Source organism: Lygodium microphyllum, chromosome 8 (genome assembly GCF_053477565.2).
Source record: "Lygodium microphyllum isolate KBCC chromosome 8, Lygodium_microphyllum_v1.1.10, whole genome shotgun sequence".
In the NCBI taxonomy this organism is placed as follows: Eukaryota; Viridiplantae; Streptophyta; class Polypodiopsida; order Schizaeales; family Lygodiaceae; genus Lygodium; species Lygodium microphyllum.
The window spans coordinates 87,553,602-87,625,690 of NC_141142.1; the positions used below are offsets into that span (position 1 = coordinate 87,553,602).

Consider the following 72,089-nt stretch of genomic DNA (forward strand, 5'->3'; position numbering starts at 1 on the left):
GAACTAGAAACTCTACAAGACAAAGGACTATCCCCTTTTATTGACATCACTAGACCATGTACCTTTATCCAATACCCTTTTCTAGACTACCTTGATTGAAGGAACAAGTTTTGAACATTTAATTCACAAATTCATAGGAGGAATAATTACAAACTACTAAGAGATTTTTAGTTGAGCTCATTCTAAGCCTTGACAACATTTGGATTGTTATTTGCAAAGAATTGGGAAAAGAAATATCCATTTTAGGGCACAAGGAGACCTTTCTCCAATCCTACAATCAACTTTTCTTAACAAAAGATCACTTATGTGATAACACAATGAGCTCATGGCCATCCCTACCTCACTAATCTATGTAAGGTGAAAGATTTGACACATGGAGCATTAACAAGTTCTTTTGTAAAGGCATTGGGAAACGAGGTGCTCATTTGATACCTAAAGCTGATGCTAGACTACTATACTCCAAGGTAGAGACAATAAAGTGCTAGCTAACCTTATGTGACAAGATTTATCAAAGTCTATATTTATCAATAAAATCATTGTGTAGGCTAAGGGGTAAGTACATGAACAAGGGTAGTCATAGACTGCATCACATGTCTTATGGCTGCACAAATGGATCACATTGTCATTGATGAAGAACTTGGGGAAGAACAAAGTTGATTCTATCAAATGCTAGTTTGATAGAGCCTTCATTTGGTGTTGACATCAAAGATCTTATTTGGTGGGATGTAATTAGGTCTTCTCCAGACACTTTGGAATGCTAGTTGAAAAGCTTTATCAGGGCTTGGACTCCATCCTGACAAAGCTCAGACAAAGCCCAAGAATCCCACTCACGGCTTAGGTAGTAGCCACCGACTCCTCCAACTACAATGATGCCCTCGGTGGCCCCTCCTTATTGAGCATTCCCACCACCATAACTACGTCTATAGCCCTGACTACTTGCATTGGCCCCCATAGGGAGCAAAGTTAATCCCGCCTTGTTTTAAGCATGGCTGATTGATCATAATGCAAAGATTGTAGCTTTGATGAATCTTGGCATCTATGATCAACTTCCTTAATGTAGAGTTTCTTTTCTTTCAATAATGACATGCATACTACTCTTTTTTATATGTGTTTTGATCTTGTTTTATGCCCACGTAATCTTATTTTTTGGATTGGACTACTAGTCACAAAAAACCAAGCTTTGCTACAAAATTTATTTGCAAAAATTTCAAAAAATCCTTCAAAAGTTAAGGAAAAGGTTTAAACCTTGAAGAAAATTTTATAAATCCATGTAATTTGATTCAAATTTCATTGGGTTGGTCATAAGGCCTAAATTTTATGGGGTATCCAATGCTTCATAAGATAGCTATGTTTTAAAAGTATGTTTCATTTATAAGTGTTATGCTTTATTAGGAAATCTAGGCATGTCATACATAATATGAATGAAAAAGGATAGAGGACATATGTGACAAGTCATGCTATTTGAGAAATATAGATGTTTTGTGCTTATTTTGACAAGCAAAGTAACCAAAAATAGGCATGACACTTGTCAAACTTAGGCCTTGGCTTCATGATGCACATTGTGATGTTGGTTTGGGCTTGTAATCATACTCTTTATTCAGTGCTCCCTATCTAGTAATTTGTCCATCTAGGGTTGATGTAAAGGAGCAAATAACAGCTATCATAGAGATTGAAAGCACCTTCTACCCAAGAATATTGACTCTGTTGGCTAGATGCTTACTAACTCCTAATCTATCCTTAGATATTCCCTCTTTCCTCTTTCATATACACCATAGCTTATTGGTCTAATTTGCATAATGATTTTAGAGCTAGCATATAGCTTGGCTCCAATTGAGGCTAATCAAACTATTTCTTCTTGGACATTCGGCCCATTTTCTCCAATGCCCTCTACTAATAATGGATCCATATATTTCCTTGAAAGTGGGGATGTATCCTTCTCACCTTCTTGAATTTTCTCCTTGGGTATTGTTTGAAGAAATCGATTCAAATGCTCATGAAAATCATCTATAAGAAATATATCAAAGGCCCACTTAACGGGGAATATATCATTCATGGGCAACAAACATTTATTAAGCCATATACATAAACTAATGTTGATTCATAGCTCATATACACATGGCAACCCACTAGCATTGCATTAGATAATTACTAAAAAGAGAACCATTGGTCAAGAATGGATTATAGGTTTATTTTGACTTTAAACTTCCATTGAGGGGTGGATCATTAAAATCATGCTCATTATATCTATATATAATTTGTTTCAATTTCTCAATAATAGCTTGAGTTTGCTCACTTCATATCTTTGTAAACCATCACAAGAGGTGTAAGTTGGTCATATTTCTCCTAAATCTCATCACTATCATTATTGCAAGGTAGCTTCTCTCCTTTGGTGCAATTATGACTAGAAAACCTATGCCTAAGCGTGATACGTCCCCAGAGACTTTTCGATTGCTAGTTCAAGAATTGCGATCCATGGGTCTGATTTTGGAACATAACTTGATACTCGAAGGAGGTTTGGTAAGAAAAAATAGAAAGATTTGATTGAAACGTTTTTAGCAAGAACCAATAAGTATTTCTTTATGTACTTGAGATCCATTTTCTATTACGCCCAAATTAGTTGATGCATACTCAATCTTACAATTGATGAACCAATGAATAAGTATGAATATTCTTCCAATCAAACAATAAGTACAAAGGATTTAGAAAATAATGAAACGATACATGGGAAAGTCAATACAATAAATGAGGGGCACTATTGATCCCAAAAACTATTTTTAAAATCGAAAAAGCATGCAATAATAATACGCCTCTTAATTTTGTTTATTAAGAGATAGCTTCTCTCATTTTTTATCGTCTATAAAATGGATATAGCAAAGGAGAGGTGCTGATAATGCCTAATAAATTCACTAACAAAGGCATTGATACTATTCTTTGCACAAGTAAGTTCAACTTTTCAACCATCACTTAGGTGAGGTTAAGCAACATCCTATTTAGCATCTAATTAGGGAAACTTGCAAATGCCATGACAAAGAGGAAGAGCAACATCAAACCTTTGCTAGTAAGTACCATTTAGCAAGTGCTTGGTCTCTATGGCTTCTTTCTTGTTGTAAGCTTTGTCATCAAGGGTTGTAACTCAAACTTGTATGTCATATAATCTCACTAGGAGGGGAATATTATTTAATAAAAATTTGATACATTTATAGAAAATACAATAAAAGGGGTTTTATGTTGCACTTTGAAAATAGCCAGCAGGCCCGAGTTACGATAAAAGGGGTTTTATGTGACAATAAAAGGGAGGGGTTGCAAGAGGCCAGTAGTCCCGAGTGTACTGTCCTTGTTCTGTTGGCATGGAACACATTTGGTCACAAAGTCCTTGATATCCCTCCATAAGCCTTTCCAATGAAAGCTCTTGGCATCCTGTCATATGTTTTGAAAACACCCAAGTGACCAACAGTGGGGCAAGAATGCATCTCTTCCATGATCTTTTGCATGAAGGGGGAAGTGTGTGGGATGACAATCTTGCCATGGGACCAAATAAGGCCATGCTTGAGCTGATATTGGGAGTTTTCAACCATGACCCCATGTTGTAATTTCTAGAAAATGTGGCTAAAGTGATCATCTAACAAGTAAGCCTCTTGAAGCTCTTCAACCCAATCACTGTGCAATTCTGAAATAGAGGATACTTTGCATGCCCACATTCAAGAGAGTGAATCAACCACAATATTATCCTTGCCCCGAGTATGAGAAATGTCAAAGTCATAGTTTTGTAAGGTTGCCACCCATCGCATTTGCTTAGGAGTCAAAGTGGACTGAGTCAAGAAGTACTGGAGGACTCGATGGTCACTTTTTACTTGGAAGTGACTGCCATACAAATAGTGGTGCCATTTCTTGATGGCATGGAGGATGGCCAACATCTCCTGGTCATATACATTCATTTGCATCTCCTTCTCATCAAGCTTGCGGCTCTCAAATGCAATCACACCATGATCTTGCAACAATACTATACCAATACCCCTGCCACTAGCATCACAATGAATGGTAAACAACTTAGAGAAGTCAGGGCAGACAAGGATGGGAGCAGAAGTAAGCATGTCCTTTAACTACTTAAAGCTATGATCAACAGTGGCATCCCAAAAGAACGACTCCTTTTTTAATCAATCGGTCAAAGGTGCTGCAATGGTAGTATAGTCCTTAATGAAGCATCTATAGAATGAAGAGAGAGTAAGAAAGCCACTCAACGAAGTGGTGGTGGGTGGAAGGAGTGGGCTAGTCACAAACACATTGCACCTTCTTTGGGTTAGCATTTTTGCTCACAATGTGTCCCGAGTACTTCGTAGATGTCTGCATGAAGGTGCATTGTCTCTCCTTAGCAAAGAGTCGATGCTCTCTCAATATGTCAAATTCCCTTCTGACATGTGCCAAGTGCTCCTTTGATGACTTGTTGGCTATAAATGAGGATGTCATCAAAGAAAAAAAGCACAAACTTGAACAGAAAGGGTTGAAGGATTTTGTTCATGAGGCTTTGAAATGTGGCAAGGGCATTAGTCAACCCAAAAGGTATCACTAGAAAATGATAAAGTCCATGATCAGTCCTGAAGGCCGTTTTGACCTCATCTCTAATCTTAGTGAAAAAGCATGTCCCTTTCAACTCATCCAACAAGTCGTCAATCTGTGGGATGGGGTAGCAGTTCTTCACCGTGATTTTGTTCAAGTCTCTTTAGTCGATGCACATGCAAAGCAGGCATCTTTCTTCTTGACTTATAGGACAGGGCATGCACAGGGGGAAGAACTCGATTCAATGAAACCCATCTCCAACAACTCCTTGACTTGCTTTGCAAAATCGTCACGCTCACACTTGGAGAGTCTATAAGGGGGCTTGTTTACTGGCTTGGAATGGGGCTCTAAATCAAGTGGGTAGTCCACTTGCCTCTTAAGGGGAAGGGTTGTAGGCATCTGAAATAGGTCATTGTACTCCTCATGTAATATCTCACCCCTGTGCATGGGAACCACCCCTCCCCTTTTTAAATTAATTGAAAAATTTCCCCCCTGTCATCACTGACGATAGGTGATAAGGGGGGGGAAAGGGAAGAAAGGAAAAAATGGTATCGTCAGTGATGATCATGAGGGGAGGAATAATGTGATGACAACGTGGGAGGCAGGCATCGATGATGACGAGGGAGGGAGGCAGACGGCGACAATGACAAGGAGGATGAGGATGATGTGGAGGAAGATGAAGTGGAGCGGGAGGCCACGGGCCTACCCCCCCTCTCTAACAGTCCGCAGTGCCATGCGGTGTGACAAGTGGAGGGTGGGAAAGACCACCACCACTACACCTCTCCCACACGTTTCCCGCCCCCTGCCCCCCTTAAGGGAATAAGGGAGTCCACCTTATTCTCCCCCCCTTTTGCTACCGAGGAAGAGGGGGGGAAAGGAAGGGAGAGGTGAGAAGAGAGAGAGAGGGTGAGGGTGAGAGAGAGAAGAGAGAGGGAGGGAGGGAGAGAAAGGGAGAGGTGAGAAGATAGAAAGTTAAAGAAGAAGAAGAAGAAGAAGGAGAGAGAAAGAAGAAGAGGAGGGAAAGAGAGAGGGAGAGAGACTCTTTCTCTTCCCCTCCTAAGAGGGTGGACATCTTTTTTCCCCTTTGGCTGTGAATCACTATATCTTTTTCCGCGATATTATCGTCCACCCGCAAGCCTAATTCTCCCCCCAACTGGCCCCACTAATTGAGCTCAAGGTGCGAAAGTCTTGTGTGACTTGCGTCTAAGGGAGACAAAGACCGAGAATGTCCCCCAAGTGGAAAATATCACGTGCAGATGGCAACCCCACAACAAGCAATGAAGCCTCAAGCAAGGGCATCACTGCCGATCCAACTGCGATACCGATCGTAAGTAATGTATTTCCAAATTAATAGATGCTTGTTTTGATTCCCACATGAAGTACATTAGATGCCACATGAGAATAGGTGATAGGAAGGGATAGGCTTCATCTCATACATTCAAAAGATAAAGTTGCAAAGCACGGGTATTAAGAGAAGTTAATTGTATCTAGATGCTATGCGACAAACTCACACATAGCATAATAGCATTCCAAGGTATTATCGGCTCCCCTTTTCGTGAAAATTATAGATGGGCATTTCCCCACACTGGAAGTATGTTGTAACTTGCATGCTTGACGGATTGCATGATAAGTAATCTAGCCTAGGGGAAATTCAATCTTGAATATGTTAATTCATGGGGATCTTGATGATGTGTGTAGTTAACACAAACAACGACCATAAGGACTAATATTAAGATGCCTTGAGATTGATCTGATAGCGACTATGTTATCAATCCTACTCGGGGTTGGTCTAGATGCAACCACAACTCTAGGGCAAGCGAAGAGCTCAAGGATTAGGAAACCCTAAGTCGACCCAATGCTTTTGTACCTATTGGGAAGAAGCCTGGGTTATCAAACAATGTAAGTGACCTATAAAACTTACATCACATACAATGTTAAAACCCCTAACATATGCCTTTGCCAAAAGAAGGGTGTGTTAAGTAAATTTTACATAGAACCGCTCTTGATCCCAAGGGGGAGAGCAAATGCGTGATGAAAAGGTTATCATGACTATTTCCACAATGTTTGGAAAAGGATACCTTTGTTTTTGTGGATTGATCAAATAAGTCCTAAATGTTTTTGCATTAAACTGATTGTTGGGATGTGATTTGGATGATTATTCCAAGTGCTTATGTTTGATGGTAAATGCATGGCAGGGGTCAGTGATGATGACAAGTTGCCATGGGGAAAGAAAGGAATGTTTTCTTGGAAGATGATATTAGGCTAATTACTTGGATTGTGCTTGATTCTTACTTGGATTAATTAAGGAAAGGTATTTTGCAGGGATGGATCATCTCCAATGTCATGTCTCGTTTCAACCCGAGAGGGCACTGCTCGATTCACAGGCCGAAGTTTGATTGGTGAAAAGGCCTGGTGAAAAGGCCAACCACGGAAAGTGTGTCTCACTCCTAGGTCGCTTGGGGTTAGTGGAGTCGTGGACACCCCTTGCCTAGTCTAGAATGGAGTTGTAGACTACCATGAGCCCAACTTCTAGGGCGTTGGAAGATCCTATTCTAGATAATGGATGGAATTTATGGTGCCATGTGATTTGGACCAGGTACTTCTGTTGGACAGAAGGGATACATAATTTCTCCTGTATCGACAGGAGATAAAGATTAACATGAAGATAAGTTAAGGAATTTGTTTGAACTTGTTTGTCAAAGGATGCTTGCTCTGTATTCGTGTCTGTGCATAAATTACGCAAACGAACCCCATTCCCTAAAAGGCCTAATTAACGAAGCTGATGTTGAATGTCACACATAAATGTGATAAGACCTAATTAGAAAACTAAAGCTATCAAGGGAAGCGGGTGGGCGAAATCCCCGATGGGTCTGTCCTATGGCAGGGTGGTCCCAGAGGACTGGGAGGCTTCTCACAAGGTTCTACAATCGTATGATCTTTAGGTATTATTAGGTTAGAACCCGATTCATGCCATTTAAGGGGACTGGAATGGGACTATGCCCTACAGGCAGAGAGGTTGAGCGGTGCATCCCTCTCGTTTTCCATTCTCTTTGAACCAAGTGCAGCATGGGTCGACTTCGGCTTGGGTATCTTTGTGTAAAGTAAGATGTCCAAGATCCCGACGCTAGAATGCTGTCAGGAGATCTTGACCACTAGGAACCCAAATTTCAAGTCAATCCTAGTGGGTTCTATCATGAACATTTCATTGCAAGGCGAACTCGAGAAACCCTAGGCGACAAACCCCATGACATTTCATGGGAGTGCTAGGCAGGGTCGCTTAGATTCGTCTCACGTTGGACTGCTAAAAATGTGCTTGGGTAGCCGATAGGCGGGCACATTACACCTCAAGTCAAGCCTACAAGGTTGAATCATTAGATACTGCAAAGGGCTAATCAGAATTGTCCTTATTCAATTGCAAAACAAAGATTGGTGAGCATTTCTTAAATTCCCGTTTGAGTTGCTTTGCAATAATGAGCTGAAAACCAGCATGATCTTGAGCTCTAGGTGGATGGGCTGTCCATGCATCATAAACTTCATGTAGAGCTGAGAGAAGTCCATTGCAATTTTCCCCATTTGTTTCAGCCAATCACAACCCAAGATAGCATCAATGGGGCCCATATCTAGGGCAATTAGATCAACCAGTGCCACATAATTTTTAGCCAAGCATAAGGGGACTACGGGACATACATGTGTGCTAATTTCTTTCTCTCCATTTGCTAATTTCTTTCTCTCCATTTGCTACTCGGACCTTCAAGGGGTGGTGTAATTCCATAGGGGTCCATTTCAACTAATCAATGGTTGATTTATTAACAAAACTATGAGTGCTACCACTGTCCACAAGGATGAAGATATGCATTCCATGGATACTTCCTTAAATGTTATGGTGCTAAGGCTTTGGGAACCCATCCAAGCATCCAAGGAGATAGAGCAAAGGGAAGTGGTAGGTGGGTGGGATGTCAGATCAAGTATCCATGATGGATCACCACCCGAGTCCAAAGGAAACCCATCCTCTAGGTCATAGAACTGCTCGTGATCAACATCCTCAGCAAACTTAGCATGGTCGGTGGGTAGGTCATCCTCATCATTGTGCCAATCTTCCATGACATACATGCTATGAACCTTAACCTTAGTTGTCTTGTACGAGCACTTGGAGGCATGGCTAGTATTGTACTTATCCCCACATTTAAAGCATAGGCCTTTTTCCTTTTGTTCCTTCACAACATCTGGAGAAATCAAGCATTGGCTACTGGAGCCAGGGGAAGGTGATGCAATGAACTGTTTGTTTTCACCATACTTATTCTCAACATTAGAGCCAAATGCTATCCCAAAAGTGCCCATTTTTCTTTTAGCATGGAAGGTGGGGTAAGTGGGTACTTTGGGGCTGTTATTAGGCATAGAATGCCTCAAAAACCACCTCCATATGGGGTTGATCTTGAAGGGATGTGGGACTATCTAGAACCTTGCTAAAAATGTTCATTCTTACGGTACTTCCTTGCATATCTTTCAACTAGTTCAATTGCATCAAACAGTGTGGTATGTTTTTGGGCCATGACATCTGCCAATAGGCTCGGTTCCAACCCATAGATATACTTGTGCAATTTAGCATCATCGCTAATGCTCTCCACATACATGGTCAAGTTCATGAACTAATTGTGTACTCACGTACAATGAGGTTACGTTGTTCAAGAGTGTACCACCGTCTTGCCAACTGTTGAGAATCTGCCAATCACACCCTATGTATGCCCCTTTGTATGGAACAACTAGGCTAGGAAGATGCAGTTCATTCTAGGAAGAGAGACAGATCCCATAGGCATAGTGATGTAGTGTGCTACCAAGCAATCCTATATAATGATGTACTTGACTATCACTTTCATATGATGATAATACAATAGTACTTGTCTCATTCTGTCAAGTCCCTGTGTCATTGTCAGTCCTACACAAGATTGTGTTTATGAGTTCAAGTCTCAATCTTGAAACCTAATTCACTTGTGTAACAGTTGTCTTCTTTGTCAATGTCAACATGAGTAGTATCTTCATCTTCCATCCTCCATAGCTTCCGCCTCTGCCATACTCTAGGAGGGGAGATTTGTGCTTGGAAGATTTGAAAGAGTTGAAGAAATCAAGCAGCTCAAGCAACAACCACATCAAGCTCCTCTTCCAACTCATACTTCTCACTCTTCTCACTCAACTGAAGGTTTTGCTACTCTAATCTACTCCAAAACTCAATCTTCAACAAGAAATCAAAACATCAAAATCAACAAGAAGAAGGTTCAAGAAGATCCAGCATCAACATCAGGCTCATCAAGAACAGTATCTATTGATACTTATCAAGTGTTATTTGACACTATTCTTCTTGTATCCTTTGATACACTTAAGTACAACACTCTTACTGATTTATCTCAGATTTGAAGCTGATTCTTGGTCATATCAATGACAATCAGGAAGATTTCTATGTGGATACACTTCATGAAGAGTAACATGACTTGTGTTGCTTATTTACATGACATAGAAGATGTTCTTACTCTACATGCAGAAGGAAATGGAGCTACCTACACCAAAGAGAAATCAATGAATCCATTTGAAAATTCTGAAGACATGTCTACCACTTTGCTTGAGGGGGACAACTGGAAGAGCAAACTCAAAAATGCTGCAAGCAAAGTCAATAAAGGAGCAAACCAAGAAGATCATGAAGAAGAGAAGAAAGATAAGAAGATTTTCCATGATGCTGACAAAGAAATAGCATATGCCGAAAAAGACCACAAGGGCCTATTAGTCCTTGTCTCTCATTTTCTGTTTTAAAAGCATTGTACCTACCTTAATGTTCCTTTCATAAGCCTGTAAAAACTCCTCATGTAGCCTTGTACTACAGCCTCTGTACACTTTGTGAGGCCCCTATTACAGCCTCTGGATGTCCACCATGTTTATGGTACCACACTTAGCCTTTTCTGCGACAACCTCTGGTGTTTTGCCATGTTTGTGGTATGCCCACACTTTGCAGGTGCTGCTCTCACTAAAGCCTCTACACACTTTGTACTTTCAGGTTGTGATTGAGGAGGGGTGTTGAGAATCTGCCAATCACACCCTATGTATGCCCCTTTGTATGGAACAACTAGGCTAGGAAGATGCAGTTCATTCTAGGAAGAGAGACAGATCCCATAGGCATAGTGATGTAGTGTGCTACCAAGCAATCCTATATAATGATGTACTTGACTATCACTTTCATATGATGATAATGCAATAGTACTTGTCTCTTTCTATCAAGTCCCTGTGTCATTGTCAGTCCTACACAAGATTGTGTTTATGAGTTCAAGTCTCAATCTTGAAACCTAATTCACTTGTGTAACAGTTGTCTTCTTTGTCAATGTCAACATGAGTAGTATCTTCATCTTCCATCCTCCATAGCTTTCGCCTCTGCCATGCTCTAGATCCCGCATCTTTAACACCAACTACTCTTTTTCCACAGGAGACACAAAGACTTGGACCATATGCATTTTAAAATCTTCTCAGTCAATGAACTGATGATTCTCTCGATTGATATAGCGCCACCATGTGTGGGAAAATCCTTCCAAGTGGAGAGAAGCAAAAAGTGTTTTCTAATCATCAGTGCGGGGGTAGATATTGAAGTAGGACTCCAACTTGGACATCCATTTCTCAAAGTTAGATGGTGAGGGAGATTTCCCATTGTACTTCATTAGGATGATCTTGTCACGCAGATCATGAGGACCATGCTACCCATGAAACCCTTGTTGCCCATACATCCTGTGGTGGCCATACATACCTTGCTGTCCATACATCCCATGTGGTGCATTTATCCCATGCTATCCATTATAGCCAGGCTGCCCATGATTGCCATGCTGGCCATTGGTACCATATTTGATGGGGCTGATTCATATAGGGTGCATGGGGGCTCCTAGGGAGAGTGGGGGAATTTCTATCAAGGGTGGGAGGGGACCTCAGTCGGATGTTGGCTACATGATGATTGATGGGGGAGTTCAACAGGGGCTCATCATGCACATGAGAGGATTCACCAATCTCATAGTTAGAAGGGGGGATTTCCTTAGCACCAAGTATGCCCTATGGGCCATGCAATGGCTCCTGATGTAGTGGACGTTTAGATTCATTTCTAGAGTCATTGACCTTCTCTTTGGATAAAGCGGTAGCTAATTGAGCAACAAGAGTAGTGAGCTGCTCTAAGGTCTATTGAGTCCTTGAGTTTGAGAGGGCCATGTGCTCGATCGCTTCATCAAGCTTGGACATCGTTTGGCAGTGATTGGTGACCATGTCACCATGTCGTTCCATGTAACGAAGCTCATGCTAACATAGGGTGTGATTGAGCAAGACATATGGTTCTGTGTCGGGCATTTCCTCTTGCATATCACCATGGTAATCTTGTGTCGAGCTCAATTCATCATTCATGAAGGTTTGGGAGTCTCTAATCTCCCTCTGGAGTTCCTCATGGGCCTTGCTTTTGCCTTTCTAGCCAGCCATCTAGATGCAGTCCACTAGACCTGCTGTCAGTATAAATAGGGCGTAACTTTTTATAGGAAAATCTGATTGGTGAGATTTTTTATTCAGGTTGGAGGAGCAAAGTCCTCTTTGAGATGAGCTATTAACCTTTGTCACAAAAAATGATCAGAATTTTTTGCAATGTAATTACTTTGCGTGTCCTGAAGCAGTCTACACCCTGTCCACAGTGACCCTAGTGCACAAAAATGGGCATACCTCCAAATCATAGCTCCAATTGGGGAGATTTTTTATTCACCGGAGAGGAAAAAGCCCTCTTCAAGGTGAGCTATAGGGTTCACTCCCAGATTCAATACAAAATTTTATATAATAGGATCTTCATGACTATCCTACAAGACTGTAACCAAAAACACTGCTTGTCTCCTATTGCAAAAGCCTTATATGGATGGATCATATGTTGAGAGGCCTGATTAGCAACATGAATAGCATCCTAAGCATACTGAGCATTATCCCAAGCATCATTTCATATCCGTATGTTCTATTATCAATGCATAAGTGAATTTACTACCATACATCTCTTCTGACAGCATGCACTTCAAGTATCATATATGGGTGCCATTAGCATTGAGGGGGTGTCCAAAGGGGATCATTGCATCTGGGGAGGTGGTGATCATGGGGAAGTACCTGCACCTGCATATAAGTATCGGTCTTTGGATCACCAGGAGGTGGGCAAAGTTCCCCCCGGGCCGGGTTGTGCACCCTTTCAGGGTCTTAAGTGGTAAGGGAGGGTCACCTCTCTTTTGTCTTACCGCCTCGCCTAGCATCGGCCTTTTTCCTCAACTGGAGTATACATGGCAGACATTTTTATTAAGCAATCAACATGAGATGCATTGGAAAGGATACATTGGGCCTTTTCATGAGATGCAAGGAATGAACAAGGGTTGGGGTAGGGGTTACCTTGTCAATACAATGAATTTCAAGATTAGTTATGATGCATGCATACAAGAGGGATTAAACTACTAAGCCTATGCAATTTTTAATCTCTCCAACAAAGGGATTAAGCTTAGCAAGTGGATAAACATGGGAGATTAAGATCAGATGGTTATACCTCTTCAGTGCTTGGAGAAGATGGTTGAAGGATAGCCCGTCATGATGCCCATTTTCTCCATCAAGTAAGCCCGGTTGGTTGGAGCACTCCCATGGATGAAGGCTTCAACATTCGAATACTTCCAATGATGATGATGGCTCCCGTACTTGTTCCTGAGCTTGAGCTTCAAAGAAGGAAAGCTTCAAGTTAAGCTTTCATGGCTGCCCACAAGAACTCTCTGCATGCCGAGCTCCATGTCTTCAATCTGAGTAAGAGAGGTCATTTAGGGGTTGAAGGGCTTGTGGGGGGTTGAGCTCTCAAAGATAGGGAGGGATTGGGTTGAGTTCTAATAGTCTGAGATAGCCTCAGTTGAAGAATCCATGGCTACCCAAACTATCCCAAACCGACTAGCTAGGAGGTTGATTCATGGGACCAAGAGTGTCAAGAAGAAAGAGAGAGGAGTGCTAAGTTAGTGCCCAGGAGTGGCAAGAGTGCCAAGGGGTAGCAGGCGGGGAAGGGCTGGAGGGCTGGAGCAGGCAGGGTAGCTAGCACAAAATGCACCGAAAATTGTGGGGGCTGCTCTGTAGGCCTTCTGGCAACCCCTCTACTACACTGCTTGATTTGGAGCTAGTGGGGTCAAGAACAATGTCCCAAGGTTGGTTGATGCTGGGGAGCAGCCTCAAGTAAGATCTTGGAGGTTTTTGGGGCAAGCAGCCTTGGCAGCTTGTAGGAGAAGAGAGAGAAGGAGGACTGGGGCAAAAAGTAACTATGGTTTTTCCTCTTCCAACTCCTGAAACTCTAAACTCGGTCTGGAACCCCTAAAATTTGCATGAAAAGAAGTGAGGACCTGCTATGCCTGAAGCTCTAATACCACTTGTAATGAATGAAGTTGAGAGAAGAGATGAGAGGAGCTGAAGAGAGAGAAAGAGAGCAAGAAGAAGAGGAAAGAAGACTAGAAGGGGAGAGAGAAAGATAAAAAAAGCAGAGAAGGGAGGAGGAAGCCATGGAAGCTGAAGATGAAGGTGAAGAGTATGTTCTTGATAATAATTGGTTGCCCTAATCTGAGACTCTTATACCTTATATACCCCGATCAATGTGACTGGGTGTCTAACCCCTAGTTTGTATGTATCACGCTTGTTATATAGTTCCGCCTCCTTCTCTCTTTGACTTTCAAAATATTATATTGTTTATGTGATGATAGTTGCTATGAAATAAGCTCCTCTACATTTATTTATTTTTGTGGGTTTTCTTTGTCTGATAATCTCCTCAACACAATGCAAAACACATTAGTTATCTACCATCTATCTACCATGCATAATGCAACTAGTGTCACATGTATACACATGTGCAATGAGTCACAAATAATTGAACAAATAGAAAAATAAAATCCACAAAATAAAATAAATACAAATGATGTTATTTTCATAGTAATTATCATAACATTGCATAAGTGTTGCATGATTCGTGACTTGTTGCACGCAAACACACATGTGACACTAATTGCAGTGTCCCTAGTATATAGATGGCAAGGAACTAATGTGTTTTGTGTTGTGGCTAATGGTTGATTGACTATGATGTAGAGATTGTAGCTTTGATGAATTTTGACATCTCAAGCAAGATTGCCACCTTGAAGGTATAGTGTATATGAAGTGTGGAGTGTGAAGACTATGAAGACAAGAGAAGGACTAGTCAAGAGAATGAAGGTAGCATCAATTTCAACAAGGGGAGTATGAAGATGATAGTGGCGGTAGTGATTATGGTAGTTGGATGAGGTAGTGAAGCTTGAGGAGATAAACTTGGAGTGGTTGTGTAAAGAATATGAACTATTTCATGGGGTCGGAAAGTGTGGTAGAGGTTGTACATGTGTGTAAATGTGTGGGGATGGCTCATGGGTTTGGAAGTTCTCCTTGCAAGTTGTGAGGTTTCAAAATTGAGTCCTCCCCAAGGGTTTTCTGAGAGCTTCTACTTTTCCACTTGCTTTGAAGTTGCAAAGGAGTGTGATTACCATGCTCTCAATGTGTGAGCCTTGGATGGAGAGTTTGAATTTCTTGGATGTAGTTTATGGTTCACTTCCATTTTTGAGTGTTTAGAAGTTCACCTAGAGCTTTCAAAATTGTGCTATGGTTGTTTTGCAAGTCCTTTTTCAGAAACTCTAGGATTCTCATCAGTTCTAGGTTATTTATTGGGGACATGATAGGTTGTGTGAGGAGTCATGTTTACACTTGGGGCTAGCATGCATGAGTACAAATGTGAAATGAAGTTTGAATCTCGTGGTTTCTTTGTGTTCATTGTACTTAAAGAGGTCTTTCCCAAAGAGCTATCCTCCTAGAGTTGTAGATATCAAGTTCATTCAAGAGTGAATTATATTATGGATGCACCATGATATACCATGTTCCACACTGGTCATGTTTAAAGGATATGTATACTTTGTCTGTATGAGCACTAACCTTTATTCTAGTTGTTAGATCTAATTGTGGTGTGTTGCAAGTTGTATGCCCTTGCAAGCATTACAGTGGTGGGTAATGCTTTATATCTATTTTCTTTTTAGTAGTGTCACGAGGACTACTAAGAAGATGTGGGGATTACTAGAGTAGGTAGCAATGTTGTGAATGAGAAGGGCATTAGAGGACTTGCCAATGGAATTTGTGTGGTAGAAGGCCATGTCACTAGATTTCTACATCCATCTAAAATCAAGAAAATTGATGATTGATAATATACTCAACCATCTCCTCTTAGATGGGGGCACCAAATGAAAGCATAGACATCTATCATGTATTTCTCATGATTTGTTCTCTCTTTGAAAATCAGCTTTTGGATTTTGTAAGGATGACCATGACCTCATTGACATTTACTAAATCACAAATAAGAACATATATAAAAAAATATCACATTGACAAAATAAATAACATATTACATATTATAATAATATATCATCATATATACGCAACAATCTATGTCTACCTCTAGCTTATGTTATGCATCCATTTAACCTAGCCTATGTCTACATAGGTATGGCTAAGTGTAGGCTAGGCTAGATGTAGCATAGGTTAGGTTAGTGTGATGGTTTAGAGAAGGCCACTACTAGAGTTGTAGGCTTGTTTTAGGAAGCCTCCATGAGTGGGAGATAAGCCCAAGTCTTCTAGACATAGAGTCTAATCAATAAGAGCCTAGTTATGGCCTACCTATATTCCTTATTGGGGCTATGATAAATTATGAGAAGAAATAGAAGTGGGAGATGATTCCTAGGATGATTATCATCCTCTTATCATGGCTAGAACTCAACCTCCTCCTTCTTCTTTTTTTTGGTGATGTGCGATAGCTTGATATGGTAGACTCTTGTTGATCTCTAGGAAGTGCTATCATGATAGTTTAAGGTTCACAATTACGAAGATAACTTGTCTTTGAATAGGATTTCTAATGATTTCTTAAATTTAACTTTCATATTACTTTATAAGGTGCCGATTATTCTTATTCTTCTAACACTATTCTACCCATTATTTGTGCTTACATGAGACTAGCTCTTTTTTCACCAAGATTATCTCAACAATTAACTTTGATCACAATTCAAGCAAGCATAAGATAATCATTATTAGTGAGGATGTCCAATCAAGGGAATGGTTCAAACATTTGAAAACTTGAAGAAGCAAACATCATGGCACCAAAGAGACGATATAGCTGGAGTAGGTTGTGAAGTTTCATGAGCAAGCCAAACCCCTCCAACCTCGTCTAATATCCACGTGTCATGTTTCTTTCACTAACATATGAAAAAAGGTTAAGTGATTTACTTATAAATTGTAGTCATCTTGGAATAAGAGTTTCTAGTGGGACCCCTTGTTCAAGAGGGCCATGGGACACCCAAACTAAACTTTGGGAGTTTTTTTGCACAAAGGAGCAACTTCTCATCAAGTTTGATGCACCATGATAATGTGAATAGTAGGATTCAATTATTTCGTTGAAAATTAAGAAAAGGAGGAAGGGAAATTGAGTCTAGTCAAAATAATTAATGGTTTAGTTGTACTTCAACATTATTAAGATTCCTAGAATCCACATGAAAAGTAGATTTAGATTCAAAAATGTTATAAAGAAAGGAGAAATTGCAAGTAGAGCTCTTTATACAAAAGCTCTAATTATGAAGAGATCCTTGTTAGAAGATATACACCTATTTGGAACCCCATAAAGAGTACTATTCAAGGTTAGTGCAATCTATTCCTTTTTAAAAATTCCTTAGAAATAGACAAGGGTCATAATCTTGTGCTAGTAGACTTAACTATGGCTTAGGCATGGTGAACTGAACATTGTTTTCAAAGGAGCTATTTTTCCCTCAGATTGTATGGAAAGATTGCTTTCTCTTAGTCTATGCTTACCAAATAAAACTCAAAAGGTTGCATCCTATACAAGTGGTTACGAGGGAACAGATTGACTCCCCCAAGTCACCCATCAGAAGTTCCCTCCCTAGGATATCCACTCCACTTGCTAGGCCTAGTGGTGCAAGTGATAGGTCTCCTCATAGATCTAGCTCCTATTTAGGAGTTCATGCACATAGTGAACTAGGGAAGCTATGGTGATAATCTCAAGATATCCTGGGAATAAATAGATCTGTATGAGCCTAGAAGGAGCAAAGCCCCAGAAAACTCTATACTAGTTAATGGGTGAGTATGGTGGATTGCATTTGGACAAGAGCCCAAAGCATGAGTTAGATATGGTCGATTGGGCTAATAGTATTATATGAATCTTCTATTAATAAAAAATGTTTTTAAAGAAATATTGCCTCTTGTATTTGTATCAATGCTTAAGTTATGCAAATGAACTTGTGTCATGAGAGGCTTAATTAAGGAAGCTATCTTTACATGTCACAAATAATGTGGTAGGATAGTTAGAAAAAAGGCAAACTATGTAGAGTGTTGGTGAGTGGGAAGTGAGAGGGTAGATTCATGGTGAGTTGATCCTATGGTTGGGTGGTCTCAATAAGTTGAGAGGCTTCTCTTCACATCAGATAGGATTAATTAGGGATAAAGCAATGGACTAACCTAGAGTCTAGACTTATATCCAACTTAGTGTCGTTTTACGGATTGATGCTGGGATTATGATGTTGGAGATGGTGTTGACATTAGGAATGACGGGTCACCATAGTCCACGAAAAGCTTTTTCTTTTAATTCTTAGGTTATTACACTAATGAGTATATGCTTCCTATTGTATTCATATCACTATAATATTGTTTATCTATTAAGGTAGCAAGCTTGAACCATCGTTATCTTACATATATTTCTAATTAGACATGCATTTATTCTTTAACATAAATTTTTGCATATCTAAATACATCCAGGTATTCATATGTATAAATTTTTTAATTTAAAACTTATTAATATTTACAATTTCATTCAATATGATATTAAGCTTATATATTTATATTAGCTAGGTACTTTTTTCTTCATATCTTCAAATTTTAGCTTAGCATCACTATGAAGTAAACACCCTAAATATTCTTTACTAGAAGTTATCTATGACATTATGCTTTCATAGGTTGCTAAGCTAGTACTATTGACACCATTCATGCTAGACAATCTCATTGTGCAAGGCCATTTATCTATCTTAGCTCAAGTTCAAGACATGATTGCTAAAGTCCAACGATCTTTGTCTACTCATGTCAATAAGAAAAGAAAGGATAGGAATTTAAAGATGATGATTTAGTATGACTTTGAATTGAAAAGAGAAGATGTAAGTCTCTAGAAAGGCATCCAAATATCATTAGCTTACACTTTTCCTAGTGTACACAAATTTAATGACAATGTATTCCATTTGGTCATCCCATCTTAGTGACAATGTATTGGTTCCTTGAAACCATTTAGAGATACCCCACCCATAACATCAATTGTAGATTATCCTTCATTACTTGAAAATTATACAAAAATCTTAGTTCCTAAATTATTTTTAACCATGATAAGACTACTACTTGTATAAGTATTGTGTATCATATATATTTAGAGAAATATAAAAATCATTATGTTGAATAATTTAGTGGATTCAAAAGTCATCTCTTACTCTAACTTATGATTATTTGATATTTGCATATCACTTACAATCATATTGAATTGCAAGTCAAATGCAACTTCACTACATGAGGCAGTGTTTGAAAAATCCGCATATCCTTATTTTCATAGTTTATGTGCAAATGTGCTACTTGAGGTAGCGCATATTGATTGCATTTGTTTTTATGTGATGGGATTTATATTTTTTACTTTCCCTCATTGGCCTAGTGCAAATCATTGCATGAGGCATCACTTGCATGTGGTTGGCCACTTATGCTATTTTGGTTCCTTTTTAATCAGTATAGAGAATAATTGCTTTTTAGAACCCCAAGGTGATATTATAATATTTAATGTGGTTCTTTTAAATGAAAATAAGTTGAAATTCATTAGACTTATTTTTGTGGATTTTATAGTTATTTTCTATTCACCACATGATAGTGACTTACTATGTGTATGACACTTGTCACATTATGTTAGGTGGATAGATGGGATTTACTATATGTTATATTTCTATTGAATAGATTATTAGTAGACAAAGTAGTATGAATCAAGTGATTTTTTATATTTACTAGTGTGATGTCTTTGTTATGTGAATTATTATTTTGGCACCAATGGTGCACAAATTATTATTCATCAGAATGCTTATTATTTGTACATGAAGCATATTCATTACTATAGTATGGTATTTTGGCAAGACAAATGCTCTATAAGGTTAGAAGCATGGTTTAGACCTTGCAAATTATTAGAGAAACTAAGATGTTTAAAGTAAGAAAAGCAAAAGTCCAAGAAGATAGGTGCAACTTACTATTTTGAACACAAAAGTAACAGGGTTGTGCATAAAACTATAAAATAGGGCAATGAGATACATTTGTGTCTCACTCATTTAAGATTGGATTTTAGAGCTTGAAGAGTCATTTTGAGGGTTATTGCATATTTTGGATGCAATGACAATGCCAAAATGTCAAGATTTGGCAAGAAAACTCTACAACTATTGTAGCAACCTTCAAGAGGCCTCCTCAGACACTATAACCTCACTTTACTATCAATATTTGTATGTCCTTTGTATGAATGCATGAGGTATGGATGTGTGTGTGTGTGTGTGTGTGTGTGTGTGTGTGTGTGTGTGTGTGTGCGTGCGCGCACGCACATGTGTGTGTAACTCAATATTTCCATAATAGTGGATGACAACGCATCACTTTTATGATAGTAGATGCTTAGAGGAGGTTGGGCCCTATCGTGCCTTTTTTCTCTATTCTTTCTAAATATATTAACTTATGTAATTTTTCAAATGTCATATGAGATTGTAAGTATTTAAGTTTGAGATACTAGGTTCGCTACATGATTTGCTTTGCAACACTAAGAGACACATAGTTCTTCTACTAAGCGACACAACTTTGCATGAGAGAAGGCCAAGGGAATATTTCTCTTTTAGTTTCTATTCACTTTTCAAGTATCTTGTGGAAGCTGTACCAAAATCCACCCAATTCTTCCTCTTTGTCCATAAATATTTTGCAGAGTTGATTTTGAAAAAAAAAACACACACACACACACACACACACACACACACACAATATCATGCAAAAGCTTTGTCAACATTTTTCCTACCTCTTCCTCTCTTTTCCACAATTATGTGGAAGATCTAATATAATCATCCTAGATTTTCCTCATTTTCCATAACTTTGTAGGAGCTTTGTGGGACTTACTTGAGGACGATGGTTTCCAAAATACATCATGAAGAAAAAAAGCCCATGCACTTTTAGGGAAGTTGAAGTGGTACTCTAACAATGGACCTGAATAACATCTTCGAGGATGCAAACCCCGGCATACATAGTCATGATAACTAGGTTTGAGTCATTTATGTAACAGATTTTATGCAAGTTAAAAGGATTACTTTAGTATACATTATTTGTTGCTTAGAAAGGAATGGTTTCATTCTCTTATGTATGACTGCTTGATGAGTATGAGTGTGATCAATAAGAAGATTCAAGTGATGATATGGCAATTGGATTTGTGGGACCAATGATACAACTATAGAAATGCTCAACTAGCCCCAAGGTCCTACTAGTTGAAGAGAGAGATGTTAAGTTGCTTGGTATCCAAGGCCGAGAACTAAGTGGTGACATAGGCCAAGTACATTGTTGTTTAATCACATTAGGTGGAGGATCTTAAAGGGACTCTAAGCAAGTAAATTTCTCCATGACCTATGATAGGGATGTGAGAACTTCATGATCCCCATTGCCTATATTGGGATGAAAGTTCTTGAATCCTAGATGGAGGTGCAATGACTTCATGGGAGTTGAAATCCGAAAAGGACTATACCGAATAAAAGGAATTGGTTTCTATATCATTTGATTGATTGATTGATGTGTTATGCCTAAAGGATTGTGTAATGAAATGTACGTAACATGTTAATTAATGATGTTGTTTGTATATGCCAAAATAATGTAGTAACACAAATTGCTTAGATAACTAAAGCTTGTTAGGTGTGTGAAAGGGAAATCGGGTGTATGGAGGTCTTGATGACCTTATCTTGTGGACAATTACACTCAATTAGTTGGGTAACCTTTTATGTTATCATTTAGGATTAGTGCCACCTAATCGTGAATAGTAAGGTAGAACCCACCACCACAGATTTATGGGAATAAGGGTAACTATGCTATGATAGAGAGATTGATGTATCACTCCCCTTATTTCACTCTCCTTAAACCAAGTGACGTATCAATTACTCTCACCCTTGAGAAGCTATGAAGTGGTTTCTTTAGGAGGGGTGTTAGACGACTATTTTTAGGATGATCATAGAAGTCTAGAGACCTTTAGGCTTGATCCTTGGGTTTGAGGCCTTGATGTTTTGTTATAGAGGTAGAGTTAGTGACCACCCTAATGGCTAACTCCATGCACCCTCTAGGGTTTGGGGTGTTGCTTGTGGAAGGTGCCTAGACAACTATTGAAGGTTGCATTCTCTAGCCTAGCTAGGGGTAGCTACCTTACAAGACCCTAGCTAGGCTACCTCACAAGACCCTAGATATTCTCTAAGAGGTAAATCAAGGGTCCTGTTGTATAATGTATTCATGATAGCTATCACTTCTTACCTTGCACATGCATTGCTATCATGTCATTGATAAGGTTTTCCTCATGTACTAAAATTATTAATTTGAGAAAAAAATTCTTATTGCTTGAATGTTGAAGCATTAGTTTTTCTTTGGCTTTCTTTTCTACTCCCCACTTTGCTCCCTCCCTCTCACTACGGTTATTCTTAAACATGAGAGATGCTAACACTATTGAAACTCAAGTATGCCATATTATCCCAAATTGTGCTCCTTTTCCCTTCATGTATAGTTAACAATACAATTCGAATGTAAATTTCATAACTTGTTATCTGCAAAAATCTATTGAGCATGTAGCAAAAGTCTCAATTTCAACTAAGAATATGATGACATATATTCTAGATTTGAGATAATAAAGCTAGAGTGTGTAACCCATAATTTTGACATGTTTGGAAATTCCTAGAGTCGAGTTTTCAATGAACATCATGAGGTGGTTGGCACACATTTATAATCCTTACATTCCTTCAAATGTGTGAATAAATGAAAGGAAACTCCATGTTTTAAATATTTTCTTCAAAATTTTAATATTTTTTGCAGGCCTTTTTGATTTCATTGCCTCAATTGGTTGACATAATGTTTTGATATGTGATATGCAAACATATCATTAGTAGAAAGGACAAAAACCATTAACTCAAGTTTTTGGAGAGATTTTTTGATTCTTGAATCAAATTACTTATGTTTACCTGAAAGGTTTGTAAAGCTCAAGGTTTGAATCTTCCCTCTTAAGGAAGGGCTTTTTTCGAACACTTGGAATTCATCGTACATCAAACCTGTCTGTTGAACTTCTCAGAAGACCAAGCGAGAGTTCTCGTAGCTGGTCTCACAGTGGAAGCAATGGAGCGAACAGCCCAATACGAGAGAATCTGCAGGCAAGGAAGCAGATGGCGAAAGCAATGCCTTTGGCAACCTATAAGCTTGTGTTTGTAGGGGATCACTCGGTGGGCAAAACCTGCATCATCAACAGGTTCATGTTTGAAAAGTTCAACGATGCATACCAGGTTTCTTACTCTTTTTTGTCAGGGAAACGTTTCTGTCTATTGCATTTACCATTGCTACTCCTATATTGATACAATCAATGATTTCTTCTTCCTTCCCATCACATCAGTGGATTCAATATTGCTACTTCTAGTGACACAATCATTGCTTGAATAGATGCCCTTACTTATGAGATGCTCTTACGATTACCGTTGGCATAACTAGATCAGCTGCCTATTGATAGGGTACAGTATGGAATATGGATCCTTTAGAATGTGCTCACATGGTTATAAAAGTAGAATAGAGGAATTATGTAGCTTCCTTTGAATAATGCCCTTACTTATGAGAAGCTCTTACTATCACCATCGCCATAACTAGATCAACCATTTGGAATGTGCTCACATGGCTATAAAGGTAGACTAGAGGAATCATGTAGCATTCAGCTACATGCAACACTAGAGGTGGTTTGATAGGATACAGTATTAAATACGAATCTTGTTGGAATGTGCTCAAGTGGTATTGAAAGAAGAATAGAAGAATCCAGCTAGCATTCAGCTGCATGCACTCGGCTCTGTGCAATCTCATATCTATATCTGTTTCTCTCTAAAATGAAATCAACAAAAGTAGCTGAAACTGTTCGAGCATGGCAGCATTTTGATTGTTTGTGTTGGAGCTGCTGTTTGACTGGAGGATGCATGCAGGACTTTTATAGTGGCACCAAAAGATGAACCGTAACTGAAGTGGGCAATTATGGACAGCTCCGAGCAAATGCTTGCAGCTGGAGCATCCAATCAGTCAAGCCTAATGGATGGAAGATAGAAATTGGGCAAAAATAAAAATTTCAGGGCTTTGCTTGGATGATGCAACAAGGGAAAAGAATGACAACATTAGGAAGTAATTCAATTGAGGACAAGAGGATGGCCACCTTGGATAGCAAATGTCCTCTAGTGAATAGGATGGTGGTTGGTGACATGAGGGTTCCACTTCTTTTCAATGATATGCTTCATCTCACATTTGTAAAAAGACAATAAGTTTCACCAATGCATGAATTTGGGGGATATGTCTTGCTATGAAGTCTGATAAATAGAAAAAGAAACATGACTGAGTTTGCCAAAGATCAAAGCCATCAAAGTTGAGGAGAGAATCATAAACTATTTCATGATATTCTTTAATTGCTATATTGTATGATTTTGCTTTTCTAATTACGTGCTTTCTTTGCTCTGAGACTAAGTTAGGAAAAATCAAAAGATTCTAAAGTACCTGGTTTAAGAAACAATTAAAGGCTAATAGCCTTATCATCATAGTTGTCATGTGTAGATTGGCATTTGGGCCATGTGGAACCTTTCTAGTAAATGCCAAAATATTATTAAGTACTTGATTCAACTGATGGTATAAATGAGAACAAAAAGGTTTCATTAATGGATGAGTTTAGGGGACTTGTCTACACAAATGTAGCATTTGTCAAATATCAATTCCATAAAAGAAGAGAAAGAATTATAAATCACTCTATGGTATTTGATATAGTGTATGATTTCCTCTCTAATTGCCAACTTTCTTTGCTCTAAGTTGGAGGAAATCAAAATGATGTAAAGTCCAGTGACTAAATACCCTAACACAAGAACATAAATGAAAGTGTACGACAATGCATAAACTCAACATAACACAATTAGGGTTAGGGTAACTTAGAGAAAATGAACACAACAAAAATTTGAATGAATGATTGAATATTGAATATACAATGCTCATGCAGCAAACAAACCGTGCAGGGAATGAAAATTGTATCCCGAACTCTCGTGTCTGTTAAGACAGAGAGCGTGAGGATTGAGACATGCAATGCTTTCTCATAGCAAAGAGAGAGAGAGAGAGAGTGCAGAGTAGAGAGGAGAGTGAGCACGACTTGTTGGGTATAATGACGAGTGTACCTCTTTAGGTTTTTTTAGATAGATATATATATGAAAGTATAAATGTGCAAAGGGAGTGTTCACATCCATGCACATATAAAAGGCACGATGGCCCTTTATTTCCAACAACCTCCCACCTAAAGGCAATGTGCCTTAAGAGGAGAAAAAAATCAGCGAAGTCTAGGTATGTACAAAATTGAAATACATATATCTATCCAACTCCCATCATTTGTCGGCAATGAGCAAACCGCTCTACTGGAAGACCCTTCGTGAGAAGATTTGCAGGATTATCATCTGTATGCACTTTGACAAGCTCAATGCTCTTGCTGTTAAGTACATCTCTAATGAAGTGATACTTCACTTGTATGTGCTTCGTCTTTGCATGAAAGACATGATTTCGTGCTAGCATGATAGCACTTTGACTATCACAATGGAGAATGGGTAACTCTACAATGCCAAGCTCTCCACCAGACGTGAAAGCCATAAAGCCTCCTTGTATGTCTCAGTGGTAGCCACATACTCTGCCTCTGCAACACACTTTTGTAGCTTGGAGGTCCAAGAGTCTTCTCCTCTTGTGAAGGTAAACACATACCCAGAAGTGGACTTTCTGTAATCCGCATGACCAGTATAGTTTGCAGATGCCTTCTGCTTTCCAAAGAAGATGTACAATTCCTTTGTGCCTTTGAGGTATCTCATAATACCTTTCATTGCTTCCCAATGCTTTTTACCAAGGTTTGCTATGTATTTGCTAACCACTCCCACTCTGCAAAGGCAATGCCAGGACGTATAGCAACCATAGCATACATCAAACTGCCAATGGTTGAAGCATATGGTATCTTGGCCATTTTAGCCTTCTTATCATCAGATGTAGGGCTGTCCTCTGCACTGAGTTTCACATATGGAGGCAATGGAATCCCAATTGTTTTCGCCCCCTCCATATTGAAATGCTGCAAAACCTTGGAGATATACCCCTGCTATGATAGAGTAATCCTTTTGACCTATCTTTGAGTATTCACATGCCAAGAATGTGATTTGCATCACCAAGATCCTTCATGTCAAAGCTGCTATGAAGACTTTGCTTCAGTGAGTCCAAGGCATGAGTATCCTTGCTAGCAATCAGCATGTCATCAACATATAGAACCAAGATAATCAGGTTGCCATCTATTGCCTTCTTGGTATACAAGCTGTGATCCACTTGACTTCTATGAAAACCTTGAGACTGTATAAATGTATCAAACTTATGATACCATTCGCTTGGTGCTTGTTTTAGCCCATACAAGCTCCTTTTGAGTTTACATACCATCTTCTCTTTCCCTTTTGCCACAAACCCTTCAGGTTGTTGCATATATATGTATTCATGCAGATCACCATGTATAAGAATGCAGTCTTTATATCCATCTGTATGAGCTCCATATCTTCAGTTGCAACCAAGCCTAAAATGGTTCTCAATGTAGTCATCTTGACTACAGGAGAGAAGATCTCATCAAAGTCAACTCCATGTTCTTGCTTGTACCCCTTCGCAACCAATTTTGCTTTGTACTTTGGCAAGGAACTAGAAGTGACCTTCATCTTGTAAAACCCATTTGCATGGAAGGGTTTTCTGCCCTTTAGGCAACTGCACTAAGTCCCAAGTACCATTTTTCTCAAGAGATTCCATCTCTGACAACATGGCTTTATACCATTTCTTGCTGTCTTGTCTATCCATTGCTTCTTTGAAGCAAGATGGTTCACCACAGTTTGTTAACATGACATAATCAGCCACATTGTTTGCACGAGGAATGAATCTATCAGGTTGTCTAGTAGTCCTAGACGATCTCCTAACCCAATGATCATTGTTTGCTGGCTGCTTTTGCAAATTTTCATTTTCAGCTTGCTGTCCTGGCATTTCAGCCTGCAAATCAGCATTAACTTCTTGTTGTCCTAGCTGTTCTTGCACATCTAGTGGCTCATCATTATGGGCAATAGCTAGCTAATCATTTCCAGCATTATTTTTTGCATTTGTAGGTTCATTTACAATAGGTATTTGCTGCTGTACAGTGGGCACATTTTGCTGTCCAATAGGTAGTTCTTTCCAGAATACAACCCTACGGACCTCCTCAGTCTTTTCGGGCTTATGCATGTGATCTTTCTGAAAGATAACATCATTGCTGTGTACTACTTTCCGTTTCTCGGGATCCCATAATCTATGCCCCATTTCACCTTCATCACCATATCCTAAGAAAATAAATTTATAGGACTTTGGCTCAAGTTTGTTGTGTTTTTTCTTACGTATGTGCATAAATGCTTCGCAACCAAACACTTTCAAGTGTGTATACAAAGATGGCTTGCCTGACCACGCTTCTTGGGGAACTCCCCTTCCCTCGCTTAAAGACCTGTTTGGTGACCGATTAATCAAGTGTAGGATTGTCATAACAGCCTTTGCCCAAAAACCATGAGGTAAAGCAGCATGAGACAGCATCGTACGGACCTTATCCTGTATGGTCCGATTCATATGCTCTGCAACTCCATTTTGGGGTGGATTATGAGGGTAGTGAGCTCCCTTTTTATCCCTTTGCTGTCACAAAATGCCTGAAAAGCCTTGGACACATATTCCCCACCATTGTTAGAACGAGACACTTAAGTGTCTTATTAGTTTGATTCTCAATCAATGCCAAGAATCTTTTAAACTTGTCAAGCACTTCATCCTTGCTACAGATAGGGTAAACCCATACCTTCCGTGTAGCATCATCGACAAAGGTTACAAAGCATTTCTTTCCCCCTAAAGATAACCCTGGCATCTGACATACATTGGAATGTACTAACTCTAGAGGAGAAGATTTTAGCGAAAGAGACTTCTTATGAGACGTTTGTGCATGTTTACCATAAACACAATGATCACAATGCTTAAAATCAGCATAACGAAGACAAGGCAAGTAACCCAAATGAGAAAGCACTTTCATTCTAGTTTGACTCATGTGTCTCAACCGGCCATGCCACAAAGAAACACTTGGCTGCCGGGTCACAGCAACATGATCACTCACACTAGATACATGGAGAGGATACAAGGTATCACTTTTACAACCTCTGGCAATCACTCTTGATCTCTTACAAATCTTCCATTTGCCATCACCAAAGGTGGTACGAAATCCATCGTCATCTAGTTGCCTTGTGCTAATCAAGCTCTTCTTGAGCTAAGGTACATGCCGTACATGCTGAAGTGTGAAGACAGAACCATGTTGAAATTGCAGCTGCACATTGCCAATACCTGCAATGTCACATGCATAGTTGTTCTCAAGATGGACAACACCATGTTGACCCCGTGTATAGTCGGAAAACCATTCACGATGACGTGAAAGGAAGCACCTAAATCTAGAATCCAAGTATGCATGTCATCATCCGTATTTGCAAGTAAAGCATGTGTACTAAAGTGTGAAGAGACAAAGAGTACGTCATTCCCACTGTCACTATCATGAGTGATTACATTCACCTCTTCAATTTTGACACTGCTCTTCTTAGGTTGACTCTGTTTCTTCTCTTCCTTGCTATCATTTGTCTTCTTGCCCTTTTCTTTCTCTTTCTTCCATTTGTAGCAGTCATGTTTAAAGTGACTCTTCTTGCCACAATGATGGCATTCAACATTCTTACCATGTGATTTACTGTGTCCCTTGCTATTAGATTTGCCTTTCTGCTGTGATCTGCCCCTAGTATGCAAAGCACTGGAAGACTTACTGGATGCATTGTTCTGCCGATTCATTTCTTCCATGAGTAGAGCACTCTCTACATCAGCATATAGAAGGGGTGAATTAGAATTGCTCATAGCAGTCGTGAATGTATCCCAACTCTCTGGCAGAGTGCAAAGCAAGAAAGTAGCATTAAATTCCTCATCAATCATGAACTTCAAAGCAACTAGCTGGCTGAAAATGGAGTTAAACTCACTCAAGTGAGTAGACATTGCTGTACCCTCTTTCATACGCAAATCCATAAGCTTTTTCAGCAATAAACTTTGCTTGCGGCACTCTTCTGTGCATACAGTTCTTCCAGTCGATTCCAAATAGCATAGGTAGAATCCAAACCTTCAATGTTAAACAGCAAGGCATCAGAAATCGATAGCTCGATGGTTTGAGCGTGCAAGCTCATTTAACTCATCCCAATCTTCGTGTTCCATATTTGCGGGCTTTGCCCCTTTAGTCTTAATCGGCTTTGCTTGCTTTTTTTGCAATAGGATATTATAGCACTGTTTTTGCCAGACTGCAAAGTTATGTTCTCCTTCAAGCTTCTTAATGTGCATGAGATTACTATTGTCATTGTTGCCAGCCATGATTTTCAGCCCAAATGTGACAAAAAAATTCAGCAAATGCAAGCCCAAACTATCACACAAGTGACCAAGGTACAAGCAAGTACCAACCAGCAATAAATGACCATGTAAAAGCAGAAATTTCAGATCTGCAAATTTTTTTTCAGAAGCACCAAACCTTGTGCTACAGCACTCCACAACTGATTACAGCTGTTCCAAGGACAAAAACATCACATTACATGAGAAGTCCCAAATTTTAGCTGCAATTTCTGTTGTACATGCACCCACGGGCACGAAATTTGACATGCACTGTCAAAAGCCCCAAAATTTTTGTGCTCAAAGCATCAACCATACATCTGCATTGTCTCTGATATGCATAGAACATGCCAATTTTGCCAAAATAGAGCAATTTCAGCAAAATCCCCAAAATTTTCCAAGTGCTAGATGTCCAAATTGCATGGAATTAAACCTACATCTACATAAAATGACCAAATGGCACACAAATTTCACCCAAATAGCAAAAGCCCCAAATTGCACGGGGTCCAATTTGCATCAATGTTGATAAATTGGGTAAATTTCAACCCAATTCTTGCATGTACATGAAAAGCCCCAAATGTCGGAGGCAAAATGTCACAAATTTCTACAATTTATGAGACAAATGATCTTGTTTTGCATCACAATTCCCAAATCCGAAAAAAGCCCCAATTTTTTTGGCCAAGATTGCACAAATCTGAACTCTGTGTTTATGCGTGCGAACTCTCGTCAGGAAAGAGGGGTAAAAGCTGTTTTTTTTTTTGAGAAAAAAAGGAAAAAAAAACATGACCGGGCCGCGGGGGGGGGGGGGGGGGGTCCGTTGACCCGCCGTACAGGCCACCACGCGCTCGTTGCCGTCTAGTTGCCTATAGGTCGTCGCCTCCGCCTGTCGTCACCAGTCTGCCGCGTGCCGTCTCATCCAGTCGCAGCCCATCAGTCACCGTGCATCAGCTGCCTGGCCTGCTGTGCATCTGCCCACCTACAACACCTGCAACACTTGCTCCTCGCCAGCGACATATATCTTTCACCTGCCAAATGTTGACGATTGGTGCCAACTTCGGAAAGCGTGCACGACCTGTGAGCTTTGATACCAATTTGTTAAGACATAGTGCGAGGATCGAGACACGCAATACTTTCTCACAACAGAGACAAAGAGAGAGAGTGTAGAGTAGAGAGGAGAGTAAGCACGACTTGTTGGGTACAATGACGAGTGTATGTCTTTAGGTTTTATATATATAAAACCTAAAGAGATACACTCGTCATTGTGCTAAGGGTGTGTTCACACCCGTGCACATATAAAAGGCATGATGGCCCTTTATTCCCAACAGTGTCTTGAGGACTAAGGTAAAGGTAACGAGTTGGAGAGTGTGTCATATCTTGACAGATCTTGAAATGCAGCAAGGCAGCCTCCAAGATGTCGGACAATGGCAAATGTAGTAGATGATGTGCTGGATTAGTGTCGGTCTGGATCAATGCCGGACTTGTAGAGGAGAGAGAAAACAGACAATGCAATAGTCATCTGATAACATGGCAGAATGTACGGCAGCCTACAAAAAAATGCAAATCAAGATGGTGATGTGGCAACCTGTTGCGGCAAGCAAAGGAAATTCTGCAGTTGTTTGCGAAGGGTGGCATCGAGCAGGTACAAATGCAGCAGTGGAGTGCCTCATGCTAGTTGGTGATAGCAGATGGATGGGCAGCAACAATAGTTGAGGCTGGACAGCAGTTGGTGGTGTGGATAGCGCAATGAAGGTTGGAAATAGGCCTCGGATGGGTGTAGACAAGGTCGGGCAGCCTCGGTTGAGTCCTCCGTGAACGGGCTGTGGGCAACGAAGCTAGAAGGCTTGAAACGTGCAAAAACGAGATCGGGCTGAATATAGGGTCGTCAACCAATTTATGGAAAGTTTCGGAACCTTGAACCACTCCCTATTTAAAACTCTCTGGAACTATGCCCTATTTTAGGGTTTTCATTAATTAAGCATTTGTGGGATCGTTCAAGAGACTAATTCAACATGTAATGCATATTTTAACTCAACACCCCCTCTTAGGCCCAAATACTGAGTTAGAATGGAAGGCCAATCCAAAGTTTGGTGTGTTTTGGTTTTAACCCCAAGGTGTCCCACCCCAAAGCAACGTGGGCATTAGACAAAGGGTGCATGCTAGTTGCCTAGTGCCCTACCAAGACTACAGAGGCAATGATTATCTTACCAAGGGAGTCCAAGTGGTCTCCCCAAAGAGGCCGAGGCATTGAACAAATGGTGTACGTTGGTTGCCTAGTGGCCTACCAAGTCTTACAAAGGTGGATGGAACCACAATGAATTGTTTTTGTTTTGCTTTTTAGAAAAAACTGTTAATGTATAAAATAGGGGTTGCGGTCGATTAAGTAATTGATGGGAGATTAGTGGTTAGATCCAAAGGCATTTACAAAATACGTAAGCTATTCCTACCACTATTGGGTGTCGATGACAAAGGAATATGGTGGATCCAGAGTCTACCACTCCAAAAGACCGAAAATGGATAAACATGCATAGATACATGTTTACAAAAACAGAATGCCAATGCGATGGAATTATGTAAGAGGCAATGCAGATGTGATCATGCTTATGTAAAATGCTATGCAATGGTGCCTTTTGGACAGTGCTCCTGCAAGGGTATTGTTCACTTGCTCAAGCACCCTTTTACAATAATGCCATTCTAAGGATATGGATGAAGATATAAAATACAATATATGTAGTGTTTGAAAAAGAGATTGTAAATAACATCTTGTTACCATTAAGAGAAGAAAGCCGCCCCCTCTCAAATTGGTGGGGAAAGCTAGAGGGAATCAACCTCTCTCCGTTAGTCTGAAGAAATAGGAGACGGTGTATCCAAACCGATCTTAGGAGCAAATATTAAAGCATTGGCCAATTGACTACCTTGGTCAATATGTTTGTAAAGTTGTTTGATGAAGGTGCAAAGCGTAGGTGGATGGTGCCTAGCTCAACTTGCTCTTTGCTGAAGTGAAAGTGGACTTTCACATGCCATCTCCTGCTTACGGTTGGCTCAAGAGATGGGTATTGTGTCCAAGGTAAAGAGATAGGCACTATGGGAACGTTGGGTGTCAATATCTCCTGCCCAGTCACAGTCAGTGTATCTCTGTAAACATAAACCATAGCCATAAGGTAGGCCATAATAATAGGTATATTGTAAATATCTCAAAATACGAAGACATGTAATGTAATGTGATATCCTAGATGTAGTGAAATACTAACTAAGCAAACTAACTGAGTAAGCTAAATTTGGCCTAGTGTGAATCAACCAAAAGAGTTTCCTTACCATAGATCTATGTCTGATCCGTGCAATATTGGTCCACTAACTGAAGAGCGTATTTTTGCTGTGACACAAAAATATTTCCCGCAGATCAAACTATCTCCATCTCCAAAAAGTAAGACAACAAACCAAGGTCTGTTATCTCAAAAGTAGTACAAAGTTGAGCGTTAATTTTTGCTATGGTAATAGAATCTGAGCCAGTGATAAGTAAATCATCAATGTATAGCATGAGATAACTGACCCCCTTTGAAATGATGCGGATATATAAATTCAGGTGATAAGGGGTAGAATAGTATTCCGTGAGTTCTAAGGAACTCATCCATCCTCTGGAACCAAGACCGTGGTGGTTGCTTCAACCCTCAAAGAGCTTTCCACCTTGAAGGATTATCCTTTAAAGATTAGGAGATCAGCTCGAGAAGTGAGCTTGCCTATCTTATCATGAGGGGTGGGGAGTCGTGGGAGGTGAACTTGCCCCCATTGTCACTGCTCATGCATCCTACATGACTGTTGGGTGTAAAGTCCCTTCGTCTCTGTGTAAATAGACTTACGGGTGTGAGCACACCCTTAATGTACCCTAATATATAAATACATTCTTTTTATTCTTTGTGTACCATCTTATCATTACCTATGTGAGCGTAGGGGTGAGTAAATCCCAACAAACAAGTGAAGAATTGTCAGCAAGAGAGAAGAGAGAGTTGGAATGTCACATCCACTATGTGAGAATGATGTGAAGGTACAATCCCTAAGATACTAAGTACCACACCCATTGACGGGTGTTCACATGGAAAAAAACCCTTCTTTAGCTAGAAGGTAAGAAGTGCCCCTAGATAAGGGAGCATTCACACCAGAACTTAGGAGGAATACGATAAGTGTAAGAAACTCCCCTTGAGTGAATGATGTGAATGCATATGAGCAATAGGTAGATCAATCCCCAAATGGTATCAAGCCTAGACCCTAGCCTTGCTAAAAGCTGCAAACTTTTATGTAGAGAGCTTTTGTAAACACATTTGCCAAGTTGTCCTATGTAGGGACATAAACCAAGTCAATCTCCCCTTCATGGAGCCTCTCTTTGACATAATGATAATACACCTCAATGTGCTTAGTGCAAGCATGAAAAATTGGATTCCTTGCAATCACCATGGCACTTTGACTGTCAGTATAGATAGGAGTGGGTGACTACTGTCCCACATTGAGATCAACCGAAAGGCATTTGAGCCATACACATTCCAATGTAGCTGTAAATGCTGCCATGTATTCAGCTTCACAGCTAGATGTGGCCATTGTAGATAGCTTCTTGCTTAACCAAGAAATACATGAATCACCAAGCATGAAACAATGACCACTAGTGGACACTTGCGTGCCAAAACAAACAGCCCAATCATTGTCTATGAATGCATGCAAGCAAAGAGACGTGCCTTTAGGATAAAAAAGGACCAATGTTTGGGTGCCTTTGAGATAATGAAAGACACATTTGATTGCTTGCCAATGTGTAGTACGAGGGCTGTGCATAAACCCCAAATTGAATATCCTGCAGTGTATTGCATAAATACAATAAACAGGCAATAGTCTACTGATAAAGAGAAGCATAAAATGGGTCTTTTGCATCCTCAAGTGTAAACTTGTGGCCTGTCTCAACTGGAGCAGAGATAGGGTTGTAGTCTTGCATTTGAATGTCCTCTTTAACTATAGTAAACTGTATGTCAAGATAGTAGTGTAAGTGGCCAAGATCTATCACTTCAAAAGCATATTGCAATTTGGTTTTTAAGGCTAAAATTTGTCTCTCATCGGGTCCAATCAACAACATGTCATCCACATAAAGAATGAGAATCAAGAGGTTATTCCCATCTTTGCCGACATAAAGTGTGCTTTCAGTGTGTGAATTAGTGAAGCCAAGAGCAATCAAGTATGCATGGATCTTTTCATACCATGCCTTAGATACTTGCGTTAAACAATAGAGGGCCTTATGCAATTGGCACACTTTGCTTTTTGAGCTTTTTTGAACAAAGCTAGGAGGTTGTGTGACATAAACCTCCTCATAAAGATCACCATTTAGAGAAGGAGTCTTCACATCCAAGTGATGCACATGCCAATCAAAATGAGTAGCCAAAGCAATGACATAGTGAATGGTGGTCATTTGTGAAGTGGGTGCAAATGTTTTATCATAGTTAATCCCATGATGTAGGGCATACCCTTTGGCATCAAGACGTGCCTTGTTGCAATCAATGCTACCATCAATATTGTGCTTTAATTTGTAAATTCAGTTTGTGCCTATAGTACACTTGCCAACAGGCAAGTCACATAACTTCCATGTTCTATTTTTATGGATAGAGTCCATTTGTGATTGCATAGTTGCCATCCAATGTTCATCCTGTAACACATCATGTAAAGAGACGGGTTCCTCATTGCATGCAGTAGCTATAAGTGCCTATACAACCAAGTTACCTTATGCATGGTGAGTGGTTGCTCTAGTTTCATTGGGAAGTGAAACGGACTATTTATTGTCTTGTAAGGTATTTAACAGCCATCTAGGGATTGTTTTAGCTTCTTGAATAGCAACTCTCTCATTGGCCACTACCATTAGTAATGCCTTGATCAATGGACTGAAAATCGGGTCCTGTTCAGCATGTGTTTGTTGTTGATTTGACTGTTGTAAATCCTCAATAGGTTGCTGAAATTGACCAAAATATGTCCATGTGGTTCACATTCAACTGATTTTTGCAATCCATGAAGTTTTGACCAGCATGTTCAGCAAATACCACATCTCTACTAATAGAAATCTTGTTTGTGGAGGGTTGATGCAAGCGGTACCATTTACCTTTTGTACTGTAATCAATAAAAATGCATTTGACAGCTTTGGCTTGGAATTATGTCTTTATGGCTATGGTATCAAAGCATATGCCAAACAATCAAAGACTATGTGATATGATTGGCTTTGGCTATTCCAAGCCTCATAAGACGTACATTCAGCCAATGCTTTAGTAGGGCTACAATTCACCACATACACTATACACATAATAGCATCAAGTTAGAGCTTCGGGGACAGCTTATTGTGTGTGGGCATACAACGTGCCATTTCTATAAAAGTGCAAAATTTTCTTTCAATCACATCGTTTTCTTGAGGTGTGTAAGGTATAGCATACTGATGTGTAATGCCCCTTTCGGCCAAAAAGGAGTTGAACTCTCGTGATATGTATTCTCCCCTATCGTTACGTAGTGTAATTAGTTTGCATCCATTGCCATTTTCAGCCAAGGCCAAGAAGGTTTGAAAGCATGCAAACACTTTTGATTTGTGTCTCAAAGCATATGTCCAACAATGATGAGTCATATCATCAATGAAGGTAACAAAGTACAAGTAACCTTCGATGGATTTGACATGGATAGGTCCACAAACATCACTACGCACAAGTTGTAATTTTTTACGAGCATGCATAGATCCACCTTTGGGAAATGAAGCACAATGCATTTCCAAGTAAACAAATTTCACATACATTGTTAGTAGACGCTTTCAATGGAGGGAGATCGAGCACCATATTTTTTCTTTTTAGGCGAAGTAAAATGCCATAATTGAGAATCAAGATTACCAAACCGAGCATGTCATAACTAAGTGTCATTCACAATGGTGGAATTGACTTGTATTGCATCCTCTGATATCAAGCTGATAGAGACCATTGTACAATGTACCAATGAATTATGACAATGAGGGCATCCCCTGGTCCCCATCACTACAGTTGTAGACATTGCATCGATCCATGTGGAATTTAACCACAAAACTGGCACATGCAATGGTTGAAATTGGAAGCAAATTTTTCTTTATACCTAGCAGGCCTACCTGATACTTATCATAGTTTTGCCACTATACTTCTCTTATTTGCAGAAGGAGAAGTCGAGGCACACATATTTGATGCATTAGAGTCATTCTCATTGCAAGAAGAGCAATCAAGGGTGAATCGCTCTACCATAAGTATGGGCAATCAAGCATTTACAACGAGCAATCAAAACAAAGGGAAGTCATGGCAACCCTCAAACTCAAAGGGTAAGGGAAAACCAGCTTTTTCCATAGACTCTTCAAGCACCAATAATGACAGTGCTGAGAAAAGGAGATGCAATTCTTGCAAAAAAAAGGAACATGCTATTGAAGAATGCAGAAAGAGAACGGCAAGGAAAAAAAGGAAACAATATGAGTGTTGCTGAAATGCAACAAGTGCAAAGGATGGAACAACACATTTAGTAAGCTTGGACATTATGCTTTTGTTATGTGTTGTTCATATGATCCTTCTTCACATGAACATGGTCTATCAGTGGCTGAAAATTACAACACATGGTATTCTGACAGCAAAGCTTCTAAGCACTTACAATCCTTTCATTGGTTGTTTGTATCATATACCAATGTACAAAAGGAGGGATCCATTGTATATGCAAATAATGCTTCGTATGCAATTCAAGTCATTGACAACTTCCCTTTATTGCAATAGATTGTGTGATGTTCTTGACACCTGTAATGTATGCATCCCCAAAATCACCCTCTATCATATGCTCCATCTCAAGCTGCTTGTGTAAATAGAGCACTCGAGCTTCATTGCTCACTTGATACAACGAAGTATGCTTATCCCAAGCATCCTCGGCCGGTGTGCATGACCAAATATGCAGGATAACCTGTCTCTTGCACAAGAGTGCAATCAAAGCATTAGCTTGGGTATCATGCCTATCCCATCTCAACTTATTTGTAGTGGGAGGTGGAAAGCGGAAGATTCACTAGTGACAGTAGATGAGCTAGATGAATCTGTAGCATTTTTTGTAGCCATGCTTGGAGGCTTAACCTTTGAATTACATACATAACCCCGAAGTTGCTTAGCATCTAAGACATGCTTCATCATGTATGCCCACATGGGATAATTAGTGCCATCCAATTTTTTAGAGTCCCTAAACATATTGAGAAAATCATTTTCCTTGCCATTTCTTGCTGGAAATTGCTGGTATGTGTAACCATATGCTATCCAAAGTACAAATGTAGGGCAACATAGAAATAAAGCAAAGAAAAGGCAAAAAAACTTACACTTTTTCACAAAATTGATGATGGCAAGGGAGAATTTGTTGTTGAAAGGGCTCCAATGTCTGTGAATGTCGGTGTAGAAGATGTAATGGTCCTCAATATTGATGGATTTGAACAAATTTCACAAAAGCCCTAAATTCGTTTGCTGAGATTTGGTGAAATTTGGGCTCGAATGTAAAAAGCCCCGATATTTTTGGTGGAAAATTGGCCAATTTTAGGCATCAGATACAAAATCCCGAAAATTTTGGTCAAATTTGGCCGTTTCAAACAAAAGCCCCAATTTTTTTGAAGAAATTGGGCTGAAATTGATGTGTGCTACAAAAATCCCCAAAATTGTGTGTGGTGGATGGGGGTTGCACGCGAACAAGCGTCAATGGAGATTGAAATTGTTGATATTAAGGTTGGATATTGATTAAAAAAAATATGTCGAGGCAGAATTAAAACAACAAAGAATGATCATGTGCTGGTCGAATTGGTGCGTGGTGGGGATGCGACATGGCTGGATAGACGAATTTGGGCTAGTGCAACCTATTAGGCAAGAAATTGGGCTGCCATGTCACTCAGGTCTACGCCAAGGGTGGGTAGGGAAAACGAGGCTTGTCATTTGAGGAAACGCAGCTGTTGCCTGATCTGTTGACTGCAGCACGTGACAGGCAGGTGTAGGCAAGTTGCTAGTCAGCTGTGAACATGCATCATTCACACCATGCGCGCTGGAGACAAAGTAGTTTGCGAAGTTATAGTTTGATGCCTGTTGACAATGAGATTGCAAGAATTATTGGTGAGGAAGAGAGTAGCGGAGCTCGAGGCTCAATGGAAGCTCAAGTAGTGGTGGTGATTTGGTTGAGAGGTATAGCTGTTATACCATTGTTAGATTAGGGTTCAGCAACATGCACACATACACACATCCACAGTGAACAAGTGAACAACGAGAGAAGAGTGTTGGAATGTCACATCCACTATGTGAGAATGATATGAAAGTACAATCCCTAAGGTACTAAGTACTACACCCATTGATAGATGTTCACACGGATAAAAAATCCTTCTTCAGCTAGAAGATAAAAAGTGCATATGGATAAGGGAGCGTTTACACCAGAACTTACGAGAAACATGATAAGTGTAACGTTTGTTGACGTGCTCTCTAGCTTGCTCTAACAATAGTTGTCACAACATAATAAAAAAAGAACTTGTATCCTTTTTAATATATTTGCATAGTCAATTATTTATTAGATTTGTTTCCTTGTAATTACTAGATATCTAGAAAGTGTATATTGATGAGTGGTCACAGATTATGGTGGACCCACATAGTGGGTTAGAAGAAATATAGTATACTCTTCTACATAACCCAATTGGGTGCCTGTGATTGGAGCTCAAGTATATCAGGGTTAGACTCGCACATAAAAAGGATTAATGCCTTGAAGTGTGGGCTAGATTTGCTAGAATAGATAGTTACAATTAGCAAGATGGCATGATTGTGAAATGTTTGTATAATGCGCATCTGTAGATTGAAAGCTTAAAATGCACATATCTTTGCGTAGGAAACTCTTATGAGGATTTCAACACTGTTTTTGTAATGTACTTCAAAGAGCTTTCACATGACACCCATATTGGGGAGATCTCTAAATTTTAGGAGCCTCACATTGGCTTAAAAACACCAGTCCTAAAAAATGGGATGCATTTAAGAATAGTAAGTTTTGTGTCTTGGCAATGGTTACTAGATTTGGTTGGTTCTGTTCTTGACAATTCTCAACCCAAAAAAGAAGGCCATAGAGAAGAGATAAGTGCCAAGACACTTGTCATATAAGCTTCCAAGTGTCACATTACTTATTGAGCATTCTTGCTTACAATAGCCTGATGTGCAGACCTTCTTCCTGCACTTGTCTGAAATGCTGCTTCTCTTGCACGCTGAAACTCCTCTAGGGTTGTCCACCTTTGCTGCAGCCTGCTACTGCTCTCATAACATGCCAGAGTGTACTGACGTGGAAGAGGATGCATGGGCTGAGAAAGAAGATGAATTGTAGGAAGGAGAGAGGTGGGTGGGGGGGGATGTGGAGATGATACTTCAGAGAATCCCAAAGTACACTCAATCTCTGATAAATATACTATATAAAGATGACCATACATGCAGCCGATGAATAGGGAATGATGCAGCCAGGTCAGCCTGAAAAGCTTCGCTAACCTGCTGCTTGACATGCAATAAATGCTGTGCAATCAGCTGGACATGACCGATTGCTTGGTGAAGATTTTTGACTGCTGCCTGCCTAGTCCTCGTTTAACTCAGACTGAATCTTACAAGCAGGACGTGTGCATAGAAGAAGACAGTGTGAAACATGGCTTCTAATGTATACTATACTTCTTGGGAGCTCAAAAGCATTCATTGGAGTCCAACTTTTTTCTTCACAAAGCATATTTCCTACAATAAGGAGTGCTACCTCTAGATTAGGGAACAATTGACTAGCTTCAGCCTCTTCCTTCATACACGTCTATACCCAAATTGTGACCGGTCTGTATAGATTGGAGCATCTATAGAATGGAGCTTAGAAAGGTAGATGGGTTTCCTTCCAAACCCTGGCTCCAAAGAGTGGAAGAGTTCTTTTCCTTTTGTTCCTGGCTTGAACTTGTCAAATGCTGCAAGAGTGTTCTTATTTTCTGAAAATTCTAGCTGAAAGAATTGAGGAGGCTTTTGACCAAAGTTTCAATTATATGCTTTGAAATATGTGAATTCCACTTTTAAGAGGTTTATGATCAACAAAACAAATTTTCAATAGTATTAAAGTTTGTGGAGAGCTGTGTAGGCAGCAAAGTCAATATAGTACATTCTGATGCAGTCTTATTTACTTTGCACAAAGAAGCTCAACCGGTTTTTGAATCCCTTTTACTGCAGCCAACCCTTGCCCTGGACTTCCTTACCAAAACAATGTATCTTGAGGATCGGAATATACGGTTGCAGGTTTGGTAGGTAGTCTACTTTTATTGGTTTCTAGCACATACATAGTGATCACTTTGCTTTGAGGCTTTAATAAATGGGTGTTCTATAAAGCCAAATCTCTGCTTTAGCAGGTTTATATCTTTTGAGCAGTATATATTGATGGCTTTTGCTTTCTGTAGCATTCCAAAGTGGTATCTGTATTTCCTATATCTGTGTCTGTATTCATGATGCAAAAGCAGATTTCTGGCGAAGAAACTCCTGAGAGTACCTCTGCATAGCTTAATTTATATTGTCAAGCTCATGGTTTCCTTGCTTGCTGGTGTGCATGACCGCTATTGCTCTGCAGCTAAGTTGCTTCAGATAAAGAGAGAGGTTTAACAATTCCTATTAAGACTTGACCATTTCTGTAATAAGAATTAATGACTGCTTGAAAGGGAAATAGGATTTGCACACTTCTGCCACCTTTTTCCTTAAAATTTAAGCTTACAATCTGGTTTTTGCCATTTATATGTGAACGATCTGTAGGGATACTGCTGGTCTAGAGCGTTATGAGAGCTTAATTCCAAGTTATATACGCGATTCTTATGTAGCAGTAATAGTTTATGATGTTACAAGTAGGTTTCCTCTTATTTCATATTCATACTTGTATGCGAGATTACTGCTATGTTAATTGGCTGATTAAGGTCATATAAATGGCAGGTAGATCATCTTTTACGAGTACAGCTAAATGGGTAACAGATGTGCGCAGAGATCGAGGTAGTGATGGGATCATTATGCTTGTTGGAAATAAGACAGATCTTGTTGACAAAAGGTACATTAACTGATGCTACCATTTTGAATCAGTTGAGAAACAAAGTAGACAAAAGAACTCAAAATTATAAGAAAAGCTGTGCTTCTGAGGGTCTAGATCTGCTCTGTTGGTTGTCTGCTGTCACTGGTGGTGGCCAGGAAAGTCTCTTTAGAAGAAGGTGCTGCCAAAGCCAAGGAGTTAAACACACTGTTTTTAGAAACAAGTGCTAAGGCAGGCTCCAATATAGAGGTTTGAATGTTCTTGTTTCAAAGCTAACAAAGGCAAGGCATTGGCGAATTGTGCATGTTTCTTAGGGATGTGGCTGGATATCATGCAGGATTTATTTCTCAAGGTTGCTGCAGCACTGACTGGAGTTGGAGTTCAATCATTAGCAGAACAACCAGTTCTGGTGGATGTGACACCAAATCCCATGGAGAGCACTGGACATGGAGAGAAGAAAAGTGGAGGCTGCACTTGTTGAGAGTCTAAGGTGGGTAGTCGTGAGCTGCCAACTTAAGAGTGGATCCACATGCTGACCTGATCTGCTTTCAATTTTGTTTGATGCAAAAAGTAACGAACTCTAGTGAATAGTAAATAGTACTCCTGTTACTCCAGAGAATAGTAAAATGTACTCCTGGCACCTGGAATAGGCTTGCTGCCATATTACATCCTTCAATACAAATTCTCTTTTCTAATAGCATGGTTTAACTTGAGTGGTCCTGTGTGAAGCCACTCTCTGTTCTTTGGAGCATATATACATGTTGGATTCGTGAGAATATTATCTTTTGTAGTTTCTCTGGATTACTAATGTTTAGCAGTGTCTTATTAAACAGGCCAACTGACTAGGGAGCCAAAGATGCATGGTCAGAACACCTAGCTTACCTGATCTAAGCATACTCCAGCATAATTGAAATCAAGCTCTTCCTCTCAAAGTGTGGCTTTCATGTCCAAGTCAAATGAACCAAAGTAGGCAATGATAGGTTTGACAAAACACACTGTCAGTAATTACTAATTAAACAGAACTGCTGTTTGCACAGATGGGCTTCTTTGCTCCTTCAAAGGCCACTCCTGTTCTCACACCAAAAGTAAAACAAGAGTCTATGAAGACGTTAATGTTGAAAAGCCATTTAATTAACCCACTGCACTATCCACACATTGCAAACTCATGCAATCCAATGCACATATCTAGCAAGATATTTTGGTGTGTGAAAGACCATATCTGATAACATATTAAAAGTCCAAACCAAATCCAAAATGCTAGACTATCAATTTCTTAGCCTAACACTAAGCAAAGCCTGAACTGTATGCTAATAGTTTGTCCATAATGACTTGAAATTGCACAATAATTGAGTACAAATCGAGGATAATTACAATATTTTGACAGGCATCTATTTTTGTTCTAGCTATGTCATTTTCACCCTTGCCACTTGCTTTGTCATCACAATTGTAATCTCCTTAGTGTGTGTAAAAAGCCTTAATACTAAATTATATTGGATAAAAGTTAATTTTGGTTATGATGTATTAAGTAACTTCAATAATTTTAGTAGTTGGTTTTCTTTTGGTACTTACGAGGTCTTGCCATATGTTTCTTTTATACCAATTGCTCTTGGAAGTGAATTGTAGCTGAAAACTTTGACTTGTATCTTTGTTCTATGTGCCTTTGAAGGAACGATGCTAATATAGTTTTTTATAGAGAAGAAGAAAAAGAAAAAGAAAGTGTATCCCACATTATTAGAAGTATAGACTAAATAAGAGCCTTGTAAGGAATCAATTAGGAAATCTTAAAACTTGGATTAGTCTTTCATGGTCATCATTGCATGCTTTTTGTTCTTTGGTTCTTTTACATTTTTAGGCTTTACTTTTTATGATGGACCCTAGCTAGAAAGGGGTTTCCTCTCATCTTTACCTTAGTAACCATGATTTTTTATTTTTCAAGATGGGATCTATCATACGAAAGTGTCACATTAACCAGTTGGATATATATTTTTGTTAAAAGAAAATGATATTTTAAAAATTTTCAAAGAAAATGATTTTTTTCTCTTAAGTCACTTATATTTTAGTGTTTTGTTTTTTTTTAATTTTTAAATCATTATTATATTTAAAAAATCGACACAATTTTTTCTTTTGTCTTATATTTCTTAATGTAGCTACTTACGGGACATAAGCAATCATAAGAGGAAAATAGATTTGTATGTTTTTGTGAATGATGCAAAGATATCTTATAACAAGAGCATTGGGAGTAAAGGCACTTATGCTTGGTCACCAGTATATTACTTACATTGATAGTACTCGCAATATATATTAGTTATCCGCACATTTGTACACTGTAGGTGACACGTGTTTATCATTGTCACTTTATTCTTTATTCTTTCAATGATATTTGAATAAATTGAAGATTGGTCACACATTGTGACTATTAGAGTTTTTATACATTGTTTTTTTTTCTTTTACTCCTTCCATCATAGCTTTTGCTTTTGCTTCGTGCTTTCACTTCGACTTATTTTTTCTTGCAACTCGTATTAGAGCCATTGTATCAATAGTGAAGAGGAGCTCAACTTGATTTTGCTTTAGCTTGTAGAAAATACCTATATTTCATAGGTTTTATTAGTAGTCATAGCCTCACCATTTGAGGTTATTATTGATCATCCATTGCTCAAGCACTCAGTAGGATCTCTTAAGGCTTGATTTAAGATCTTGTTAGAGATAATTTATTATTGTTTTGAGCCCTATTGTGGGGAGCAATGGCAACAACAATATCGTGCTAGTTTACGTTTGTTTGAGGTTGATAGAGGTAGCAACACTTTTCCAGTATCTTCTCATTGGTTTCTCATTGAGCACTTGAAACTTCTCTTAGATGCTCAGGATTAAGCCTTGGTATTGCTTTAGCACTTACATTAATATTGAGCCCATAACTCCATTGATTGTGAATAACAGTCCACAAGTTTTGAGAAACATGGTAGTTTCTTGTCTTTATGTTTATGCTAATTGGTGATGGTCATATGATACTTATTCATGTTTATTTGATGTCGTATTATATGGGGATGTTATGTCAATTTATTGAAATGTTATGGGATTGATTTGAGCACTCATTTGCTCAATTTTACAGAGGGTTTTTACTATTGTAATAAGCAAGATTAAGTGTTATTTTACTAGAGAAACTTCATGCTTATTGCTTGTTGATGCTTCCCATGCAATTTGGATGCTACATTGAGATACACCATTGACCTTACATGCTTGGTTATGCTCTTTACATACTCTTGAGCTGAGATTGAAGCTTTGACTCTTGACATTGATTGCCATTCACTGTTATGTATTGTCATTGGATGCTACAGTAAGACCTTTGTAAGTTACTTGGATCGGATACTCTTGGATATATGCTCTACGGGTCTTGGATGCATAGATATCTTTCACATGATGTTTTGAGCTTTGTTTGCTTGCCTGGCATTCGACTTTTGTTCCAGTGGGAGTTTGTACTTGATACTTGATACTTAAATGTTACATTGAGCATTTGATTACGTAGTTGAGCTTAACGATCTTTTAGTGAGACCGTGGGACTTGGTGATATGTACGTGCTCTTGTCATGCTTTATGTACATAATTGATGCTTAATGGGCTGATTTGTTGACATTATCTTTGGGCTGTCACTTATCTTTGTCACGATGATGTCAGTGATGTATGCATCTTGGTTAGCTATGTATTGAGCTTCCGTTACATTGCTTACTCTATTGTACCTTTGGTTAGTCTAATTTATTATTCATGAGACCTACTATTTGTATGATGGTTATGCTTATGGGATGTATCTTAGTTTGATATACTGATCCGTCGACAATTTTTGGTGTTACTTGCATATTCACTTACTGCTAGTTAAAGCTATTTCCTAGCAGTTGTAGTTTTTCTTGTATCAGTGATTATTTCTCTTTGGCATTGATCTCTTATTGTTATACTTCATTTTTAACATGTTATAATTGCAGTTTATTGCATTGTTTATGCGAGTTGTTACCTCCATTTGATAGTTATTTGCATTGAGTTTGTAGATAGTTTATTACTTCATCAATATCCCTTGTTTTCAGCTTGATCTAGCAGTGGTTTTGGGGCTGATTTATATGTTATTACATCAATCTATTTTGCTCTTTTGTGTATTTACTTGGTCTCATTATGATTGGTGGTTTTAATGATTGTCCTATCTTTAATATTGAAAAGTTGGATGTCACTATCTATAGCTATTGGAAGGTCCAAATCTAAGAAGTTTTAGTGCGAAAAATATAGGTTAAGCCTTTAAAACATGAGGATATCAAGCTCGAATGTATTGATGCAGAGGATTAGGTTGAATTATATGAGCTATGCAAGTCCACCATCATATTCTATCCTCTGTAAGTAGGTGTTCTATAATGATGTCTTTGATGGGTAGTCCATATAAGACTTATGGGATAAGATTCACAATGTCTATGATAAGTAGAGTTCCGCTTCTCAGATGTGTTGGCTAAAGCGACTTATGGACTTTGCATGGAGGGTACTTTCATGTCAGCCCACAAAAATGAGTTTCATTCTTTTCTCAATCATTTGTCTTCGTAGGGGGATTGAATTCAAGGGAAATCTTCCCCCTTTGTTTCCCTTGGTTGCACTATGAGAATCATGAAATACATTTCGTATTGCTATCTGTGTAAACATATCTACTAATGGGATAAAGTTACAGGATGTAGAGGACGCACTCTTGAATGAAGATGTTAAGAGAAAGAATGTCGATGCTTCCATCACCTCTCATGCTTGGACACTTAGAGGAACTAATGGTAGAAGCAGTAATGACCATTGTGGGAGAGACTCTCAACAGTCCTGTTCTCAGTCACGTGGACAGTCTCGCAGTAAGTTAATTTGTTTTTGTTTGTAATATATTGTCAACTAAAGGAAGGTGAAAGAAGAGTTGAGTGATAGACTAGGTCCATATTACCAATTTTTTTGAAAAAATCCAATACATTGGATTTTTTAAACTATTGGAAAAAACTTATAGGTGTATCTACAATCTTGTTAGCTATTACTTCAAAAGACTTACTGTAATTTCACATGTACTTTACAAAAGAAAAAATGTAAACTTTTACAGATATTTAGAGGTAGTCCATTTGCAACTTTCACAATAGTTTTATCATCATTATGCATGGCTCCATTTGCAATTTTGATGTGCCTTTTTACAAGAATATAAAGGCACATATTGACAGGGGAAAAACTAGGGAGTTGTTGGTTGTAGAACAATTTTGCAACAAGCATCCTCCCTCCCACTTTATTGGGACATTATTGTTACAAATCAGATCCATGTATTATGAAAGATCACGATGCACAAAAACAATGTGAGTCAATAAGAAGTTAAATGGAAATATACAACAACAATTATAGACGATCGAAAAATTGAGCCAAATGTTAAAAAAAGTAAGTTCTTGAATTGTATATTGATTAAAATACAAATTTTTTAAAGCAGTCATCATTGACTTGTCATTATTGTAAAAAAACAAGACATATTTGGCTACAATGCCATAAAATGTGGAAGGACAAGCACAAAGAAAAGGACAAGGATAAAGCAGATGATAAAAATGATAATAGCAGCATTGTCTGGAGCAAGTCCAGTGTTAAGATTGAAGAGATTAATTTTGTGTAGACTGATTTTGATGATGATTTTACACTTGCAGCTTTTTGTCTTGATACTTCACAGTTGACAGATGCTTTGTCAGGGAATACTCAGTGTTGGCTGATAGATTAAGGGACTTTCTTTCATACGACCCCTCATAGAGTGGTTTCACTCCTATTGCAATTTGACTTGATTTGTTTGCTTAGGTAATGACCTAGCATTAGAGATATTTGGTATTGGTGATGTCTACCAGCTACAGTTTGGTTAAAGTAGCATGTTTACTCTTCATGATGTACATCATGGTACTGACTCTCACGAAGAGCCTTATCTCTGCTAGCACTTTGGATGATGCAAGTTATGTAGTTTCTTTTGATGATTCCTCATGGAAGAGTACTCGTGGGAATCTTATCAATGCACGTGGTGCTAAGTCCAATACTCTCTACCCCTTTACTGTATCTAGGTTAGTTGACCATTTTTTGGTAGTAGATGTTTGATATGACATGCCTGGGTGAGACTTTGGCTATTGTTCATTTGAATGTATGTGGTCCCATGCCTTGCAAGTTGTTAAATTGTGCGGAGTATTTCATTACCTTCATTGATGACTATATGCATAAGGTCTGGTCAGATCCTATTAAGTAGAAATCGAAAAATGCTCCAATGGCCAAGGTCCATGATGCACCATAAGACGTCTAGGCCCCACAACCTGATTTGAGGTATTCTATTAGAGATAGACGACACTCTGCGCGGTTTGAGCCCTGTATAGATTATGTTGTGGTAAGAAATGTTGGTGAGCTTCTTACTTGTCTCATCATGAAGCCATGCACAGAGGTGATAGTCACTCTTGGGAGAGGGCCATGCAGTCAAAGTATGATTCACTGCAAAAAAATCAGATGTGGAATTTGGTTTCTTTGCCTAGTGAAAAGTGTGATTTACTATGCAAGTGGGTGTACAAGTTAAAAAGTATCATTGGATGCCCCAAGTTGATATAAAAGGCTAGATTGGTTGCTAAGGGTTTTAAGTAGGAGCATAGTGTGGGCTTTGATGAAGTCTTTTCTCTTGTTGTCAAAATGATTACCCTACATTTGATATTGGCTTTGGTTGCTCAGCTTGACTTGGATCTTTATAAAATGGATGCCAAGACGGATTTTCTTCATGGGGACCTACATGATGAGATTTACACGAAGCAACCTAAGGGCTTTGTAGAATCTGGAAGGGACCACTTAGTGGGTAGATTGAGAAAGAGTCTTTATGGCCTTAAGCAGGCATCTAGGGAATGATACCACAAATTTGATGCTTTTTTGCATTCATAGGGACATTCCCACAATGATATGGATCCATGCTTATACACAAAGAAGGCTCATGATGGCAGCCTTATGATTTTGATCCTTTATGTGGATGATATGCTCATTGCCGGGAGTGCTCATGATAAACTGGATGCCTTGAAATGTCAGTTCAAGAAGAGCTTTGGGATGGAGGACATGAGACATGCATCACATATTCTTGGGATGCATATTATACATGATTTCTCTAAGGGACTTCTTTACCTGTTAGAGAAGGAGTGATGGGACCTAAAATGGGCCGATACTGGATATGGCACTAGTCTGGACCTCATGCACACAATAGACAACCCCACCACACGGCCTCGCAAGCCAGGAGCGTCTGTAATACACTGATGAACACTAGATAGAATTAATTATGCGTTTGTAGCCGATATGTAGTCCAACATTTACCTTCCCTTCTCCTCAGAATGAGATCCCATAACATATAGGCATTGCTTCATCACACAAACATTAGGAAGCTCCCCTCGGCTGATACCGCAGCTCCACTGCGACTCTCCTACACCTCGGGGATTGGCCCCAAGATGCGTTGCTCCAAAATATAAGACATAACACACAAAATCCACTCTTTTCTTGTTTTTTATGATCCATGAATATATAAATTCTCACCAAATAGTCCCAAGGGAAGCATACAATTGACCTACAATAAAGGCTCCTTTCCACTCAACGTATAAGTAATATCCTAGAAAGACAATTGCTATGCAATCCATGACTGATACCATGCCATGTGTCATGCATAGTGCATATGATCCTAGTGCACAAACAATATTTATCAAATCAACATTTTGTGATTTGGAAAAAACAACCCTTTCATGATTTGCACTAAACATATGCTTCGAAGTATGGAGACTAGCACCGATTTCTCGTGCTACTAGCCCCTTAAACTAAATTATCGCAATTCTAAATGAAATGCACAATCAAATATTTCAAAGATTCAAACCCTCTCAGCCCTCTTAATCTCTTAACATCACCCTTTCCCTCTAATGTTTAGGTTATGCTGTGTTGCATAGGTGTAGGGTATTATTTTGTATGTATTTTTTGCATAAAACAAAAATAACATGAACTATAATGCATAAACAAAACCAAACTGAAGTCAAAATTCATGCCTCAGCTTTGTTTTATAGCCACAACCACGAATCATAATTTTCTAGATATTTATAACGTGAAAATTCTAATTTTCTCCATTTTTAGCTATTTTTATCTATTTATGATTGGTGACTGATCATGAAAGATGAAAGATGTTTTGTCTCATAATTTTATCCCATGCATATCTCTTTTCCCTACCCGATACCAATAAAACCTTCATTTTTACACTAAAAATGCACTTTTCGAGTTATAATTTAATTATCGCGACTATTTATTATTATGGATCTGCATTTTTGTTATGCATAGCCCTCAATCATAATTAACAAAAGCTCCAATTTTTTTTTCTTCCATATGAATTCCATTTCAACCATCAAACATAAAAAAGAAGCAAATTGCATTTGTAAAAATGAGGCATACCGCTTATTTGCATGTTGCGGGTTTTTTTAATAATTGATACGAATTGCCAATGGACCATTCGACAATCATTCTTCAGTGCTGAACACCTTCCCTCAGTGTCCTCTTGATCTTGGAGCAATCAGATCCATGCCCGACAAGCATCTTTCAGCCCCTCTTTTTCTTGATTCTTCCCACTTGAACCACCGCTTGAAAGAGAGAGAGGGAGGAGAGAGAAAGACTTGTTTTCATTCTATTTGCTCAGTGCATCAATTCTTGATCAAATTTTGGCAATGGAGAGTGAAGGTTGGGAGCATCTAGGGCCCAAGAGGATTCTTCTTATCTCTCATGATCAGAAAATGATGATTAATTGATTTTAGGAAAGATTAGTACCTAACTTGCAATCACAAACATCTTATGTCGAATGCATTATACACAAACTTTTAACAAATTTATTTCCAAAACAAATCTTTTTTTCTAAAATAACAATATCAGGGCAAAACTTAGTGACGGGACCTAAAATGGGCCGGCACTGGATATGGAGGCATCGAAAAACTGACCCCCCCCCCCCCCCCCCCCTTGTTAAGAGCTTTAAGCTTTAAGCCAAATATCTAGTTCATGCTTCTTGGTTTCACACTACTGCAAGTGATTTTTTCGGTCTTGAGGGACTAAATAACGTCAGAATTGAGATATGTTTGGACGGATGGCTTCATGACGTCAAAATTATTTTTGTAGTTGATATAATTGTCCCGTTTCTACAAACGTGGGTCTCGTCCCGCTCTTCCCAGCTTCTCGGCTTTCCGATCCGGTAGCTGCTTTATACTGCCAACCCTTGTGGGGATTAAATGGGGGGTCAAACAACCTTCGATCGGCGAACCAAGACTTGCGTTGGATTCCTAACGTTGAAATGTGTATAGGAAAAATCCAGCTCGGTCATTCGCCACCGTTTGATTTTTCATGAAAAATGGCTCTTTGACGCCTCTCGGGCACTACCATTCGACTGTCCAACGTCTGATTTGAGGTCTAGAAATTTTTGGTAGTTTGTCTTGGAGTCCGCCCCATTGTTGGGCATCTCTCGGAGTCTCATCTGACATGCCGAGAAATTATGAAAACTCCCCAACCGTTGCTCCGTGGGTCTTTAAAGCACTTTTGGGGCTTTGCCACTTAAAATGGTACTGATTGCAGTTGCCGAAGTCTAATTTTTCCCCTGAAATTTGGATTTTTTGGCTATTTTTAAGCACTTCTCGACGTAAAAAATCATTCGTCAAGGAGTATATCTAGAAATTCCTTAAGCGGTTTCATCTGTAGAATGTTAAATCGATTGGCTGTCCTTTACCTTCTCATATGAAGGTTAGTCAGGTCGATTGTCTGCAGCTTGATGAGTAGAAGGCTGAGATGGCCAAGATCCCTTATGCATCCACAGTGGAAAGTTTGATGTATGCCATGATAGCTACTCGTCCCAACATAGCATTTGCAATGGAAGTTGTGACATACTATATGGCTACACCTAGCCAATAGCATTGGAATGCCATTAAAGGTATCATGATGTACCTAAAGGGTACATAAGCTATATGCATCTATTATGGTGACCAAGATACATGAGTCATGGATTATACTAACTCTAATTATATAGGACATGTAGACAGTAGGAAGTCCACCTTTGACTATGTCTTTACCTTTGTTGGCGATGCTATTTCTTGGATGTCCAAGGTGTAGAAATGTATGACCCTATCTACTATTGAGGTAGAATATGTTGCAGGAGACTTGCAAGGAGGCTCTTTGGTTAGGTCGACTGGTGATAGACCTTGGCATTACTGATGTGGTCCCTATACTGCATTCAAACTCTATGAGTGCTATTCAGTTGGCTAAGAATCTAATCTTCTATGCGAAGATGAAGCACATTGAGGTGCATTACTACTTTATTCGAGAGGTTGTTGAGGACAAGTCCATTAAGCTTGTCGAGATCTCAACTGACCAAAATTTTACAGATCTACTCACTGAAAGTCTCTCAGCGGAGCGTTTTTCCTTTCTTAGGAAGTTGCTGGGTGTTGGATGAGATGACATCCTTTCTCATCCTGTTGTACTTATATACAATTGTACTTTGTCTCTTTTTTGTTGTTCTCTTCTCACTAGGGTCACATTCACCTTTAAGTGGGAGGTTGTTGGAGGTAAAGGTGCATGTGCTTAACCGCATGTGTATTAGTTACACTAACAATACTTGCATGGTGTATTAGTTACCCGTATACTTGTACACTACAAGTGGCAGGTGTCCATCACTATCACTTTATTTTTTATTCTTTTGGTGATATTGGAATAAAGGGAAGACCAGTCACATATTGTGACTATTAGAGATTCCGCACACACACACACACACACACACACACACACACACACACACACACACACACACACACACACACACACACACACACACACACACACACACACACAACTCTCTCTCTCTCTCTCTCTCTCTCTCTCTCTACCATAACTCTTGCTTCTGTTCCGTGCTTCCACTTTACGACTCACTTCCTTCAAAGAGTAGGTTAGATATAATAATTAGTTCACAAACTCTTATAGAGAAAAAGAAAAATATTATTTTTTGGGTAGATAGTTTCTTATATTTAAATTATCATAGAATTAAGCATCCACCTTTGATTCCATTTCTTTGTTGCTTACTTATGATGAAAATGGTGAACAAGGTTTATTAGGTTATTGCAAACACTTAACTGGTTATATAACACTCATCAATCTTTGTTGCAATCCTAAGGTTCTTTAAATGTGTTAGGAAAATAAAATGCATAAGATTGAAGAATAATTAAAGTAATACAAAGACAATGAACAAAAGATGATAGAGGATGCATAAAGAAACTTATCCTTGGAGAAGGAGAATGCTTTATTAAAATCGCTTTATGAGCAAATGGAAAAGGATAAGAACATTGTGGAGGTGAAGTTACAAAGATGCCAGCAAACTCCCATGGTCTACAAGGAAATAAAACATTAACTACTATCAAGGCTAGCACAGTCCTTGAATGGTGGAGCACAAAAAAGACATATGACAGCAGTGAGGTTTATAATGTTTCATTGAAAGATAATCTAAATTACTACATTTCTATTAGAAGAACAAAACATGTAAGATAATAATAAAAGACACAATATCAAAGAAAGAGACAATGTACAAGATGTAAATAGGTATAGGAATCCACTATGACAAGAGTACCATTGTTGAGTGCTACCTTATACACTCTACAAGCTCCCTCTCTCCACTTTAAGAAGCTGTAAGTGCTTGAATGGACAATAGGCCATGGCTATACTCCTTTCTTTTATAGACAAAAATAAAGTTGTCCTACCATAAAGTAGGTTGGCCAATTAACAAATGAAGAATAAAGAGAGTGCCCATAAATTAGACCATGTATGCCTGTAAATATGTGATATGACCAATTCTAATATACTCTCTCAAAGTATAGGTGAATAAGTAATGAATAAGAACATCCAAGATACATCATGGATACTCTAGTAGCATATGCACTCCTGGATGCACCCCGGTAAGATAGTACCTTGAAGAAGAAGTTCGAATGCCATAATCCCTCTTTGAAAGCAAAATAATTAATCTAGCCATCCTGTACTTCCTATAGTTAGATAAGCTTCATGGATAGCTTGTTATGATATCAATATTCATCCACTAGAGCATATGCATATCCTTCAGATTCTCTCATGCGAGAATATACGAATACATCGTGTCACTTATATTAGTATGAATTTGGCGTTGGACACATTAGTGCAAGATTTGGATCGTTAGAAGATGTGAACTTGATGACACACATCAAATCCACCAATAATGAAAAAGCATGGGTATGCCCTCTCTCCATCCTCACACTTGCCTCTTTCGGCTAGGAGTATATAGAGTGTGCAACATCAGTAGAGCTGAGAAGAACTATCCACTTGAGCCATTGATAGCCTCGAGTGAACCAAAATGATGTAGACATATACACGATATTGTGCTCCACCGAGCATAACCATGATATTCACCGCACAAAGCTATCCACTTGAGCCATTGATAGCCTCGAGTGAACCAAAGTGATGTAGACATATACACGATTTTGTGCTCCACCAAGCATAACCATGATATTCATAGCACAAAGTAGTGGCATGCCCTTTGTATCTTCATGCTTTGCAAATGTGACATTACGCCATGCCATTTCATGTCTTCACCTCCATGCACATGACCACCACTTTTCTGCATTGTGATAGAAGCAAAAATTCCTCCTAAAACTCGAGCAATCCAAAACCATCTCTCAAAAGCACTAGTAAGCACAAGAGCACTCAACCAAAGCTTTATAAGATATGTTAAGAATGAGGAATCTCACGATCATCACAAGGAACCCAATGGGGTCATAAGGAACTGAAATCAGAATAAGAAGTACTCATACATTATCATGGTAGGGAGAGAGTAGTAAGGGAAGAGTGAACGCTTGCACAGACCTTTAGACCAAAGAATCGTTTAAAAAGGAATTCAAAGCCTAGAAAATTGACATATGAACGGCCTTTTATAAGCAAGTTACAAGCATTCAATGTGAACGATGATCAAGGAAACAACCGCCAAGCAACAACAAACTAGTCAACAGCAGCTGCAACAGGTCAACACAGCGTATGCCACCATTGCAGTCAAGCAGAGGACGTCAAATGCAGTGGACGTTAGAGTACCCTAGTCATAGTCTAAGATGGCCAGCGCATGTCAAAACATGATGATCAGAGATGTCTGGTACTCGTCAGTCACTCACAGGTTAGCCACAAGATCAACAGGTGGCATGCAACCAAGGACGACAACGTAAGACATGACAGCACCAGCTGGAAAGGTTCAAAACTCAAGGCAGGAAAACTCAGGTAAATGGGAACTGCAGCACACTGCCATTGTCAAACTTTCAAAGGATAATCCAACAGAGTGCTCAGCTTCATTATCAACATGATGATCAGATCGCAAGGTTGACGCACAGACGAGATGATCACCGGAATAAAATGCAGCGCAGACAATCAAATATGGACACCACATGTTAGAAACGTACTCGTACGCGCAGGGCAAAGCAGCACGTACGTGCAACAATAAGTCTAGATACAAACATAAACACAGAGTGGGATTGGCAAAAGAATAGCATGAGGGCACATGTCCACATGCAACCACATAAGAAGACCCCAGGCTAGCAGTGTGCCGCCTAATTAACGATGATCTGGAATAATAGCCATTAGTAAACAAAATAATAGCAATGCATCGATGTCAATGACGTCAAGTTGCTAATCCACAATGCTAGGAGTCGGCAACCCAACAGAGAATATGTGTAGGAAGTGACCAGCTTGGTCAAGCATAGTTATGTTGACAATCAACGCTTGAGCGAGCCGGAGTCAGCTCACGGGCTTGGCCATGCCAATACAACAGATCCCATGCAAAAAAAAAAAGTCAAGAAACTTCAAATATTTGATACTATGCCAGAGGAGCAAAACATGTAATGGAATAATAAAAGACACAAGGTTAAAGAAAGAGATAATTGCAAAATGTATTTGAGAATAGAAATCCACTATAACAAGAGTACAATGGTTGAGTACTAACTCACATGCTCCACAAGCTCCATCTTTGCATACCAAGATTATGTAGGTATTTGAATGGACAATAGTTTGCGGTTACACTCCTTTTCTTTTATAGACAAAAATAAAGGAGTTGTCCTGCTACAAAATAGGTTGGCCAATAACCAAACAAAGAATAAAGAGAGCCCATAAATTAGGCCATGCGTGTGATATGACCACTTCTAACAATTTCTTGATAATATATTTGCTTTTTTAAAGAATCATTTTTAATGATATTGGAGGCCAAGGTGAGGGTCAATAGTTGGAGCTTCTAAAGGTATTCTTAAAGTATGAGCATCTAGTTCCAATTTTGAGAGACCCTCAAAATCAAGCAGTCTATCTTACTAATTTAAATGAGGTTCTTATAAATGTCCTTAATATTTTATAAATGGAAGAAGTTCAAATAGCTTATGATACATCTAGGATTAGTTGACACGGCTACATGGCTATATATAATATGATAGCAAATGCACTAGCTCATAACAAGATAAAACATATGGTTACCTCATTCATTTTTTAGATCTATTGAACAACAAGCACGAAATGCATCAATTAGAGAAGGCTAAATTTTTATAAAGGAGTACATATGACCGTTGAAGGAATCAAATTCAAAAAAACTTTTTTCCCATAAGTATGATAAGTTCAATAATAGTTTTGTTGATCTAATTAAATGGTAGTGTACAATAGCTTGTTTTATGTTGCAATAAATTAATATTAATAAAATGATACAATACACCTATATTTTGATATATTTTTAAAACTATGTTGGAAAAGTGCTGCTTAATAGGTTGCACTTGGACAAGAATTGGAAACCCCTATTTTCAATTGACATTGACAATATTCATATTTCACTCTATATTATCTCATGTGTAATATGCATATTTGATAACCTTTAAAGTTGCATATCAATTATGTGTATACAATGAAGCCTCCTTTTATGAGCCCAGTGGCTATGGAGAAAATTGAGGAGTTAATAAATTCCATAGGTACGTGAGACAAGGTCGAGATCCAAAGAAACCAAAAGACATCTTGGCTAACTCATGATGTAGCTTAGAAGAGATTGATAAGTGGGACAAAGGCCAATAGATTCTTAAAAGTAACATGACTAGCAAGTCCTTTAAAATGACTTGGGAGCTTTGGAAAGATATATGAAATATAATATAGATTTAGAAAGAGACCTTAACATAAAAAATAGTCATGCTAAAGTTTAAAATTTTATTGATAAGTCAATATCCATAATGTTGAACCCTCAACAAATTATTCAACTCAATCTAAATTTTTTGTTCGGGTCCCAAACAAATCTTAGAAGACCACAGATGGTGAAATATCCCAAAGGCAAAAAAAAGAAGTGGTTACAAGTGTGACATTAAATTTTTTAGGTGCTTGTAATTCAAAAAAGACTTATTTTGATGTGCTTTCACAGCCCCTTTCACTCTTGTGAAATTTATAATAATATTTTTAGTTAAAATGGTACTTGTAATGGTGGTCTGACTATTGTGGGCATGACATTGCCATTCACCATAGATCGGGGTGGTCCACTCAATCTAAATTATGTGCATATGAGAAAAAACATTAGACTTGAGCACAAACGAGAAAGGGTGCTCAAATTTTGGGTGGATCCCTCACCTTTGGTTCTTGCTTCTTGCTTGCTTGAGAGAGAGAGAGAGAGAGAGAGAGAGAGAGAGAGAGAGAGAGAGAGAGAGAGAGAGAGAGAGAGAGAGAGAGAGAGAGAGAGAGAGAGAGAGAGAGAGAGAGAGAGAGAGAGAGAGAGAGAGAGAGAGAGAGAGAGAGAGAGAGAGAGAGAGAGAGAGAGAGAGAGAGAGAGAGAGAGAGAGAGAGAGAGAGAGAGAGAGAGAGAGAGAGAGAGAGAGGTTGAAGAAGCTCTTGTCCTCTTCTTTCTTCTTCTTCTTCTTCTTCTTAATGTGCCAAACTCACATGGATTAGATTGAAGTGATGGAAAGAGAGCATGCTTAAGGAGCCACATTTGAATTGTGGAGCCATCCATGCATCTTTGAGACTAAAATGAGAAGATGAGCTAGCGAGTTTACTATATGCACCATTGTTTCAACTTTCATGATTTTGGTACTAAGAGATAAAGGAGTAGATCAGCAAAAAGAAGTGCACAATGGTTAGGTGAGAGATAGCCATAGCTACGTTGGTTGAAGCTCTTAAAAAATAAGACTTTTGTCAAGTCCTGCATTGTTTGCATAGCTTTAATGAAAGCAAAAAATTTTGGTTCTATTTTTAGAACTTGACAAAATTGATTCAGCAAAGCATACAATCTCTAGGAGCTTGCACTCCAAAACGACATTTGAATCAATTTAGGAAGAGTAGATTGAGCAGTTATTGATTCATTGGTATGGATGTTTTTGTCAATTTTCTGGATTAGAATAGAGTAGGTACATATTAAGAGAATTTGATGTACCAATTTGTAAGGTTGGGGAAAGTTGGAACTTTCAAAAAAATAGGTCTTTCTTTGGTCTTTGCACAAATACATTGTGCACTAGAGTAGGGACTAAGTTAAAGTTTGAAATAATTATAGAAGGTTGCTTCTTGAAAAGAAAAAAGCACCATAAAAACTTTAGGAAAAGGGGTTTCCTTATCATGTTTGTTTTCTTTTTGATTTTCTACTTTTCTTAGGCTGATCTAGAAAGGAAGAAATAGTAGTAGTTGTGGGTAATTAAAAAGAGAAGAGGTAGGCCAATTGTGGACAATAGAGGAGTTGTGAACAATAGCAAGAGAAGAGGGAGCACAATGGTTGCAGGAAGTTTGAGCTTGAGTATTGAATGGAGACATATAGTTGCCCTATGTGGATTATAGAGGCTTGGCTATTTTCTTTCTTTCCTCTCTATTTTGGATTGGGCAGTGGGTAGCAACATGTGGAGTGGGAATATGCCTTGAAAAAGGGCTGTAAACCTTGCTATAGTACTTTACTTTCAAGGGATTGGCTAATGACCTTACAATCAAATTTCTTGGATCTTCTAAGGCCCCCTCAGACATGGATACCATGGAGTGCTAATCTTGGGCGGAGTTCCTCCATGAAAGCCCTTAGACACTTTCATGCATTGCTCAACCACCCAAGTTTACCACTCAGGCCACCCTTAACTAAGCCAATATCATGGCCCTAAGACATCCTTTGCTTACTTCAATTTTAGTTAAATAGCTAATGCCACCACTCAAACCCTCTAGGGTCCCTTACATTGCCACCATATGGATTCCCCAAGGCCCTTGAATGGCCACTTGGTAGCTAGGATAGTGCAGTATACTTATGCCACCTTCAATCTTAATACTGTGTTGCCTATCTTTGTTGGAAAATCCCCCTCCTCCCCCATTTATAGACCTTCATGGGACTTCAAGTGGTAACTTGTCATGAGGCATAGAAATGGCATAGTAGAAAGGCTCACTGAATATATCAATAATGAATATTTGTATTCATGATATAGAAAGATACAACATTGAGGCACATCTTAGGACTACACCCTTGTGACACTATATATGCGAGGGTTCACCATTGAGCCTAGGGAATCACATGTAGAAGCACAATCCAAGTAGAGTTTGAGTGACTACTACTCTCTTTATAGGTGCATCCATAGGCGACACCATGGCATATCTACAAATCCCTTACCCTTACACACTCACCCCCGATCAATGGATTATTGTCCTTAACAATTTGAGGGTGGTTGTCTTGACTCCTTCTAGGGTCTTATCATAGCCCATTCTATTAAGTTGATTACTGTTTGACAGTTTAGGACTTGAATCCTTAGTGGGCTCTTACCATAGCTTCTTCTATCAATCTGGTTAGTGTCTGTTGCGCTATGACTTGGGGATCTTAACATAGCTTTTTCTATCAAGATGGCTAGTGTTCACCCATCTAGAATATTTTCCTTTATTATTTTTCATTCTAGTCTACCCTCGACTCAATTACATTTGAGGGGTGGAGGCTTCAATGTCCTAACTTTATTTTACTTGGCTCTTATGGATTTGTATGCCGAGCATTGTAAGCATGATCGAAAGTTATCACACTATTGGGATCAAGGTGTGGTGGCTCCATTGTCACCATGTTGTTTCATGCCTTAAGAGAGGTAGTCCATTGCGTTGCACTTTGTATATTTCCTCCCTTTGAGCCTTTACCTTAGGCATTAGGGACTTGGGTATTTTGGTTTGTTTGCTAACTCTTTGCCCTAATTTCCAAGTCAAGTACTTGGGTTCTCTTCCTTGGCCTCTTTGCCAAATCTTTCTTGCTTGCATTGAACTTAGATAAACTATTTGGTTCAGCTTGTCTTTTTGCATAGACGGTGTGGTCTTGGTGCATGGCACCTTTTTGGCTCTTCTTGGCTTCATTTGGAGTTGTAGTTCTTTGGGGAGTATGAACTAAGTTGTCACATTTAGATTAGATTTGGGGAAGTTGAAGTAGAGGTCTCCTTGAAGTACTTGGGGTTGCACCCATGTTTGGAGTGCTTAGCGAGTCACACATCCATAGGATTGAGATGACATTTCCTTGCGGTGCATGCCGCTTGAAAGACAAGATGTCAATCTTTACTAGCATTGAGTATGGTCCTCCCAACAAGTTCCATAGTCCAAAGATGTTCACCTTAAGAGTGGGTTGGAGGGCTCTCTAAGGCTCAACTAGCAAGGTTCCTTTCCATGGCACTAAGTTATCTTGGTGGTCAGGCCATATTGCAAGCACTCCCTCATGCTCTCCCTTCTTTGAGACTTCTCTCTCTGGTTCATTTTGTCCAAGATCATAAGGGTTTACCTCCTCAGGTTCAAAAGGTGTAGCCAATGATTCCATTGTTGAAATGCACTTGGTTCCTTCTTTGATTTGATTTGGCTGGGATGTGGTGTGGCCTTGGATCAAATGTAGGGTTGGCTTTATTCTCAGCAACATGTTTAGCTGGGGGGATCTGGGAGGAATTCTTATTATCATCTCTTATCCTAGCTCTTATAGCTTGGGAGATCTTGGTGCCTCTGTTTCTTGGCATTTGGCTTCACCTTTGTCTTCTCTTCTTTTCATTATCTTCCTCTACTTTCTCTATCTTTCCTTCTTTTGGACCGTAGATCTATCTTCTTTTCCTCTTCTTCCTTCTCTTCCTTATCTAAGTCTAACTCTTCTTCTGCTCCTCTTCTTTGAACCAATGATTCCATTGCATAAGTGCAATTGGTTCCTACTTTGATTTGATTTGGCTGGGATGGGTGTGGCCTTGGATTGAATGTAGGGTTTGCTTCATCTTTAGCAAAATTTTTTCTTGGGGGCTTTTGGAGGCATTCTCATTCTCATGTCTTATCCTAGCTCTTGCAACCTTCCTCCGTTTCTTAGCATTTGGTTCTACCTTTGTCTTCTTCTTCTCCTCATTATTTTTCTCTACTTTCTCTATCTTTCCTTCTTCTTTTCAATCGTAGATCTATATTTTGTTCCTCTTCTTTCTATTCTTTCTTGTCCAAGTCTAACTCTTCTTCTATCTCCTCTTTCCTTAGCCTTCACGCCTATATCTATCTTGTCTTATGTAGCTTCTAAGTCAACTTATTCTTGCTTCTTATTTTCTTGTGTTGGCTTTCTAACTCTCCACACACTCTCTTCTATGTTGGCTCCTCCACCTCTTTCTACTTGCTCATTCTTTTTCCTAAATTTCTTCTTTTTATCTTCTTCTACTTCTTTCTTCTCTCAATCTTTTCTTTCGCTTCCATCTTCTTCTTAGTTGACTCTACCTTTTTTTCTATCTTTTTTCTTCGAGTCTCCTCTTGCCTTATCTTTTGTTCTATCTTTGCTATAGCTCTATCTATTAGGTCATTTTCTTCTTCTTTCTTATCATTTTCTTCTAATCTCTTTCCATATTCTCTTAATTCTCTCCTTCATATCATCATTGAACTTGGATTGGGTTGATTTTGTGTTGGTGTTTGGGTTGTTGGGGATGAGGTGTTCAAAGATCAAGGTTGAGCTCATCCTCTCTTTTCTTCTTATTTGGCTTGTTGGGGATGAGGTGTTCCAAGATCATGATCTAGCTCATTCTCTCCCTTCTCTTATTCTTTGCATGCTTCTACTTTTTCTAACTCTTGTCTCTTTTCTTTCTCATTGCCTATCTCCTCATTTAAGGTTAGTGTTTCACCCTTGCACAATGAAGTGTTGGCTCCATGTAGAGGATGACCTACCTAATGTGCTTTCACGCTTCCATTTCCATCTTCCAAGTCTATCTCCTCATCTATTTCCTCATTATCATCTTTGTTAAAGGTATCCCATGCCTCAAAGGAGGGTGCCACCCTGGCCATATCCTCAATCTCAACAAGTAGAGGTATTTCTTGACTCATGTAGTTGCAGATCTCTTCTCCCTTGTTAAACTCTATCTCTTCCAATACTAGTTCTTCTTCAAGTTGAGCTACAACTTTTGGGTGCAAGGCCTCATCCTTCTCACATGTTCATCCAGCTCTATCTTCTTTCTTGTACCCTAAATCCTCCATGATCTCATCTATCTTTGAAGTTACATCCATTCTCAATACTTATTCTATCACATAGCATTCTATCTTTTCTTTTTCTTCTTAGGCTTCCCTCACCTCTTATATGGGTTGGTATTTTGGGTATTCTTTGGGGTAGTATTCTTCTCCTTCAGGGGGGTAGTCTCAGTGTAGAGGTATACTTCTTCTAGGTAGTAGTCAATGGGGTATTCTTTAGGGTAGTAGTATCCACCTTCTTCTAGGTAGTAGTCAACTCCTTTATAACAATCTTCAAGGTGGTAGTCAGCTCTTGGTTGTTGATATTCTTCTCCACTTGCCACCTCTTTCTTCTCTTGGCTCTTCTAACCTTCTATGGTTGGCTTCATCTTACTCTTTAATCTTTGGACTCTCTCAACTCTCAAGTACGATTGATTTACTCTTGTGGTTCTTTAGATCTATAGGTAGTCTCCCAGTCCCACCTTAGAATTCTCTCTCCTTGTAGCTCCATGTGGAGGTCTAAAACTATCTCGACTTGCCACAACTTGGCTCTGTCTCACACCATGATTAGTTGGTAATCGATCTCCTCCAAGTCCTCATCTAGCTCTTCAGTCTTCTCTTTTAGATTGTGTTGCATCTTGGTTTCTTTATGAGAATTATCTAACTCTTTCATGGTCTTCCATGTTTGTTTTTTGTTTGAGCCACAACTCCTTCTTGTATGCAGCCTTGAACCATTGACACATTGCATCTTCCTCTTCAAATGAAGTGTCCTTCCATAGTTTGAATTCTCTTCAAGTTGTCATTTTGAATAGTATGCCACACATCCCTATTAGCCCATGGATCCCTTTCAACTTTGTTGGCACATTAGGTTCACTTTCACTTTTTATCAGATATCACACTCAAATGGCCATCACGACATGGGGCATCACACTGTGTCATGTTGCATCGTGTTGTAGGCATTCATGTTGCATTGTGGTAGGATCTTCTTTGTGCTAGTGAGCGTTCTCTCCTATTGAGCTAGTTTGCTCTATGGTAGATTTGCGTTAATACCAAGTGTTACACACCATCACAGGACTTCAAGTGGTAACTTGTCATGAGGCATATAAATGGAACAATGGGAAGTCACAGATAATATACAAATAAGGAACCTTTATATTCATGATATAGAAAGATACAACATTGAGGTATGTCTCAAGAGTGTACCCTTGTGACACCATGCATGTGAGGGTTCACCACCATTGAGCCTAGGGAATTACATATAAATGCACAACCCAAGAAAATCTTGAGTGACTACTACTCCCTATATAGGTGCATTCATAGTAAACACCATGGTATACTTACAAGGCCTTTACCTTTACACTCTCTGCCCTCCCCAACAACAACACACGTATACAGAACTTAGATAGTAGTCATCATAAACTCCATACTAGTCACTTAGACAGTGTAACTCACATGGACTAGCATCTTCTAAATGACTCCTAATGGCCCAAGTATGACTCCAACCCCCAATGGCCCAAGGAGGCCCTTGGAAAACTAGTGTTGCCCCAATCAAAGCCACAACACTAGCCTCGATTAGATCCCCATGGTGCCTTGAAATATGTCCACTATCTTTTATAACATATGATTAAGTCCATGTGTTGACATGCTAGTTGCCAACCACTCATGAATAATGAGGGCACCACTCAAAATTAGTTTGGTCAACCTAATTGGCTATGACCATAAATTAGTTACAGACTTCACTTGTAGTGCCTGATTGGGTGCCCTTGCGCACACCAACCCATTGTCCACTCAAACATCCACCACACAAATGACCATGACACTATCCACAATGTATGCACACTTGCTACTCTTGAATGGAAAATAACAATGTGTTTCAAGGCTCTTGACCAATAATATGCCTTACTTGCACCATCCAAACCATCTTCACCATCTAGTGGTATCTCCACTTGATTGTTGCTTGAAAAAGCATCCCATCTTCAATTACAAAATAATCCTCAATCTATTGCCCATAGGAATAGCTTGAGGGCTTGCACTCCCCACACTTGACTATGCTAAGCCCAACCAAAAACACTCCATTAACCTAACATTGTCATTGGTAGGGAGCTAGTATCAATTATTTTGGAAAGAGCAACACTTGGCTTGGTTCAAAAGAAGTTGTGACTTTCTTGCATGGGAACCCTCAAGGTATTGAGGTTCTTGAATGTCTCAAGGCCTTACCACATTAAGAGTCCCTACATATTGAGGTATTGAGGTTCTTGAATGCCTCAAATCCCCAATACTCTCATCCTTACACCACATTAAGAGCCCACTTGAAAAATTACCCTAAAGGTATTTAATTATAAATACCTGAAGGGCTGAAAAGAAGACTATTGGACCTAATTGAGTCAACTAGCTACTAAATTGACTTGCAAATCAATCTATGAGTCAATAACACCGCTTCTAATTAGGAACCACCACTTGTAACCCCTAAAAGAGCTCCTTGTTATGTCACAAAGCACCCTCAAAGTTTGGCATGTGGGATACCTCTAGGGCCATTTGATGAACCTCTTGATGCTAGAATCCTAGCACAATCACTCTAAACACTTGTCTAGCATTACGAAAGGAGCATTAACACCCTAGAGACTAGTATGCATCTTTGTTGTTGCCATCAAAGAGACTTTAACCTTTGCCACATTGATCCATAGAGAAATGCCCTCTCGGCACATTGAGAGCTTCTTTCATGGTCTTACACTTGAGACCTATTGACAACTTTGAAAGATGGCTGAGAAGGCCTACAAGATCCTTGTGTACTAGGTGGCTTCATATCCCTAGTCGAAAGGAAGGAGATGAGTTCTCGTTGAAGTAGTACCCTCATGGTATTGCTAGGATACCTTGATGAAAACTTTGGCATTCTCCACTTCATCCATGCACATGGCCATTGTAACCTTGAGGAAGATATGGAACTCTTGCACATTAGGAATCATCCCTAGAAAATCACCACAATTGAGCTAAGAAACCATTTAGAAACTCGACAGTGAAGTGTCAACAACTTGCAAGGGTGCAATGAGTTGGCATACCCATCAAGCTATTGGTTATACATATGCCCCATGATTGAGTTACCACCAAAAACTATGTTCCAAGCACTGGACCTTGAAGCCTTCTCAAAAAACCCTTGATTCCAACTAGAAATTGACTTATCATCTCTTCTAAGGAATAAGCCATTGTCTTGAAGTGTACCATACATCACCTCAAGATTTGTGTGCACATATACCCCCATAGTAGCTTCCCCAAGAACCACCCCAATTGAATTTTGACCAAGTGAAAGAACCAAACAATGTAAGTAGCTTGCTTACATTGGATAGTATACCAATTCATGGGTTGCACTAAAAGGGATTGGGGGCATTACATGAAGTCTTTTGGATGGGTGCATGAGGCATTTGACTTTTCAGGGGCTAGATCTCTCTAATGACAAGTCACTTAGACTAATGTCAACACGGCTGCCTTAGTTCCTGATCTTGGGAGTTTGGGATACATTTGTGAAGCTCTGCACATGAATAGAAAGTTGCACCATTTTGATTCCATGGGAAAGAATCTTGCCACCATTCCTAGGGAACTATAATACTTGAACCACCCCTTGGTTGAATATGGAACCTCCAAATAACACTCAATTCACTTACATCATCGAGCTACTAAGAAGCATTCACTTTTACCCAATTATCCTTCACAAAACACCATGATTTGATGAACACATACCACTATAAATTGTATATTTATTACTTCTAAATCCCTTAGATACAAAGGCATTACACCTTAGCATCTCAATAGCCACATGATCATTGAATTTGGGAAGCAATAACCAAGTCTTTGGGGACAAGGAACTAAACATAATTCACTCATAAGGGCACCTTGAAAGAGTATTTTGAGAACACGAAACTTAAGAAAAAACAATTGAGGCAACACTTCTAATAAGATCTTGGGCATAGCCATATACTAAAGTTGCTATGTGAATAAGATTTTAGCCCAAGCTACTTACATAGATTCTAGTTTGGTATTATAACACATGAAAATATGATTTTCCTATCCTTGTGCATAGATATTCAAAGCTTTTGCAACACCATCTATGACTTCTTGTCTTATCACAATAGGTTTCCTCCATTCATTAGTTGCACACTAACTTGCTTCTAGTCTCTATGCATCCATTGCACTACCATTGCACTCTCTCTTCTTCAATACATTGGATATGGTGCCATTGAACCCTCACATGGGATATGGTCCCTCTTGGCCTTTATGCTAGCAACTCTCTAGTGAAGTTGAAAGATGTAGTCAAGGGCATCAATGAATTGGCTGCTAGTGACTGTTTCATGAAATTGACAAAATGTAGTCAAGGGCATTAATGAATTGGCAATGGTGAGAAATGTAGAAATGGAGATTCATCTTTCAACAATGCAAAATTGTCTTATCTTTGTCCATATCTTTTGATATCTCTAAGCTATTTGTATGTTCTTTAAAGTATAGACTTTATTCCATTCTTTGTGGTGTTATCATGACGTAGTTTACTTTTTAGCTATTCAATATAATTAGATACATAATGGCCTATAAAGACACATCTATTCATTTTAAGTTCGAGCATGCCTCTTCCAAGTAGTCTCTTCATCATAAAGTCCCAACCTCAATAAAACATCCATTCATTGTATTTTTCAATACATGTATGCATGTGCATGCCAATGCATGTCCATGCATGTATCCATGTGTATGCAGTTATTGAGTGCTAACATATTTTTCAAATAACTAGGATGCGCATATACATTTACCAAGTTATTAACATCTATAATATCAATGTATTTATATGTGTGGGTGTACTTGTGTTGCACATTATATATGTGCATACACTTATATATGGAGACCATCCATACAAAATATATTAATGTATATAGTTATGTTAGATAACCAAGTCATGAAGGATAAGAAAGAAGAAGAGATAGAGTTGGATCCATTAATACTGAGAAACTTGCACAAGTCTAGAATAGAGTTAGATTCATGAATACAAATCACAAATCAATCAAGAGAATGTGACACCAATTCACAATATCATTGGTCATGTAGATCCCAATAGATCTTGCTATAACTCCATGAGAGAATTGTCCTAAAAGAGTTGATCAAACATACTCAACCATGCTATCAAGGAAGTACGAATAGTTTTGCAATGCAATATGTGGCACATTAAGTTTAGCAATAGATGAGAATGAACATGGGGAAACACCCATGTCTTTGCCAAGTGCTAGCAATTTCTCTATATTAATGAGATCAATACTCTAGCTTAGTTCAACAATGCGCTTCTTAGTTACTCACCATCTCCTTGTTAAGTGCTAGCAGTTTCTGTAGATTAATGAGATCAATACCCTAGTTTATTTCAACAATGCACTTCTTAGTTACCCACCAACACCTTGTGGGATTAGTAATTCATTAGCTATCATATAAGTGAAATAGGGATGGTCCATGTGATTGGAAATGTTGATTAAAGCCACTTCACCTTACTTTCAAACATTCCATATTGATTATTGAGGTTCTCTAAAAGAGTAGAAGTCCCAAAATGTTGTATTCCATTAGATAATTTGTAGTGACTTTTGACTTGGATAATAAAGGGTATGCCTTGGCTTAGAAGAAGAATTCCTTAAATTTTTTATACCCAAATGAGAGGGTTTTTCCCAAGCATTGCATTGGCAATGTTGGATCCATTCATCTTATGTACAAACTCCATATACATCACATTGGATCATTAAACTATGATATCCTTTGTGAAATCTTGGCACTCTATATCCGACATTATTTTTGCTAATCCTTTGTCCAATCTTGGAAATATATTACAAATGTCTTCATTTTAAGAAAGGAGTTATGATTGGACTTGTAAGATTCTCATGGACCACAAGGCATGAGCATTTTAGTGGCCATGAACTTGATTGCAAACATAATATTATAGGAGCACTCAATCAGAAGCTTGTATGTAGTTCATAAGAGAAAACATAATTGTGTGCATGTAGCTTGTTTGTTAGTGCATAATCCCAATTGCTTTGTTGATAGAATATTACATGTTTAAGTCAAGACATCCTATGGCACTCATGACTCCTATTTGATCAGTATAATGCATGGACTTAGCAACCACCATTGGAATAATGAATGGAACTAAATATACCACCATATTATCCAATGGAAGGAATGTGCCATGGAATGCCAAGTGTTGGTCCTTCTTAACTTGGGATATTAGCCAAGATGTCCAACATTGGTAGGCCATACATGTGAGAAGAAATGGAACCCTATCATGAGCACAAATAGCACCCTTGCCATGACCACAAATTTAGCCAATTATCAATAGAATAGAATCATCTTGAAACCCCTTCTCCATAAAGCATTAAAAAATCCCTTAGCTTATGCTTGCAATCAATGCATAAAATCTTGGATGTTTCTCTCTTATCTCCCTCTTTCAAATTTCTTAATTCAATATCTAGTTGCTCCACAAAAAGTGGATTCAAAATAGTTGATGCGAAGAATGGGTTAGCAATGCATCAAAATATTAAAACTCATGAGATGACTCGTCAAAAGTGTAGAGATTTAACCTTGATCTTGTGACCAACTAGATCCAAGAATTGGCCCAAAAATGTAAGATTTGGTGCATCATCATACTATTGTTAAGATGCTATGATACATGTCCCCAAAATCGATCAACATAGTCATCAATATGATCTCTAAAAAATCAGGAGTATGGCTCTTCAAATCCATGCATTAGGTCTTTGTTTTGTGGACATACTCAATGAGTGCTCTTCCAACTCCAACACCTAGGCTTCGTTGTGTAGATATGCTCTTCAAACAATGAGGATGACAACTTCCTTATATGGATACACTTGTGTGGACATGCTCTTCAAAAAATAACCCTAAATAACCCTAAAAGCATTGGTGCTTCATTCTTTAAATATAAATTTTTTTATAAAGATTGAATTGTGATATTGTTAAAAATTAGATCCAAGTGTTAGCCCAAAAAATGTCAAGCACTAATGCATCACCATATTATTGCTTGGAAATTGTGAGACATGTCTCCATACTTGATTAATGTAGTGATCAAGATGCTCTCCAAAAAATAAGCAGCATGTCTCTTCAAAATCAAAGCATTAGTGCTTCCTTTCATGGTGGATCATGCTCAATGAGTTCTCTTCTAACTTGAAGCATGAGTGCTTCCTTTTATAGATAAGGACTCAACAACTAAGATGATAAAGTGACCATAGTTAGTGACCATAGTTATGGTGGGCTTGATGTTAGTGTAGACAACATGCATATCTATATGGCAGTAGCCGAAGAAGACTTGAAGTGAAGACTGAAGTGACAATGACAATAGGAGCCCTCTGTTGAGATATCGAGCTCCACTCGTGACATGCCAGGGTGACCGTTGTACTTTTATGTCACCGACTTGTCAGTTGTAGATGCGGTTGGTACACCGCCCATGAATAATAGCTACATGATAGCTATCCTTATCTACTCTAGTTCGTGGCTCAGTTAGTATGCCACCTTAGTTAGTTGAGTTTGGTTTGAGACCCATATATAGGGTTCTTCTATTTCTTTGTATGAGAGTTCTTTTTGGCTTACACAACTAAGAAGAGGAAAATAATTTTCAGCCTCCACCTTTGTGTGTATTCCCCCATTGTGCAAGCAAGAAAGCTACAAGTGAGACTCCTTCCTTCTCTCCCACAATCTTGACATGGTATCAGAGCCTTGTTCGTGGTAAGGAGCTCAAGAAAGCAAGCCAAGCTCGCGGTGTTCTGGTAAGAGGAGCAGTGTTGCTTTCATTTTCTGTTTTGGGAGTAGATCTTTGCAGACAGGTAGCATAGCCGGAAATTGCAAGAGTGCATTGTCTCAGGTTGAGACGCCCTTCGCGGTGAAGCAAGAGGTTGCGACCCAGTTTTTTTGATTTGAGGCCATTTCGGGGCCGGTTTTGGAGGCGGAAGTTTTCTGCACGCACTCAGGAAAAGGCCTAGTTTTATGATGTGCAACCACTGTTCTACAGGTCTGTGAAAAGTTACTGTAGAAATTGCATCGTATACCTGTGCGCAGAGACATTGGGAGTTACAGAATCATCCCCGTTGCCTGTTGATGCAAAATCGTCACTAGGAAGTGATTGTGTGGTCAATACCACTTTCGTCAGTTTTGCAGATTAGCCCTTGTGAGGCTGAAGTTGTGTTCTTTGCAGTGATAGAAATTTTTGCAGTATTTTGTAATGGCGTCTGATTCTCTTTCACAGATTGTCACTGAAAAGCTTGACAAGAACAACTTCCAAGCATGGAAGTTTAGAATGACGAATTTCCTTATGGGAAAAGGATATTGGAAATTTGTTACAGGAAATGAAGAAGAACTAGTTCTTCTTGATGTTCCCAATCAACAGCAAATGCAGGCATTCAAAGCATGGCATGAGAGAGCCAGGAAAGTTATGTACTGGCTGTCTATCAGTATTTCAGACTCTATGATTGTGCATATTCAGGATGCAAGTACGCCAAAGGAGGGATATGATACTTTGTCAAAAATGTATAGCACAAATACGCAAGCCAAGAAAATGCAGCTTAAGCAAGAGTTGCATAATGTGCAAAGAGAAAATATGAGCATCAATGACTACCACATGAAGGTGAAGAAGATTGCAGATGCACTTGCTTCCATTGGGTCGCCAATGGAAGATGATGATTTAGTTTCTGTGACCTTGAATGGTCTAGGAAAGGATTATGCACAGTTCCGAACATCCATTTTTGTCCGTGAAAGATTTCCTGATTTTGAGGAGTTGATTGCTCTTCTAATTTCCGAGGAGCAGAGAAATGGTGGTGCATCTTCTTCAGGAGGAACTTCAAAAGAAGCTGTCTTCTACTCAAATGCTGGAAGAGGTAGAGGCAGAGGTAGAGGAGGCCGATTTGGAGGCCGTGGTAGAAATCAGAATATGCAACAAACTCAAGAAAACCAGTCCTATGGAGGAGGACGTGGTAACTCTAGAGGCAGGGGGAGCCAAAGAGGTCGTGGTGGATGGCAAAGAGGTCAAAATGCAAACAGTAATGTTGAATGCTACTACTGTGGTAAAATGGGTCATATGGCTAAAGACTACTATAAAAAGCAGAATGACATCATGAATGGAAAACTGCAACAAGGGAATTATGCATCTTCTAGTAGACAGGGTGATGACAGAAATGAGCATTTGTTCATGGTGCAGCACATGAACAATTCTGTGACAAGTGCAGAAGAAAGCAATGATGTATGGTATGTTGAATCAGGTGCATCAAACCACATGACAGGTCATGCAGAATGGATGGAGGATGCAAGGAAAATGGAAAAACCAGGATTTGTGGAGACTGGTGATGATACTGCACATCCTATTGTGCAGATTGGAAAAATTCATTTGTCTATGCAGGATGGGAAAAAGAAATACCTGTCCGATATATTTCATGTCCCGAATATCACCAAGAATCTGGTTTCTATTGGTCAAATGGTTGAGCAGGGCTTGCAGGTCAGATTTAATCCTCATGGATGCTTTGTTGAGGATATGAAAAATAAAGGTCGCTTGATAGCAAAAGGAAAGAAGAAGGGCAGAATGTTTACGTTGGATGCAGACATGTCTGAATTGAGTGCAGCAATGTTTGCACATGGGACCGGTGTAGTTGCAGATATTGATATCTGGCATAAACGCATTGGTCATGTTAATGTACAACGACTTAAATCAATGCAAGCCCAAAATATTGTTGCAGGATTGCCTAAATTCAAGGTTGCAGAAATGCATAAGGTATGTGAAGCCTGTCAGTTTGGAAAACAGGCAAGGAAACCATTTCCTAGACATGTTCAAGAGAGTAAGAAGCCATTGGAATTAATCCACTCTGATGTGTGGACTACTAAAGCTGCATCTCTTGGAGGCTGCCATTATTTTCTCACTTTTATTGATGACTATAGCAGAAAAGTTTGGGTGTATTTTATGAAAAAGAAAAGTGAAGTTTTTGGGCATTTCAAAACTCTTAAAGCTATGGTTGAAAAAGAAACAGGTCTGCAGATAAAATGCCTAAGGTCAGATGGAGGGGGAGAGTACCTCTCAAATGAGTTTGCAAGGTTCCTGCAGGAGCATGGCATAAAGCAGCAATA

General features: G+C 39.0%; 1 protein-coding gene across 5 annotated transcripts; it reads left to right on the plus strand.

Annotated features, from left to right (window-relative positions):
• The first annotated feature begins 22,930 nt into the window (after positions 1-22,930).
• On the plus strand, positions 22,931-42,671 carry LOC148032556 (ras-related protein RABH1e-like). Of its 5 annotated transcripts, XM_087683192.1 has the most exons (7): positions 22,931-23,234; positions 40,659-40,729; positions 41,229-41,317; positions 41,403-41,514; positions 41,652-41,742; positions 41,831-41,983; positions 42,327-42,671. In XM_087683192.1, the coding sequence occupies exons 1-6, from the start codon at positions 23,118-23,120 to the stop codon at positions 41,972-41,974; spliced, it is 624 nt and encodes a 207-aa protein (XP_087539318.1). In that variant the 5' UTR covers positions 22,931-23,117; the 3' UTR covers positions 41,975-41,983; positions 42,327-42,671. The 5 variants fall into 5 exon arrangements, with proteins under 5 accessions (XP_087539318.1, XP_087539319.1, XP_087539322.1 ...); XM_087683193.1 differs by lacking the exon at positions 42,327-42,671 and having other exon boundaries at positions 22,931-23,200; positions 40,659-40,733; positions 41,831-42,239; XM_087683197.1 differs by lacking the exon at positions 42,327-42,671 and having other exon boundaries at positions 22,966-23,234; positions 41,831-42,232.
• Positions 42,672-72,089: the final 29,418 nt, after the last annotated feature.

Bases quoted from the DNA above. Each gene is read 5' to 3' on its own strand.
- LOC148032556 (XM_087683192.1), top strand. From the start codon at position 23,118: ATGGCGAAAGCAATGCCTTTGGCAACCTATAAGCTTGTGTTTGTAGGG. The intron at 23,235-40,658 runs GTTTCTTACTCT...CTTTTACTGCAG, and splicing joins AGTTCAACGATGCATACCAG to CCAACCCTTGCCCTGGACTT. The intron at 41,515-41,651 runs GTACATTAACTG...GGTGGTGGCCAG, and splicing joins ACAGATCTTGTTGACAAAAG to GAAAGTCTCTTTAGAAGAAG.